General features: G+C 32.6%; 1 protein-coding gene and 1 pseudogene across 1 annotated transcript; one reads left to right on the top strand and one right to left on the bottom strand.

The window, feature by feature from the left end:
- Nucleotides 1-15,621: 15,621 nt before the first annotated feature.
- LOC131605812 (uncharacterized) lies at nucleotides 15,622-17,396 on the bottom strand (annotated as a pseudogene).
- Nucleotides 17,397-44,261: 26,865 nt separating this feature from the next.
- LOC131607891 (uncharacterized) lies at nucleotides 44,262-45,136 on the top strand. Its single transcript, XM_058879843.1, has 3 exons — nucleotides 44,262-44,366; nucleotides 44,617-44,721; nucleotides 44,815-45,136. The coding sequence occupies exons 1-3, from the start codon at nucleotides 44,286-44,288 to the stop codon at nucleotides 45,049-45,051; spliced, it is 423 nt and encodes a 140-aa protein (XP_058735826.1). The 5' UTR covers nucleotides 44,262-44,285; the 3' UTR covers nucleotides 45,052-45,136.
- The last annotated feature ends 26,953 nt before the right edge of the window (nucleotides 45,137-72,089 follow it).

The following is a 72,089-nucleotide window of genomic DNA, read 5'->3' as shown; positions in this document are numbered from 1 at the left end:
TCTCAAAACAGATAGTGTGTAACTTGAAAGTCTATATTGATGACATGACAATAAAGACCTCGGAATGGGGAGAAACACAGTTGACTTATGAGATATCCTAGGGTCAGTTAGGAACTACAACACGTGTCTGCATCCCTTAAAGTGCTCATTTGGTGTGTAAACGAGCAAGTTTCTTGGTTTTATGTTAACCAAGAGAGGTATAGAGGAAAACCCAGTTAAGTGTCAGAATATCATCGATATGAGGAGCCCTTCCAATGCTAAAAGCGAACTACCCCATTCGAAAGGTCCTAAAAAAGCCACATTTGTCTAGAAGAATGGTATCTTAGGTAGTTGAATTCTATGAGTATGACATCTAGTATATACCAAGAGGAAGCATCAAATCATAAGTACACGTTGATTTTCTGACAGAATTCAATTTGCTAGTAGACAAGGAAGCACCCCCCACATGGACACTAGCAATAGATGGTGCCTTTAATTTAAAGGGAAGTGGTGTAAAGATAGTTTTGGAAAGTTTAAATAACTTGTTAATCGAGAAGTCATTGAAGTTTTAGTTCAAGAATATAAACAACTAGGTCGGGTATGAAGCTCTCATTTCCAGTATGGTCATCACCCTTGAAATGGACATGTTAAATTTAAGGGCCAAACGCGACTCCCAATCGGCCGTAAATCAAGTCGTCGGGGAATATCACGCGACAAAGCCCTAACTCGTCAATTATAAAAAAAGGTATGTGACTTATCAAAATGTTTCAAAACTTTCAAAATAAAGCAAGTACATAAATAGTAGAATTTCAGGGTGTACCTTATTTCCAATCTAGTCAGAACAAAAAGGAAAGAATACAACAACATGTAATTTAGGAGACTCTCACTTCTTCCAGTATTAAGACAGGTGAGACCAATGCTCTTGAAGTTACCCAGACTATTGGCTAGATAACACCCATAATATAATAACTACACTCAAACGAACTATCGTAGGACGAGCTATAAGCGGAGAAGATTCGTAAGCATGCAACAAAGTGCACTATGATGTCAGGAAGGCTCTAAAAATGGGAAGGGCCTCCTCCGTGCTAAGGTTCTTAGGGGACCATAGTTATACTAAAGGGTAACAAGAAGAAGATAAATAAGGCCAAGGGACTTTAGGTTGAATAACTTCACAAGGTGATGTGATCATATTATACCACCTCTTATTCGACCACTAGGGAGACTCCCTTCACCATGATATATAGAGAGCATTCATCATGGTTCCTTTAGAAATTGGCACACCCTCTTGACAATGCTCTCAATGCTGCTAGTCGAAATCAACACACCCTCAATGTAGAAGAAAACCAGACAGGGATAAGATAACTTGGTAACCTAATTGACCAAACGAGAGATGTTGCCCATATTTGGGAATTCTCCACCAAAAAATGGGCAACAATAAAGTAAAATTGAAGGTGGTTCAAAGAGAAATACAAGAAGGCTACCTAGTGTTAAGACAACTAGTTTTGTTCACCCTATAAAGGAAATTAAAACCCAATGGGAAAGGACCATATTGTATATATCAGAAATTGTCTTACAAGGCCTATAGACTCAAAGAGCTATATAGAAGATTCATTCCCATAACTTAGAATTCAATTAATCTATGATACTACTATAGATAACTAAGTTTCAATTGAGTAAAAGGTAGTTTCTCTTCCAGTATATGAATTTCTTTGTGAAAACATTATTATTATATAACAAGTTATTCTGCTCTAGAGTTAATGTAAATCTGGGATTTCCAAAAGAAGATTTTTGCCGCCTTGAAAAGGGCAATATTAACGTCGAACATTGACAGAAATATCATTGTCGCCATAAAAGGCAATATAAATGTTGGAATTTTGTTGGAAGATCTTTGCCACCCTTAAGGCATAAAAATGTTGGATTTCTCTATAAGAAAATTGATGCACTAGGGGGAATATAAATGCTAAATTTCCATTGGAAATCTCTTGCATAAATTAATCGACTTAAAGTCTAGCTTAAAGGACTTAATTTAAAGTCTCCCCTAAATGACTCGACTTAAATTCTTACCTTGGAGACTTAAATCAAAGTCTCGCCTAAGGGAATCAACTTAAATTATCACCTAAGAGACCTAACTTAAAGTCTCGCCCGAGGGACTCGATTCAAAGTCTCGGCCAAAGAACTCAATAAAAATATCTCCTGAGGGACTCTTCTTAGCATCATTTGCATACTAATTTCTCAAATATATACTATACTAAATATGATACCTCTCTAAAATTCATAACGCTGAAATAGAATATAGAAGTTTGTTGATTTTTTTGAATGGTGAGTATATATATATATATATATATATATATATATATATATATATATAGAGAGAGAGAGAGAGAGAGAGAGAGAGATAGATAGTCAAGAGTCATAAAAGTACTCAATAAGCACTCAAGCCAAATAAGAAAAAAATTCCAAATAAAGAAACACCATAACCCAATCAACATCCCGACCAACTTCACCAAACCAAACAAAAGATCTTGAACCATAAGAAAAGGAAAAGAAAGGCCTCTAGAAGCAACAAGTTGATGGAAGGCATGGATAAAACCAACAAAAACCAGAGCGGGAGATGGTCTAACACCACACCACTATAAACCCTAGATCAAGAGTGGGTTTGCTCTTAGTGCCAAAGAGCGAGGTTACTCTTAGGCGAACTAGAATGAATTTACATTCTAAGAGAGAAATAATAGATGCCACCTAGTGATCAGTCGACAAGCTTTACATGCAAAAATAATAATTTATTACACATATTCTAGATAGTTCAGACTACAACATGTCAGATAAAGACTAGACTTGAAACTCATCCTCTTACCGCTGCCCAATCCTTAAAATAACTCGAACACCTCCGGGATTGGTGGTGGAAGAAGAAAAGGCCTACTGTTGAAGCAGACATAGCGGCAAGCAACAAAAAAGATTTGGAAATATTGATCCGGGAATTATCGTCCTCAGAGATGGAGAGATGCCATTCAACAGTTTCTACGGTTTCGAACTTTGGATTCAATGAGCAAAAAGTAAACAAAGATATAGACAGGAAAAGAATAAATACATTCTTAGAAGAGAAATAACTCATCAGGAATGTAAATATATTCATTTTTCACAAACATACACTTACCAACCTGTTATACTCAACCTACGATACTCATTTATGTCATCATGTATCTCTCACATAAGCGTCCATCTCTGGAGCACAAACAAGATCATCTCACAACTAAGGTTATCTCTAACGCGAAGTCGCGAGAACATCTGTATTCCCGCGTCGGCGATCTCTCGCGCGCCGCTCAAACACGAAAGCATTAAGTACAGATACCCATAGTGAATGCTAGCTCTAAATCTATCTCTAGAGTTCAGAACCAACAGATTATCATCCTAGATAAGGATTCAAGAAGTTTATCTTTAAAGCAACCCAATCCCCATCATAAAGCAAAAATCTAGAACAACATCAACACAGATTTGTAAAGCAAGTTAAACATAACATTATAATCGGTAAATATACATAAGATTCGAGTAACTATACAAACAAAATCAACACAAAGAAATACATAGATAATAGAAGAGATAAACCAAACATCTCGCGGGTTGTCAGCTCCGGTTGATGAGAAATCTACCTCTGATCTTCCAAGTGCATGACCCGGTGTTGTTTTCTAAACCAATCCTACTCTAAGAATGAAGTTGATGGTGTTGGGACTCAAAAATACCCAACCCATAACCTGAAAATGTGATTTTCCCCCTTTTTAACAAGTCTGAAAATTCGCAGGTCCGCTTAGCGGAGTCTGCTAAAAATCAGATTTTATTTTCGCCATAACTCGAGAAGCGTAACTCCGAATTGCGCCCGGTTTGAAGCGTTGGAAATCTTATTCAATGATCTATCCAATAATGAATGAATGGAATCCAAAATGATGATTTTGGTCATCCTTATTTTGAGCCTATGGAAGTCCTCTTGACGGTGGCTAAGCGGGCTTGCACCAAAACTGCGAAATCGAAGCCGTGCCTTTGACAGTTTATTCCTCAAGGCTCCAATATGCATAACTACCTACAAAACACATGAAAAACTATCAAATGGTATAAAAGTATATGAAAATACAACTATTCACAAAGTATACGTATTTATACACAAAACGGGGAATTATTCAAACGGTATTAACAAAAGTATCGATAAGTGCCACTATTTACATACACAAAATAAGTACATTTTGGCACTTATCACCTACCCAACCATTGAAGAACCATATACCACATAGGAGACACGACATGACATAAAACAAATAGATGATCCACTGACTCGATCAGTCCTAGACACAACATCTTGTTCTGTTGTCTTAACAGGTTCAGCTGTTAAGTGTTTTACCAGATGTTGTGACATCCTACACAAAAACATCCGGATAGTTCAGACTGGTTTTTAAACCTTGAAAGATTTGATTGAAAATATGATAATCTATAATATTTAGATAATCATTATAGGCGCATGCAATCAAGGTTGATTGGGACAAATGCATATTAGTCTCTATTTTTAGAAAAAGAATCTTTGATACTTCTTTTGGAAAACTAAGATTTTATTTAATTTTATTTGCTCCTAATTTGTGAAAAGATCTTGCAACTATTTTCTGAAAAGAGACGATTGGATTCAGTTTGAAGTCCAAGCCCATTCTGCAAGTATCTACAAAAAGGAACTTTGGAAACCTAGTTTCCCAAGCATTCACACAAGGGAAACCGTGGGTGCAATAAGGGTTGTTGTTTTGGGAGTTCCTCATGTTCTTTGTGTTTTCTGTTCTTTTTTGTCACTCATGTATCTTCTGATACATTGAGGTGGACGTGTGTTCTCACTCTTTAAGATTTTAAGCAAGAGACTTGAGTGGTGTTCTTGATCAAAGCTTTTAAGTAAGATCAAGTATTATTCTTAGTTAGGGTGCTTAACTAAGTATTTTATTTATTGGAAAGTGCAATCTTTCTATTTGGGTTCTCTTGGTCGCAGGGTGTGTGACTATTTTATCACTACATTGATTGGAAGTGGGATGGCGATTTCTCAAGTCTAGATGTCGACTTCTAGGCAGAAGTAGCGCTGAATAGTGATTAGGTGATAAGTTGTAAACGGGGGTGTTTAGCTTTGAACTAACACTGCTAATAGTGGACTTCTTTCCTAGCTTGGTAGCCCTTAGATTAGGTGTTGTTTGCATTGAACTAGGTTAACAATTAGTTTGTTATTTATCATTTTGTCATTTACTTTTAGTTTTGATAAGTGTGTTGTAAGTCAGCAGATGTTATAACATCTGTCTTGACAATGTGAGTTGTTAAGACATTTGTCTTGTCATCTGTTGTAAGTTCTAGAATTTCACTTTGGAAATATTTTGTAAACCTATGTGTGATATATGGCCTAATCTTAAGTGCCACAAATTACAAGAATTATATGCAACATAAGAATTGGTTGAATGATGAGCTGTAGAATCAAGAAAATATAGTCCCCTTTGCAAGTTAGCTATAACAATCATTTCCTTGGAATGACTCTGCAAGATGTGGCATGTATTAGAATTAAATTGTACAAAGCAATTATTTCTATCTACTAACTTGGCGATAGAAATAAGATTGACATAAAAACGATGAATGTAAAGCACATTATGTAAAGTTAATGAAGATGATATGGCAACAATACCAGAAATAAATGCAATAACTTGTGAACCATCAGGTAGGCTAATAGGGATGGGAACTATGTTTTGATATTCAATGAAGGGTGAAAAATTGAAATAAAAATGATCAATTGCACCAGTATCTAAGATCTAAAGATTAGGGTTCTTACCATTCACATTGGAGGAGTGAGAATGCATGACAAAGGGTGAGGTGGAAACAAAATTGATTGTGGGATTGGGCTTGGACTGTTGGAGTAATGCTAAGATGTTATTGAACCGCTCTTGAGTAAAGCCACATGAAGGAGAAGTTGAACCCTGAGGAGAAGCTTCTGATGCATTGTTAACTGTTGCAGCTGATGATGAATTAGTTGCAGTCCCTTGAACCTTGCCCTTGCCTTTATAGCCTGGTGGGAATCCATGCTAGATAAAACATGTCTCTACTGTGTGATTGGTCCTACCGTAGTGTGTATAAACTCTATTGTGACCTCTTGGACCGTTGTTTCACTGATTCTTAGCTCGGAAGTTGTTGTTACCATGCTTTACATTGTAATTCCCTTCATGAGCTTAAACCTTTAAAGCAGCCACTTCTTTATTGGTAATCGCATAGGGATTCTCAATAGAAAAGAACTATTCATCTCTCTCTCTCTCTCTCTCTCTCTCTCTCTCTCTCTCTCTTGTTGAATAACTAGTGAAAAAGCTTTGTCAATATCACGTAAGGGATTCGTCATCATAATCTATGACTTTAAATGGGAAAATGTTTCAGTTAAGCCTTTGAAAATCATATAACATAATCTTGCTCTCTATACTTCTTAACCAATGTAATGGCACCACGAGAACACGAAATTGAGCAAGAACAAAAGGAACCATGGTATTGCAGTGAATCCATGGGGCATAAAGAGGGTCTAAAACTGGAGGCTTGATTAGGGTTCCATCGATGAATTTCTTCTTGTTCTTGGATATTAGAGCAATTTATATCGATCGAGCCCAAGTATGATAGTTCTTATCATTGAGCGGTAGAGTAACAAGAACGAGTGCTGAATTCTTTTTTTGATTGAGGCAGTAAGGATTTGTAGAGTTGGTTGAAAAATTGGCATAACTTTGGTTCACCATTGGAAAAAATCAAGAAAGGTAGTGGAAAAACGCGATTGAAAGAGAAAGTGAAAAATGAAATCAGAACAATGGCTACCAGAGCTAATTAAACTCTAATATCATGTCAATATTGTAATTACAACTCAAAAATATATAAGAACTATTTTCTTCATGCTGAATGGGGAATGTTGAACGTTTTGAAATATAAATATCCACATAAGCGACGTGAATTTCACGTCGCAATGTCAACGGTAATAATTTAGATTTTCTCACTATAAAAGCTTGTTACGCGTGTTCATATAAGCCAATCAGCGACGTGAATTTCACGTCGCAACACATGCCAACGGTCAAAAAGTTTTAATGCCCAATCTGCACCACGTCAATTCCGTTTCAGACATTTTTCCTCTAAAAAGTTGCGACGTGTTTATCACGTCACAACTAACTTTTTTAAAATTTTAAAGTTCTCCCTCTCTTAAAGTTGCGCCTTTTTAATTTTTTAATTTTATTTTAATGACATGTTTTCTATGTTGCAATTTTTTTTTTAAATTCTGACATCAATAAATATAATGTTATTTTTATTATTTTATTAATAAAAAAATAGTGATTAGATTATCACATCGCAACAGTGTATTTTTAATCACGTAATAATCACATCACAACTTCACGTGATTATGAAGCAGTTTTTTTTTATAGATTGTAATTTTTGTAATTACTAATCATTGTATCAACGTATACAATTCAAAATATCAACGATATTGTTGATTGTATTCACAACACTATTTATTGTACCATTGATACTATTCACAACATATGCGCTACTATTCATCATACTTCATACATCATGTATCGTTCACCATACCTATTATTTTGTTATGGTTCTATTTTTTTTATGGATGAAGTTGGTAACATAAACCTAATATTACTCGTATGGGAATGAGATGATAAGAACTCCTAATCATTTACAGTATATGATACTAAGCCTAAGAATGTTTGGGTTTTTTTTACTATGGAGACACCAGTCATACGAAATTTTATCTAGAAGTGTTTGCTTCATATACCTGCTCTTCAAATATTTATTTTATTATTGTTGGCGATGGTTTTATTTATGTTGTTAGCTTTGGGAGTGTTGAGATCATTCTTATTTTTAATTCTAGAATGCACTTCATGTTTCTACACTCTTTCATAAATCAATTCTTATTCGCAAGCTTACTCGGGATCAAAACTAAAAAATAATTATTTATTTTTAAGGCAATGAACTTATGTGTTCTAAGAGCACAAGTTAAAAGATAAATATAATTTTCTTTTGAAAATTATGTATTAAATTTATTAAAAACTTGTAATTAATTTTTTATTGATTTTTTATATAAATTTTTTATTTATGAATTTCTTAACATATGTCCTTAAAACACAAGGTAGCATTATACTTATTTTTAGTATTTTTCAACACCTTGCAACAGACAAATAATTGATTTTTCTAAAAAATAAAGAGGACTATACTATTTATTTGATACATGAAATGATTAAATGGAGGTGTCTTCTACACTTTAGTCTTAGACAAAATCTCTTATTTTAACTAATAAAAATACTCTCTTTTCTTACGGTTTTACTTGCAAATTTAAATTAAATTTTACTTCATAGATATAGTTTTAGCACAAGCGTTTCAATTATCTTCATTTTTTATGTTATGAAAATGTATGTTGCTATAATTATTTTTAAATAATATATTGAGTTTTTTTATATATAACATCTTTAAGTTTTCTAAAAACCACCGAACTACTTTTTATTAGAGTTTTCGTTGTACTAAACTATTTCATCTTAATCATCTTAATGCTTAGAAACCTGACCTTTTTTTTTAATATATTTTATGGTGAGATGATTAGTTTTTTTTTATTGATGATCGTATTTGAGAAAGTAAGATTTTTTTTTTTTATAATTATATTATATTAACACCTACCTGCGCGATGCACAATTGTAAATTAATTTAATCACTTTCTATTAAATTTTAAATATGTTAAGCATTGTTTTGACAAAAAATAATTAGTAAATTTATATTATAATAATTTAAAGTGAATTATAATTGATATAATGATATGAATTAATCACATATAAAAAAATATATTTTATTTAAACAAAAAATACAGATAGACATTTGAAATTTAATTTTACAAATTTAAATAACTATAGTGTATTTTGTATGTCTTTTTTATACTTATTTTTTATTTAAATATTTTTGTTTTAAGTTGCTAAAGATGTGTATTTATTTTTAATTCTAAATTAAATTTAAACTTTATTTGTAACTATCAAATAAAATGATAGCTTTATAAATTTATGTCTATTTTGTCAATTGTAATTGTAAATATAAGTTATTATATTAGTTTAATTTAATTTTTTTAATTAATTGTTTTAATTTTTATTTAAAAAATTATAAAAAAATGTATTTGGTTTTGTTGTTGATATTTTTTGAAATATGTGTTCTTCTTTTAAACATTATTATTTCTAATTTTATTATACTCTCTATAGTCACTATCATAAAAAAAAATTATTTTAGAAAAATTCTATATCCTCGTATTTGAGAATTCAAAAATCTTATTGTTTGTTTAATTTATTTGTTTGATATAATTTTATAGTAGTGAAATATATATACACTATAAAAGATTGTTGCATATTCTATTATATCTTAGAAAATTACATAGAAACTATTTTCAGATTAAAGATATTTGTTTTGAAGTGTTATTTTTATTGTTGTAATTTTAAGAAAACAACATTTTTTTATAGTGTTTTGATTCACATATTTATTTCAATTTTGAAATAAATAATTTGAATAATGGTTGTTTTGTTAGACTATTTAATTTAAAATAATTTTTTTTGTCTTTGTTGGAATTTAAACCTATGACATCTAATAAAAAATATATATTATATTAGGTTTTTTTACTAAAAAAAAAAGAGTTTTAAGAAGTGACCCATCGAATTACGGAGTGATGTGACATAAATAGAGTTTTGAAGTGTTGGGCCTCTATTTTAATGTATTATCAATAGATTTGTAACTTGTAAGTACCTCAATCATTCATTCAATTTTACTACACCAGACATACACATCTCGTTGAAAATGTTGTTTTGGCTGAGTTGTTGGCAGCTATTTTGGCTATGGAAAAGATCATAAATATGGGATGGAAGAATATTTGGTTGAAAACTGATTGCACTCTGGTTGTTAATGCTTTTAGTAATTTTTCTTTGGTTCCGTGGAGTATCAGATCTCGTTGGCTCAACTGTGTTGCGATCTTTCGCACTATGGACTTCATGGTATCCCATGTTTATAGGGAGGCCAATTTTTGTGCTGATACTTTGACGAACATCGGGTTTTCGACTCGTAGATATGCTTGGTTTAATTCTGTTCACTCCACTATTGTTAAAGACTTCCTTTTAGATAAGGAGGGTGTTCCTAGAATTAGGCTTTGTAGTCTTTAGGGGTTTTGGTTTTGTCCCCTCTTTTTGTGTATCTTGGTTTTCTTTTTTAATATATTCTTTAGTTTAAAAAAAAAAAGAGACATACACAATTTGTTATAGTAAATAAAATATTATGATCAAACAATGAAAAATAGTATAATAAACATAATCATTAAAATTTTAATAATCGACGTCATAATTTATTAGTTTAAGTGTGTTGACACTCAATAATAAAGGGTTACCATGTACATCAATATAAAAACAGTATAAAGGTGAATACAAAAATTTCAACTTACATAGTATTATATATTTATAAAACTCAAATTCAAACCAATGATGAATATCAATTAATTAAAGATGTTCAAAAATATGGTTAATTAAATTGTATATTAGAACTGAATTGCATTGCACCATAGAAAAATTGAACCATTTAAATAATTAATGAATCGAACAATTTAATTTAAGCAATTCAATTTTGGTTTAAAATCGGTTCAAAACTAGTTTTAATTTATAAACTGGTTTAATTCTATAATTAGTTTCTCATCAAAAATAAAAAAATCAATTGAGAGTAAAAATAAAATTTTAAAAATAAAAAATTTACTTTTTTAAAAAATATTTAAGAAAAAACGAAAAATAAAAATAAACTTTTATTAAAATAATTTTTCTTTATTGAAAACAAAAATAAATTTTGTGACAATTCATTAGATTCAAGCCATCAATCCTATCAAAATACTTAGAAAACTATCAGAAAAAAAATTAATTATCAAAAATTAAGATATAAAGCAAAATGGTTTGATATTTTATGGCACTAGGCTTGCAATCTGAATCACAATATTAGTAGAAGGAAAGTTATGAACATAAATACCACTAAAGCCCAAGAAAAGTAATGAAAGATTGGGTCAGATTGGTAATTTTGACATATTAAAAGAGAGTATTCATTATGGCACGACGCACGGAAGAACGAAAGAATAGAGAAAATGTCAAATAGAGAACAAGGGCATTACTGAAAAGAGAACACTATAACTATTGAAAAAAACACTACAACTTTGAAAATAACAAAATAACAATAGAAATTTGATTTTTTTTTTAAAATAATATTTTTTTCTGAAAAATTTATCTTATTTTGTATCAAAAGTATTTTTTTCTAAAAAAAAAATCAAAATTTTTACTGAAAATAAAATAAAATTTTTTGTCAAATTTTCTTTTTGAAAAAAAAATATCCAAAAATATTTTTTTTCTTCTGAAAATAAAAAAATTTAACTTTTAAAAAATATATATATTCTGAAAATATTATTTTTTAATATAGAAATTTTTTTAAATTTTTTTTAAAAGAGTTTCAATTATAAAATTGGTTTAAAATTGCAAACTGATTATAAACTGGTTTAAAAATATAAACTGGTTCTGAACTAGTTTTTAATTGAATTGAAACCATTTTAGCAGTTAATTGAATTTTTATTGAAGTGGTTATTATTGCAAATTGAACTGAACCATAAATATGGTTTGGTTCAGTGCAGTTCATGGAACATGAACACCCCTAATATCAAACATTAAAAATTTACAACTGAATTGGTCGAGCTATCAGTACCAGAAAAATAAAATTCAAAGTTGTTAGTGTATTTAGGGATGACAACGGGGCGGATCGGGGACGGTCATTACCTTCCCCAAACCCAAATTCGAATCTCCAAACAATCTCTGTTACCTGCCCAAAATCAAATGGCGATGGAAGATTAACACCCAAACCCGACATAAACGGGTTCGGATTGGGTTCGGGTATCCTCGTCCCCCCACCATCCATTTAGTGAAATCAATTTTTTTAATAGAAATATTTATTTTTTCCAAAATTAAATTACTTAATTTCAAAAAAATTCATCCATACATTTCAAATATTTTAAATAGTAAATACAAATCAAAATATCAAAACTTTGGCCACGTATTTAATATTCTAAATTATCAAAAATATACACAACGAAAAAACGGGGCAGGTTCGGGGACGGGTTTGGGGTGGGTACTAGGGTCCTCATTACCCGACCCGTCCTCCATATTTTGTAATCGGGGAAAACTCAAACCCAAACTTAAATCCAGTCAAAGCGGGTTTTCTCCGTCAACTTCGGAGCGGGTTCGGGTGGGTATCCGCGGGTATAGGTTTTATTGCCATGCCTAGGTGTATTAAAACTCCTAGAAAAACAAGGATATTCGAGGGCGAAAAATCCCTCGTTAAAATGGTCATTACAACTTCTATTGCAGAGATAAAACCTCTGACAACTTTACAAAAGGCTACCCTTAAAAAATTCCGATCCATGGCATACAAATTGACGTTGTTGCAGTGCGTGAAGATTTGATATGACATATGCTATGAAGGGTTAAACTCCATGTCTGCTAACCGCTCCATGAAGGTCGACTTCTCCATATCTGCCAATACCTCCATATCCACCAACCGCTTCAAAAGATCAATTCATTTGTGGCTAACATAATTGTTCAAGCCTTTGTAAACGCTCTCGTTAAATTCGAAATGTTTTCTCCATCTCTCTTTGTTTTCTCTTCATTTCATCCACTTATGCCTTTTGCCCCCTCTCTCTGCTAATTTTTAAACCATTTTTCCATTTTACGGGTTATTATCGGTGAACGTGACAACTCTTCTCCATTAAAATATCTCATGTGAAGAGTTCTATCCCTATTCCTTAAGTTAGCCGCCAAACTCCCACCACCATAAAATCCCCCCTTATTGTTTATGCCATTTAATTTATTCCAAGTTTTAAGTGAGACACTAAGATCAACAAGGAATGGCTACGCTGATGAAACTGCATAAGGGTGATGGATAGGTAAAGTGTGAGTTGTTTATCGTACTCCTCCAAAAATATTTTTACTTTTCTTTAATTACCTCATTTACAAATACACTACTGTTTTTTTTCCTTTTGTCTATGATTGAGAGTGAAATTTTTATTTGTTCACAAATTATGTGTGGCATTCATTTGCATGCTAAATATGGTCTTCAGACAAGCTTCTCAAATGGAGTATTCTTGGAGTCAGTTCAACAATATTTGATAATATATATTGAACCAAATTATGAAATAAGTATGTATGTGACTAGAATACGCTTTTTCACAAGTGGTTTGAAAATAGATCTTAAGTGCCCTATATCAAAATACAATAAAATTTAGAAGGCAACAAGTTTTATATCCAACGAGTTTGAAATAAATATGTATTCAATATACTTACTCAAGGTATGGTGCAACTTCAATGCAGTTAATCAACACGTGAACATGAGTTGATAACAATTATTTTAGGGTCTTCAAATGCATATTCATCTTATTAGAAGGCCGACCGAGAAGAACAAATGTAGATATGGTAAAATGGCTTCTTTCACTATAACCATTGTGATTCTTAGAGTCAACATCATGTAATTGAAATAATGAGAGAAAAAATTTGATGTTTCCTGATGCAAGCAACATGCACATATTGATTCCTCAAATTCTCTATTCGTTCAACTATTGACTAACTGTTTTACCTTTTTGGGAAGTTAGCCTTGGATTTTAAGAATGTTCCATTCGATAGAGACTTCAACTCCAAGTATTTTTTATTACACAAAAGTTCTAAGTCCTTTCTATCCTTCTCATTATCTTTTGTGTTTTCTTAGACATCCATCAATTTTGCTTTTTTATAAAGGCCTGGCTTAGAAGTAGCAATAATAGACAAAGTAAAATGGTTTTGTGAAGGAGATAGATTATTTAATAAATGGAAATTATTGAAATGATAGATAATACCTTAATAATTTTGACCAATTGATACTTTTGAGAGACTGCACATGTAGTATGAAAAATGGTTTGACATTTGTGTATTTCTAGTTGATCTTCTCAAGTTGTGTGGTTCACTATTGCTCTCATTTGGTAATTGAACCTCTTATATTTCATGTGATGAGATATGTTCATCACTGTCATGTGTAATTGGTTTTTTTACTTGAATTTGGTTAGGATTGTTTGTTGTGTCGGGTTCATATGTAATATAAAGTGTTATGGGGTGTTTGAGTTATATGTCCATTGGAAAGGTTGGTTGGGGTTATGTAATTTTAGAAAAAATTTGAGTAATCAATTTTAAGTTTGATAAATGTGATGGAAGTGTTAAGTTTGAAAAACGGGATGGAAGTTTTAAGTTTGAGGAAACAATTTTGTTTAAGGAATTAGGTGTTACCCTTTCACAACATTTATTGCAACAAAACATCTAAGGGTTACCCCTTGCAATATTTGTCATTACGGACAAATGTCTAGTGTGGGTACAATGTAGCAGACAAATGGTTAAATCTAATATTCAAACTGTTCGAATTATGAGAGGGGGTAACACTTGAACATTGCAATGTTCGAACTTTTGTGAGGGGTAACCCATCGAAATATCTAACATTACAAATATTTAATTTTTCCACGGAAGTTTATTTGTCCACTTCATTGGTCTGAGGGATAACCCCTTTCAAATGTGAACATTTCCAAATTTAAATTTATCTTCTCAAGATATTTGTAGAGTAATAAAGAAATATCCCTTCATCACTTTTGGGATCCATCTTTCTCCTTTGTTCTCGATAAGCTAGGATGTAACATTTACTTCCAAGAATATGAAAGTATTTAACAGTAGGTCTCCTCCCTTTTCACAATTCATAGGGTGTAGATGATGTATCAGCCCTCAGAGTGACACGATTGTGAATATAGCATGCACTGTTCATGACTTCAGCCCAAAAATGAGAAATGATTCTAGCTGATTCTTATAAAGTTCTATTTTTGCGTTCTATAACTCCATTTTACTGAGGAGTGATGGGTGATAAAAATTCATGACCAATACCTTCAGAGGAGCAAAAATCTAAAAAATTGGCATTTTCAAATTCCTTGCCATGGTCACTTCTGATTCTAACAATCACACTTTTCTTCTCTCTATGAAGGTGTTGACAAAGTTCTTTGAAAACCTCAAAAGTATATGATTTTTATTTGATAAAGTTCACCCAAGTAAATCTATAAAAATCATCAACAACCACACAGACATACATCTTTCTACTAAGGCTTTTAACTTCCATCGGCCACATTAAGTCCATATGAAGAAGCTATAGAACTTTGGAAGTACTTTATTGCTGTAACTTCGGGTGTAACATCTTGGTTTGTTTCCCAATATGACACTCACCACAGACTCCACCCTCCTCAATTTTGAGCTTTATATACCTCTAGTATCCTCCTCAGACATAATCTTCTTCATACCTTTGAGATTCATATGTCCAAGCTTCTGGTGCCACAACTTGACTTCATCTTCCTTGGACATAAGACATGTGGAGGAATAAGTAGTTTCTTGTGGTACCCACAAATAACAATTATCTTTGGACCTAACTCTCATCATCAGAACATCATACTTCTCATTGGTAACCAAACATTCTGACTTGGTGAAATTGACTTTTAAAACTAGATCACATAACTGACTATTACTGATCAAATTTTGCAGTCAATCCTTTCACAAGAAGAACATCATCAATTCTAGGAAGTCCAATACACACTAACTTTCCAACTACCTTAATTTCACCTTTAGCCCCATCACCAAATGTAATAAAACTGGTGGAATAAGACTTAATGTCTACTAAATACTTCTGGACTCCTGTCATATGTCTATAACATCCATTGTCGAAGTACCACTTTTCTCTATATGAAGCTCTAAAAGAAGTATGGCCTATGAGACTAGTATCAATAAACCTCAATTTCTACTCCTTTCTAGTTTTAATCATCACATGATTAGCCCTAGGTCGTGTTGGATGTTTTTGGATAACCATACAGTCTATAACAGAAAGACTTTATATGACCATATTTACCGTAATAATGACATTTCAAAGGCAAGAACTTTGCTTTATTTTGAGTTTCCTGATGTCTGGAAGGATGTTGTAACATTTGGTCGGACATCGTGAGATCATACTTCCTTTCAGATGAAATAAATTTTATCACAGGGATTTTCCTTATTTATTTAGAGATTGGTAATTAAAACCTATACCTGTTGAGTTTCCAGCCCTTTTCCTAACTTGAAGAATTTCATCTAACATATCTGACTCATTGTTCAACATTCTTATGGATTTGGTCATGTTTTCAAGTTTAGGATTCAATAGGGTTACTTCATTTTGAAGATCAGAGATAGTAGATAAAAGTTTTTCTTTTTCAGCGTGCAGTTGAGATATGATTCTCTTCTTCTTTTCTGTTATCTTACAAACCTATTCACTTCTGACACATAGCTCTTTGTAGGAAACAACCAATTCTCCATAAGAGACATCCTCATCACAGGAATCCTCATCACATTCACATCTACCAATGAAGGATGTAACCTGCTTAGCATTTTCATCATCAGGTTCACCTTTAGAGTCATCATCATTAGACCAAGAAACAAGTCTTTCTTTTGTTTGTTGAGGTACGTGGGACATTCAGATCTAATGTGACCAAAATCCTCACGTATGTGACATTAAATACCTTTTCTTTGATTGGATTTCTCATTTGTTCTTTCTTTTATCTGAAAATCATTGTTCTTACTGATATCCAATGACATGTTCTTGACATTTGGTATTGGCTTCATATCCATTCTCTTCAGCACTTTATTGAATTTCCTCCCAAGAAGCACAATAGCATTAGAAATTCCTTCATCAGTCTCCATGTCACATTGAATCTCTTCATCATTAATGTTGGAGATAAAAGTTGTGCTCTTGTTCTTCTTTTTAGATCTATCATTGATAGCCAATTCAAAAGTTTAAAGTGACCCAACAAGCTCTTGCACTTTCATGTTGCAAATGTCTTAGGTTTCTTTAATAGTTGTGACCTTTATGTTAAACTTCTTAGGCAATAACCAGAGGATTTTTCTAACCAGCTTCTCCTCTGACATCCTCTCTCCCAAGGCACTAGATGAATTGGCAATGTCAAGAATATTCATTTGAAAATCATGAGTGGACTCGTCATCTTTCATCCTGAGATTTTCAAGTTTGATGGTGAGAAGTTGAAGTCTTGACATTTTTACTTTCGATGTGCCTTCATGAGTGGTTATGAGGATTTCTCATGCATCTTTGGCCATGGTACAGGTATTTATCAACATTGATATATTTTTGTCTACCCCATTGAACAAGGCGTTTAAAGCGTTGGAGTTTCCAAGAGCAAGTTCATCTTCTTCCTTAGAGTAGTAATCTTCTGGGTTCAGTTCAGTTGTGTCCTTGTTAGGTGCCAAATTGTGTTTATATTTAGTTTAATTAATGGCACCTTTCGACCGTTTTTATCGGATATTCGTACAATTCCCTGAAGTTTTAGATAATTATTTATGGTTTATAATATTAAGCTTTCATTTTATGTTAATATGTGTTTTAGTTATGATTTTGTAGGTTTTAGCCAATTTTGGGGAAGTTTGGAGCTTGTTTTGAGCTTTGCAAGAGAGTGCCTGGCAGAAGTATGCGCGCGTCGCGCTGGGATGTGCGCGCGTCGCGCTCTGGGCAAGATATTTTGGAGCTTCCAGACAGAGAGTTGCGCGCGTCACGCGCATGGGCGGTTTATAATTTTAAGTGTATTGGCGCGAAGCGCGCTGGAGGGCGCGACGCGCCCTTGACAGATTTCAGAAATACTATATAAAGGAGTTTTCTGATATTTTAGGTTAGTGGGCTGATTTTGAGAGCAAAAGAACACTTGTGCACTGTAGCAAACAAAGAATCGAAGATTGGAAGCTTTGATCGTCGATTAATCGCCTTTGATGCTTGTTGATCTTCATCCTTTACTTCTTGAGCAAGCTACCATTTTCATGGATAGCTAAATCTCTTTTGTATCAAGATAAGATGTAATCTTCCTAGCCTTTTGTAGGTTTTTCTTGTGAATATATGTGTATGAACAAGTGATGATCAATATAGATGGTTTAGTTTGTTTATTAAAGCCTTTTCTTTGGTATAAGTGTTTGAGACATCAATATTTGTATCTAGATCTAACTTTATCATCTATCAAGCTATAAATTGCAGACATGGATTTAGCGTTTGATGTTTACTTAGTATCGGTTTTAAAACGTTATTTGTATTGTTTAAACGGTGGAGAAATCGTCGGTTAAACAATACGGTAAATCTAACTATATCGTTGCGGACACGGACGATATAGGCGTCGATACGTAATTATGTTGATCGTTACCATGTTCATATACGTATATTTATAAGAAGACATACAAATTTAGGTCGATGAAATCGAATCTTGATACATTTTCTTTAACTTAGAACTTTCATTAATTTACTCTTTGCTACTAAAAGAATTGAATGACCTTTTGCAAACCCAAATTTAAAGTAACATTAACTCAAGACAAAATAGGCTATAGAACGGCGGTGATATCGCAATAATCCCTGTGGATACGATAATAACGAAAAGTACACCACAATACTCTTTCAACAAAATGGCGCCGTTGCCGGGGATTGTTGTTTAGATATTGCAAGCATTGCAATAGTATGTTTTGTATTGAGTCTTATAATTAATATCTTGTTTCTAAATTTATTTTCCTTGTGTTTGTTAATTTGCTTGGTTAGTTTTTCAGATTACAGTTTATGCGAGGACGTGTACCTGCAGATCAACTCCTTTTTGATCCTGAGATTGAGAGGACTGCTCGTAGAGAGAATAGCAAAACTCGTAGGAGGAGACAACTAGCTAGGGAAAGAAGACAACAACAAGAGGCATCTTCTTCTTCAACTCCGGTTGAAAACTTAGTTGAGGGAGAAATGGCAGGAGAGATTCCTAATGTTCCAGCTCGAGGGCCTTGTGTTAATAGCCCTCGACTCAATGCACAATTTGCTCGTGATCAAGCCAATGGAAGAAACTCCGAGATGAAAACGGGGTTACTTCAATTACTTTATCAGAATCCTTTCACAGGGGCAGATCACGAGGATCCATTTACTCATCTAACAAAGTTCTACGAGATCGCCGGAACAATTGGTGCTCCGGAAGACCAAGAAGAACAGGTGTTCAGGAGACTTTTTCCTCATTCCTTAATTGGAAAAGCTAAGGAATGGTACCTTGATCAACCTAATAATGTCATGACAAATTGGAACGAGTTAGAAGAGAAGTTCTTGGATCGGTTCTTTCCTCACAATAGGTTCATGGAAGCGAAAACTTCTATTGCGGTGTTCTCTCAAGGGTCGAATGAATCTCTCAATGAAGCATGGGAGAGGTTCAAGTCCATGGTTAGAAAGTGCAAAGGTCATGGGTTTGATGAGTTGTCTCAAATCCATATCTTTAGAAATGGACTCCAACCTCAACCAAAAACTCTTTTAGATGCTACCGCGGGTGGTTCGTTGATGTCAAAAACTGCTGCAGAAGCGATTGCTATCATTGATAGAATGGCTTTGAATGATCATCAAGGGCAACACAACCGTAGTGCATTGCAAAGAAAACCGGGAGTTCTTGAATTGAATACTAGTGATGCAATACTTGCTCAAAACAAGTTATTGACACAACAAGTAGAATTGCTCACTCAACAAATGTCAAAACTCCCTCAACAAATCAAAGAGATAAATGGGAGCCCTTCTAAAAATCAACATGTGATGTGTTGTGAATTGTGTAGGGGTGACCATCAAACAGGTTTTTGTCCTCCACCGGGTGAAGAGGTGAATTATGTGTCTAATCCTAATCAAGGATATGGTGGAAGACAACAACAACAACCTTACAACAATAACCAAGGTTACCAACAAAGAGGTAATCAAGGTTATCAACAAGGATGGAGGCCGGAAGCGGGCCCATCGAATCGTCAAAATCCTTACCAAGGCGGTTACAATCAACAACCTCAACAAACAAAGCTTTCTATCGAGGACACTCTTAGCCAATTCATGCAATTGCAAATTGCAAGCCAAAAGAGTACGGATGCCGCAATTAAGAACCTTGAAACTCAAGTCGGGCAATTGTCAAAGCAACTTGCCGATCAAAACAAAGGTCCTTTTCCGGCTACTACACAAGAAAATCCTCGTGAGCATTGTAAGTCAATTCTAACTCGTAGCGGTAGAAATATTGATATGGGTGTAGGAGAAATAGTTGAGGAGGAAATTGTTGAGAGTGAAAAAGATAGGGTGATTGAAGTAGAAAAAAATGTTGAGGGTGATTTAGTTGAAAATGAGAAAGAGAAAGAATTAGTGGAAAAAGAAACTCTTGAGAAAGTAGTAGAAAAAGAGAGAAAAAAATTGAGTGTGAGTGAAAAGGGAAAGAAGAAGGTGGATGATTCTATACAAGTGAAGAAATTACCTTACCCTCCCGGTCCGTCAAAGAAAGAAGATGCAAAGCACTATGCTCGGTTCTTGGATATTTTTAGCAAGTTGCAAATTAATGTTCCTTTTTCCGAAGCATTAGAGCAAATGCCGATGTATGCAAAATTCATCAAAGACATCATCACTAAGAAGAGAAGATTCTTGGATCAGGAGGTAGTAACGGTGAGCTCTTGTTGTAATGCGTTAATTCAACGCACTACTCCGATAAAATCGAATGATCCTGGGCGGGTAACCTTACCGGTGTCTATTGGAAATGTTCACATAGGCAAAGGTTTGGTCGATACCGGTTCTAGCATTAATTTGATCCCATTGTCTATGGTGAGAAGATTAGGAATCAACAATTTGAAGCCGACAAGAATGACGTTATCATTAGCAGATAAATCCACAGCTCATCCTCATGGAGTTGCGGAAGACTTGCTTGTCAAGGTTGACAAATTTTGGTATCCTGTTGATTTTATTGTCATAGACATGGAAGAAGATCCTGAGATTCCATTGATCTTAGGAAGGCCTTTTATGAAGACGGCCCGAATGATGATAGATATTGATGATGGCTTAATGAAATTAAGGTACCAAGATGAAGAATTATGTCTTGATCTCTTTGAAGCCATCAAGCATCCTAATGATGAGGATGATTGTTTTAGAATCGATGCTACCGAAAGGTCTATTATGAAAGTGGAGAATCAAATGCACTTGTCAAATCCTCTTGAGAAGACTTTAATGGAAGCTCTCGAAGTTCTCACCAAAGATCAAGAGAAGGAAATTGAAGATTGCTTGAGAAATTTAGAGGCTTGTGAGGAGATGAATCCATTTGAAACTCAAATTGAAGAGTTGAAGGATGAACCTAAAGTTGAAGAGCAAAAGGTGGAGTTGAATGTGTTACCATCTCACTTGAAATACGTGTTTCTCGGTGACAATTCTACTAAGCCGGTTATCATTAATAGTGGTTTGTCTAACAAGGAAGAGCATCGATTGAAGGAAGTGTTGACAAAGAATCAAGAAGCAATAGGATGGGTTTTATCCGACTTGAAGGGTATTAGTCCGGCCTATTGTATGCATAAGATTATGTTAGAAGATGATTTTCGGCCCGTGGCACAACCTCAAAGGCGATTGAATCCAACCATGAAAGAAGTTGTTAGAAAAGAGGTTGTGAAGTTATTAGAGGCGGGGATGATTTATCCCATCTCCGATAGTGAATGGGTGAGCCCGGTGCACGTGGTTCCTAAGAAGGGTGGATTGACAGTTGTGAGAAATGAGAAGAACGAGTTGATTCCTTCGAGAGCGGTGACCGGGTGGCGAATGTGTATTGATTATAGGAGGTTGAACCAAGCAACAAGAAAAGATCACTTTCCATTACCTTTTATGGATCAAATGTTAGAGAGGTTAGCCGGAAGAAATTTCTATTGTTTCTTGGATGGTTATTCGGGATACAATCAAATATCAGTGAATCCGGCGGACCACGAGAAAACTGCTTTTACATGTCCTTTTGGCGTTTTTGCATACCGAAGAATGCCATTTGGACTATGTAATGCTCCTGCAACATTTCAAAGGTGCATGCAAGCTATTTTCTCAGATTTGATCGAAAAAAGCATTGAGGTGTTCATGGATGATTTTTCTGTGTACGGGTCATCATTTGACTTGTGCTTGAAGAACCTTGATGTGGTGATGGAGAGATGCATTGAGACAAATTTGGTTCTCAACTGGGAGAAATGCACTTTCATGGTGACGGATGGGATTGTTCTTGGCCACAAGGTTTCTTCAAAGGGGCTTGAGGTCGATCCGGCAAAAATTGAAGTTATTGAAAAGCTTCCCCCTCCGGTGAATGTGAAAGGCATAAGGAGCTTCTTGGGACATGCTGGGTTCTATAGAAGATTCATCAAGGATTTCTCCAAGGTCGCAAAGCCTTTGAGTAATTTGCTCAACAAAGGTATGGAATTTAATTTTGATGAATCATGTCTAAAAGCTTTCCTAGAACTTAAAGCAAATTTGACCACCACACCCATAATTGTCGCTCCTAATTGGTCGCTTGAGTTTGAACTCATGTGCGATGCGAGTGACTATGCGGTTGGTGCGGTCTTAGGCCAAAGGAAGAACAAACAATTCCATGCTATACATTATGCGAGCAAAGTTTTAAATGAGGCACAGGTTAACTATGCCACTACCGAAAAAGAATTGCTCGCAATTGTATTTGCATTGGAAAAGTTTCGCTCTTACCTCATTGGTTCTAAAGTGGTGTGTTATACTGATCATGCCGCAATCAAATATCTTCTCACCAAGCCTGATTCAAAACAGAGGCTTATTCGGTGGATTCTTTTGCTTCAAGAGTTTGATCTTGAAGTGAAAGATAAGAAAGGTACAAAAAATTTGATTGCGGATCATTTGTCTCGGTTAGTGAATACCGAGGTGACAAACAATGAAAAAGAAGTGAGGGAAGAATTCCCCGATGAAAAACTGTACATGGTACAAGAAGTTAGACCCTGGTTCGCAGATATGGCTAATCACAAAGCATCTGGCTGGATACCGGAGGATCTAACTTGGAATCAAAGAAAAAAGTTTTTGAACGATGCTAATTTCTATGTTTGGGATGATCCTCACTTATTTAAGTTGAGTAGTGACAATCTTCTGAGAAGATGTGTCGCGGATGAGGAGGCGAAAAGCATTTTGTGGCATTGCCACAATTCGCCTTATGGTGGTCATTTTAATGGTTTGCGTACGGCCACAAAAGTCCTTCAATCGGGATTTTGGTGGCCTACTTTGTTCAAAGATGCTTACCACCATGTTGCCTCATGCGACAGTTGTCAAAGAACTGGTGGAATAGGGAAAAGAGAGGAAATGCCCCTCCAAAGTATTGTAGAAGTTGAGGTATTCGATTGCTGGGGCATTGATTTTGTTGGACCATTTCCTTCCTCAATGTCAAATGAATACATCTTGGTAGCTGTGGATTACGTGTCTAAGTGGGTGGAAGCGATTGCTTCACCCAAAGCAGATGGTAAGACCGTGATAAAGTTTTTGAAGAAAAATATATTTTCGCGGTTTGGCTCGCCAAGAGTATTAATTAGTGATGGTGGATCTCATTTTTGTAATGCTCCGCTTGAAAAAGTGTTGGAGCAATATGGAGTAAAGCACAAGGTAGCTACTCCATATCATCCACAAACTAATGGGCAAGTTGAGAGGACCAATCGTGAGATTAAGAGAATTCTTGAGAAAACTGTGTCTAGTTCTAGGAAGGATTGGTCAATGAAGTTAGATGAAACCTTGTGGGCGTATCGGACCGCTTTCAAAGCACCGATCGGTCTTACACCATTCCAAATGGTGTATGGTAAAAGTTGCCACCTTCCCGTAGAACTAGAGCATAAGGCATATTGGGCCTTAAAGCTTTTGAATTTTGACCACAAGTTGTGTGGAGAGAGAAGAAAAATTCAACTTAATGAGTTGGAAGAGATGAGATTGCATGCCTATAAGTCTAATTCAATTTACAAAGAAAAGACCAAATTCTATCATGATAGTAAGGTTAGAATGAAGGACTTTAAGGTAGGGCAATTAGTTTTACTCTTCAATTCCCGGTTAAGACTTTTCCCGGGAAAGTTGAAGTCTAAATGGTCCGGACCGTTTTTGGTAAAAGAAGTGAGAAGCCAAGGGGCTATTGTGATAGAGGACCAAAAATCAAACCAAGAGTGGGTAGTAAATGGTCAGAGGTTGAAGGTGTATCGGGGAAGCGATTTTAATCGTGAAACTTGCGTTTTATCGTTTGGCGATCCTTGATTGCCTTTGACCGTCGAGCTGACCGACGTTAAACAAAGCGCTCTTGGGAGGCACCCCAAGTTGTATATATTCACTTGTATTTGTGTTATTTTTGCAGGTGGGATTTTTGAGTTGTCGTCGAGCCAGAAACGATCTACCGGTATTTTTGGGCGTGCTGAAACAATGCAGTTTTTCTGCTGTTTCTGGTGTAGCGCGCGTCGCACCCATTAGCGCGCGTCGCGCGCTATGTGTACTCAAGGACCCCTTCCAGGCAGAGATGAGGGCGCGTCGCGCCGGTTCTGCGCGCGTCGCGCGCTGTACATATTTTTGAAAAAAAAAAATAATTTTGTTTGGGCCCACCCATGCTGGGCCCGACCCGGTTTCATTTGCAGAAGGTTTAGTTAGGGTTTTGGGAGGTCTTTGCCTCCATTCCACCCTTTCTCCTCTTTGTTCCAAGAAAAGAAAAAACACAACACACACTTGTTCATTTAGATTGTTGCATTTCCTCACTATTTTTGTCTCTCTACCATCATCAATCATCAAGGTATGTTCTATCTTCTTCTCTATTTCCATTAAATTAGTTTTAGTTATTAGGTTTTTAGATTTAGGAATATTTTGAATAATTTTGAAAAATTAGGGTAGAAACCACGCTTTGACTGTAAATATTGCTTGCTGGAACCCTTAGAAGTGAGGAGAAGTTGGTTCTCCTCTTCTGTTTTGCAGAAAAATGAAGGATTTTTCTGGGTTTCGCAGAGCGCGCGTCGCGCCCTGTCCAGCGCGCGTCGCGCCCTGGGTTCAACTTTGAAATTTTTTTTATGCATTCTGAGTATTTGTTTAGGCCTGTTTTGTGATTGATGATGAATGTGGACTGATGTGGGTTTTTAGTTGAGAGGTTATGCTAACTTTGTTTCAATTGTGCGTGTTTTGTTTGAATTACAATTGTGCAGGAATGGCACCTTTTTTGAAAAGGAAGAAGACTGGTTCTGGTGAGGGATCTTCCTCACAAGCTGGCAGGTTTGATCGGACGAAGTTTCTAGGTCCGGAGCAAGAGGCGAGGTACCATGAGCTTGAAAGCCGCGTTGTGTGGAGTGAACGCACGGTGATTCCTATTGACCACGGCCTCTTCCAAAGGGCGTGGACTGCTTTGTCTGAAACATGCTGGGACAAGTTGTTCACTCCACCACAATTCTATCAGGTGGAGATTGTCAGAGAGTTTTATGCAAATGCCTTGCCTCCGAGCAGTTGGTCAGGTACTGAAGCTTACCCGTTTAAAACATGGGTGAGAGGTAAGGCCATTGATTTTAGCAAAGAGGCAATTTTTGATTTTCTGGATAACCCTCTTGCTTTGGTAGAAGAGTGTCAGTACCATCCCAAGTTGAATAGAGGAAATTGGGATGTAGACAGCATTAGGGACAGGATTTGCAGGACTGGTTTCACCTATACTCTGACTAGAGCTGGGCTGCCAAAGACTTTTACTCGTAGTCAGTTGACGGAGGAGGCTCAGTTGGTGACTTCGGTGGTCCTTTACAACATTAGGCCACGGAGTCACACTTCTTCCCTCACCATTGATACGGCAGGTTTGGTTCAGGGTATTCTGAATGGTGATAACATTGATGTGTCCAGGATTGTGGCGAATGAGCTGAAAAGAGTCGCCCTGAATGGGACTCTTCATGGAGATGGAGTGAGATGTAGGTTGATTTTTCCTGGTCTAATAATGGGTTTGTGCAGGAAGGCTGGTGTCCGGTTCCCAACTGGTGGGATGATCCCCATGGATGGTATTATAGATGATATTTTTGCTAACAGGTACTGTTTGCCTGGAGGTCGTCCTTTTGGTGTTGCTGCTGGTGCATCTAACCTTCCCGATGCTTCTCAAGCTGTTCCGGTTGCTGCTGCACCGCCTGCTGGTTCACAGTATGGTGATGCAAGTGATTGGAACTATCAGATGCATATGGCGCATCAGAGAGCGTTTATGTTTTTGCAGGATTCTATCCGGCAGCTTTCTCTGCAGCAGCCTGTTGGTTCCAGGGATGATTTATCTGCCTATGCTTCATGGCCTGAGGGCAGGCCAGATCCTGAGGAGGGGATGGAGCAGGATGATCCGGAGACTTCCGATGAGGAGTAGACTTTATTTTTTTTTTTTTTACTGTTTTATGTTTTATTGTTTTTAGTTTTATGTTAGAACAATTTTTAGTTACTTTGTTTTTAATGTTTATAGTTTTGTTCCATCCTTTTGGATGAGGTACTTTGAAAGGCTAAGTTTACGCCTTTGGATAGTTAACACCTGTTTGGTGTGGTTTTTATTTTATATAAGTTCAGTTTATTTTATTTTTGCATTTATTTATTTTTAAGTAGTTTATTTTAGTTTAGTGTTTATATTTTAGAAATAATGGTTTGATAAGTTGTCCTGATGATTAATTAGCTGGAACACGAATTTTTGTTGCCACAATGAATTTGGATGATGCAACACAATTTGAGTGGTGATGATATAAGTTGAAAACTGTACGCGCAAGGTACATCCTTTATCAATTTTTTTTTTTTATTAAGTACCTTCGATTCTGATGCTTTTAATTGTACAAATTAGTTGTCATTAATTTCTGTGGATAAAATTAGTTCAATTGTGAATCACTTTAGCCTAGCTGTAGTTGTGAGGAGACTTTCCACTGTGTATATATATAAATTGTGCTGGATACCAGCAATGTGCGTTTTAACTCGTTTTTATTATGATTAATCTTGCATTGTTATTAAATTGTGTTAAGCATGAAAGTGATCAAGGCGTTTTGTTCTGCACTATGAGAAAAACTTCCAATCCAAATATAACCTACCCGGTGAGTGTGTGAGTATTTGTTAACCACTTTGAGCCATTTTGCCAAGATTCAATCGGTATCATGTCATGCCTTATAATTGCCGATTTTTGATGTGAATCTTGATGACTTTCTTTGAACCTTGAAAAGTACCATGAAATGTGGTTAGGATTGATTCCTTTTCGCCTTAGAATAGGGAGCATTCGTGATTATGTGGTGGTAATATTCAAGTTGGGGAGAATAAAATTTTGATCTTGGTTGTATTGGTGTGTAGAAGAAAATAAATAATTGCTCAAGAGAAAAAAAAAAAAAAAAAAGAAAAAGAAAAAAAAAAGAAAAAGAAAAAGGAAAAGAGAAGAGCTTTGTGTATAGCTAGTTCTTTTAAAATAAAAAGATTAACTCTTGAGCAATAAAATTGTGTGATCGGTTGATAAGGATGTGTGGATATTATCATGATTTGAATGCTCTCTTAGGAATTGACCCCTTTTGTTTCAATGGCCTTGAGAAATGACACTTCCTTGTTAACCAAGCCAAGCTACAACCCGAAAGTCCTTAGTGATTCATGCTTATATACTTTTTATATATCTTATGCTTAGATGAGTTTATAATTAATTCGGTATGTTTGCGTCATTGTCTGGTGAGTGTTAGATCCTCCATTTTTGTTCTCTCAGTAGAGAAATACGTAGGTGTGATTCATTCTTGAACTTCTTTTGCTTTGTGGAATTTCTGACATAGAATTTGTATATAGGATTAGCATTGTTATCATGGTACTTTGATGAAAACTGGTAAAGCTTGATCTTTGTGTACTTTTGGAATTTGAACCATTCAATTGTTCTTGTTTCTACCTTGTTGTTTCATTTGTGATATTTTGTGTTCCCGGAAATTTATCATTGTTTTGTTTGAGGACAAACAAGAGTTTAAGTTGGGGAGAGTTGTTAGGTGCCAAATTGTGTTTATATTTAGTTTAATTAATGGCACCTTTCGACCGTTTTTATCGGATATTCGTACAATTCCCTGAAGTTTTAGATAATTATTTATGGTTTATAATATTAAGCTTTCATTTTATGTTAATATGTGTTTTAGTTATGATTTTGTAGGTTTTAGCCAATTTTGGGGAAGTTTGGAGCTTGTTTTGAGCTTTGCAAGAGAGTGCCTGGCAGAAGTATGCGCGCGTCGCGCTGGGATGTGCGCGCGTCGCGCTCTGGGCAAGATATTTTGGAGCTTCCAGACAGAGAGTTGCGCGCGTCACGCGCATGGGCGGTTTATAATTTTAAGTGTATTGGCGCGAAGCGCGCTGGAGGGCGCGACGCGCCCTTGACAGATTTCAGAAATACTATATAAAGGAGTTTTCTGATATTTTAGGTTAGTGGGCTGATTTTGAGAGCAAAAGAACACTTGTGCACTGTAGCAAACAAAGAATCGAAGATTGGAAGCTTTGATCGTCGATTAATCGCCTTTGATGCTTGTTGATCTTCATCCTTTACTTCTTGAGCAAGCTACCATTTTCATGGATAGCTAAATCTCTTTTGTATCAAGATAAGATGTAATCTTCCTAGCCTTTTGTAGGTTTTTCTTGTGAATATATGTGTATGAACAAGTGATGATCAATATAGATGGTTTAGTTTGTTTATTAAAGCCTTTTCTTTGGTATAAGTGTTTGAGACATCAATATTTGTATCTAGATCTAACTTTATCATCTATCAAGCTATAAATTGCAGACATGGATTTAGCGTTTGATGTTTACTTAGTATCGGTTTTAAAACGTTATTTGTATTGTTTAAACGGTGGAGAAATCGTCGGTTAAACAATACGGTAAATCTAACTATATCGTTGCGGACACGGACGATATAGGCGTCGATACGTAATTATGTTGATCGTTACCATGTTCATATACGTATATTTATAAGAAGACATACAAATTTAGGTCGATGAAATCGAATCTTGATACATTTTCTTTAACTTAGAACTTTCATTAATTTACTCTTTGCTACTAAAAGAATTGAATGACCTTTTGCAAACCCAAATTTAAAGTAACATTAACTCAAGACAAAATAGGCTATAGAACGGCGGTGATATCGCAATAATCCCTGTGGATACGATAATAACGAAAAGTACACCACAATACTCTTTCAACAGTCCTTCCCATCGTTGCCCTTCACCACAGGGTGTTCGTACCCTTTGATAATTTCTTTTCAGGTTTTGTTATCCATAGATTTTAGAAAATTCACCATATGCGACTTCCAGTAATCATAGTTGGTTCCATCCAAAATAGGTGGTCTGTTAACACATCCTTCTTCCTTATCCATAATACAAATTTTTTTCCTAGAGCTCACCCAAAATAGAACAAGGTTCCTGCTCTGATGCCAATTGAAATTCTGCCAGGTAGAGAACAAATGTCGAGTACGATGTCAAGACCCCAGACTGACAGATGCAAAGTCACGACATCATAATAACACAAATAACAATAAACAACATAAAGTAAACTACAAGAAGTAAATAACACAGTGTAATTGTTAACCCAGTTCGGTATAACGTCACCTACATCTGGGGGCATCCAATGAAGGAAGGAAATCCACAATAATAGTATTAATTTGAAGTCTTATGTAAACAACCTCTGGTCTAATGCCTTCGCACCTAATCACTACCCGTGACATTTTTATCTAAGACTCTCCTAGATATGAGACCCTTCTCACTTCCTCTCAATCACACAACCTATGATAACAAAGATAACAATCAAATAGGAAACACAGTCCAATAAACAAAATTCACTCTTGTTTCAAAGCTTACGAGTGATTCACAATAACAACTCAACTATCAATCCAACTATAGCATCAAGATGATACGAGAGCGGCTCACAAACAACAATGAACAGACTAAACCCTAATTGGCACAATTATACATACAGCTCCGTTGTCTCTTAGGTTTAGAGTTTTTCTCTAAATAGCCTGAGAACAACATGGGCTTGATGAAACAATTCGGGCTAAACAACTAGCAGATCCAATATGATCTTCAACAGAATATTTTGGAAGAGAATATATTGTTTCCTTAAATGTTTTGACATTCATTCTTAAGAAACAAATCTTCAATGAATCATATCTTTATAGAATCTTCAGAGATTTCACGCTTGAAACAAATCTTCCAAAATACGAAACAAGACACGCAACGATGTCATACCAACATGTCAAAACATCTTACTAGAATACTTGTTTTAACAAAATGCGGCCAAACACAACACAATCAACCTAACAATAACAATTTTCATCTATATAACTAGTTTGTAAGATTGAGTTGACTCATCCCAATTATAAGGTTTACTAACATTTGTGTTGTCTTATCCGTGTTAAATATCTAATGAAGTTCAATTTCCAATCCAATTGAACAACCACATGTGAAATCTACACAATTATGAGATTAGAAAGATCAAGATCAAAATAAGAAACCTACTTACACAGCAGAAAATAAACATTAACATGTGAGTGGCACTTGGCAGTATGCTGCAAAAGTTAATGTAATCCATAGAGTTACTTTCTAGTAAAACTTATTTACATAGCTAGTACCTTCTGAATGTACATAATAAAGACAAACAAGTCAAGTAAGATTCAAACATAAATAATATGTACAAGTGTATATAATCCGAGTAAAAATACAGTAGATGGGCTGAATTCTGAATGAATTTCTTCTATAATGCTCCTGCATATATTTGTCTATATTCAGAAGATAGTGCCTCGAGAAAACTCATGAAAGCTCATTGTTGTCAACTTCTTATATCAACAACAAATATGCAAATGCACTTTTAAGGAAGCTTACGTAAATCAAAGAAAATATTTCATAAAAATCAATCAAAACATGTAACCAGTTACAAATCATTTAGAGATTGAATTATTTATCAAGAGATTTGAGAAGAGATATTCAAGACAAATGAAAATAAGAAAATGTTTTGGTTTGTGAGACATTGTTTATTTTTATTTCATTTTTAAAATTGGCCTCTATTTTTTTTATATAAGCAAAATAAATTAATAGGAATACAAGAGTACTTAATTTACACAGACAGCATCACTGTGAAAATCGATTATCCACCTTCTATAAATAATGTAAACAAAAGTACAACATCATAACAAATTTGACCATTATCTTTGGATCACGTTTTGTTACTTGTGAGATGATGACTAAGAACTAGGTTAGACTAAGAACTAGTGTTTTTTCCTAGAGTTAAATTCTTTTTTAAATTTTTAGATCTCCCCGTGTATGTTTGGTTTAATTTCTAAAAGAATAAAAAGAAACTCTAGAAGTGTAGTGATTTTGAATGATTTTAAGATTTTTGGTTTTCGAAAATAAAATTGATTCCGCCTTTTGAATTGATTATATTTGAAGTTAAAAATTCTAGTTTTTGAGTTTAAACGTAACTTTTACATTAAAATTTACTATTTAAATCAATTTTGCAACAATTTGTCCAAAAATAAATCTAATTAACTTCAACTCACTTTAGCCAAAATCAATTCACTCATAAACTATTTTTTTCACCGCATGACTAAAGATACGCTAAGGACTAGGTCTAAAGTAATAATTGGTTTGATCTTGATTAGATATTTTGCAATATTGTTCATTAGAAAATTGCGAAATAAGTATATTTTTTGTGTGTACGGCAGTAGCATGGAGGAACTAGAGGAACTAGTTTTGTTCAAGCTTTTGAGGATGTGAGATTGAAGAATTTTGTTTGTGAAGTTTCTAAAGAAAGATTCCTTAATCTGGTAAGAATGTTCTATATGCAAACATCAACTATGTATATGGGGTCCTCACCTCGGAAGTGAAGAAGCACTGAATATGGTTAACTCTTGAGGAGTTCTCCAAAGTTTGCAACCTTCCTTACACCGACTCCAACTTTGATGATAGAGAAGAAGATAACAACTTTGATTGATTCTTCTAAACCTCTATCTTTTTCTTGACAGATACAAAGACCTTCATTCCTAATCCCTTCATCGTTGGCATTATACACCCAAATATTTGTCTAATCCAGTATGTGATGAATCATGTGTTTTTCCTAAGAAAAAGATACCTTAACCATTTGAACAAATCTGACATACCAATATTAAGGTTCTTGCTAAAAAAAAAATAGAAAATAATTGGACTAGTGTTGTGATCCATCATATGAGGAGGGGCAAAAAGAAAAACACATTTCTTCCATATAGTGAATTAGTTACGAAAATCCTAGAGCATACTAGCTTTGATCTAGATGAGGAATCATAAATAAAACACTCAGCAATAGGAAAAAAACATCTTAAGTTAGATGAGGTACAACATTGAAAATGGAACATTATTTGCGCTACCACCAAAGATACCCAAAAGAGCTCCTACCCATCAACAACAAGAAGAGAATGTAAACTTAGAAGATTATGATCACGAGATTCCTTCACCCACTTCCTATTCCGAATCTATTCTCAACAACCTCTTCCAAAATCAACAAGATATAATAAGGAAGCATAAGAGAGCTAACTCAAAGATTCGTCTCCTGACCAACAAGTTGCTAAATCACGACTTATATCTCTGATTAGTTTAAGCAATGATGATGAAGGGGCGAATTAGTTGTTTGCTTGCTTGATATCCTTTTTACTATATGTTTTTTTCGTTTCTTAACATCTTTATTCACCTTTTTGATTATGACAAAGGGGTAGAAGTATACTCTCAAGGGTAGTAGAGTGAACTCTCTACTTATGTGATGTGGAGTTTAACCACTCCAAATTTTATCTATTTGTTTTCTCTTATACCACATCCTGGAGCGATACGTTGTCATCATCAATAAGGGGAAGAACATGGATCTATGTGCTTGCAGTTATAGGAATGAAAGTGATACAAGATGTAAAAGCTTATGGATAGCAAATATGCAGGCCAACTAGTAGCTGCTTAATTTTGATGACGACAACACTTAAAGTCAAGAAACTGCAAAATATTGCTCAAGCGATCAAAGATGCACAAGATGGTTGATCAAGCTATCATCTCGATTCAAGTTAGAAATTTGGTTAAAGTCAACATTGAAGCCCAATGACTATAAAGTTAAGACTTGGGGTTTATGATCACCAATGGTTTAAACTTTTAATTTCCCAGATGATGGTAATCAACATGAATACATATCAATCCTCATCGAGAAGATTCAAGATTCCTTATAAAGTAAAAAAATAATGATTCCAACACTTGAAGCTTTAGAGTGTGAAAGAGAGACAGTACGAAAATTTGTCTGGTCATGTCTGTTTGAGTGACCAGTATCCTGTAAAGACACAAGGGCATTTTTGAAAATATTATGGATAAAACACATACATTAAAAATATTGAGAAGCCTTTCATTCTTTAATTAAAATCATCCAAAAATATGTTTTTCAGACCTAGCCAATTAATTAGGGGACTGTTTGTTTGATTATGTGACTTTTTGTACCTATCTAATCGATTATATTATAGGCCTAATCGATTAGATGAAGCCTAGTCTAGTTTATAATCGATAATGATAGTCTATTAAAGATTGGTCACAGATCTCTATCAAAACCTTTCATTTTGAGCATCGATAATCGATTATTTTCACTTCCTAATCCATTAGCTAATCGATTAGGTCATTAATTTAGCCAATGAATTGTTTCCAAAGTTACACCATGTCTTTGCCTAAAAATTGAGGGCTTCTCTTTCATATTTATCATCCAGAAAACGTGAAAAACCTCAGTATTAATTTCTCTCATCATTAATATAAACCGTTCTTATTTTTCTCACATATTTTAGCCATAGTGGTTTGAGAGAAATCTTCAGTCTAGTGAGGAATATTGTTCTAGGTGAGGACATAATTATAAATTTATCAAGATTAGATTTTTTTCTTAAGTAAACAATTCTTCTTTGGGAAGTTATCATTTTGGTTGGGAGCTAAATTAATGAAAAAGCTCTTGTTTGTATTTGGGGGATTTGTGTAAGTCTATATTTGGTTCATGAGCTCCTTTATTGAAATAGCCCTATTTTGGTTCGTGGAAATTATTCAATGAAAATCTCCACAAGTGTTCTTAAGCTCAGCCCGATTAAAAGCTTTATTAGTTAACGATCAGTCTAGTGTAAAATTTTTCTTGGTTTATGAGTTCAACCTGGTGTAAAAACTCAATAGGATCGAGATCATCTTGGTATAAATGTCTGTTTAATTTGTGGTTATCCCGTATAAAACCTAGGTTCAGTTCGATTAGTGGTCAAGGCATGTGAAACCTCAATTCGATTTAGAAGATAGCCAACTCAAAACTCTATCTTGGTTCAAGATCAGGATATGCAAAATCTCTCTTTTGTGTGAAGACTAACTGCTTCAAGTCATGTTTGTTGTTTGGTTTGGAGACTAACTTCCACTACCATGATAAAACCCTTTACCTCAGTTAGAAATGGGGGTTAACCTCGATTTCATATGCGAGGTAACGAAGCACGTTATGAAAATAGCGTCATTTTATCCATCGGGCAAGAATCCATCAAGGGGATAGACTTAATGGTCATTAATTTGACCCCTAACAACTACAATTTTATTATTTTTTAAATTGGATGGCGCGTCTCACATTTTCTCTCGATTTTAAGTAAAATTGAGGTAATAGAGCAGTATTATTACCTCATTTTGAAATAATAGCAAAGGGGGAAAATATTATTATTTAATATTACTTTTATTTTCCTATACATTTTTTAACTTGTATTATAGAACTATTTTGTCCATTTTTGAAACATAAGTATTGTATATTTTGCCCATTTCTCAAACAAAAATATTGTACCAAAAATATTAATTGTTTACAGTAATTGTAAAGGAAAAATGGAATACACTTTATAATGTTACAAAAAAACTAAAACAAATTTTTAATAAACAAAAGCAATAACTAAAATGCAAATTCTTGTAGGCGTCCAAAAGTTTTTTTCTGTAATTTGTAACCGGTCATTAAGCACCTATAATTTGAACAACATTTGAAGCCAATTAGACTAATCAACAATAACAACATTAAATCTTTAACCCATTAATCTCAATAACAACAACAACAATATTCAAAATTCACTCTCAACAACAACAACAACTTTCAAACTTCAATCTCAACAACATGCATCATATAACACTTACTGTAGGGTTTTTAATTTTCTGACTTTTACTTCTAAAACCATGCAACATATGGTATCCTTCAATAATATCTCTACATGTTGGAAAAAATAAATATTAGGAAAAAGAATAAAAAAGTAAAATGAATAAATATATATTACTAAGTAAAATAAAACAGTCATGAAAGCATGCACATCATCTGAATGATTTTCTTCATATGAGAGACGTACATGTGTTACGAAAAGAGGGGTCTCAAAATTTAAATCTTGATTTTCATCACTATCAGGAATATATTTTCCTGGTAGAACTATTTACCATCTATTGTTAGAATAATCAATGAAATAAAAAAACTTATTTTTCTTAGGATGTCATGATGAATGGTTCGTTCATATAAGGTACCTTACGAAGATCAACTCGTGTGAATCCTAATTCATCGGTTTTTACACCAGTGTTGTTGTCAATCCACTTGCACTTAAATAAAAGAACTTTAAAAGTAGAATAATCAATATCCTAAATCACCTCAATGACCCTAAAGTACGCTCTACATGCCAGTACAAGATGGATATCTTTGGAACTAGATAATTACATGGATTTAACTTCAACCATAACCCCACTATTTTGTATGGTACTAAGATCATCCTTTAGTTTTGTATAGAATAAAAATTTAGTAATGTTGTATGCGCTCCAAGTTATTATATTAAAATTAGGCATATATGACATCCATTTAATTGTCCCTGATACACAACTCTCTTTAGAAACATTTTCATTTAACCAAGTTATGAAAGTTTTTATGCTCTGTCAACTTTAATTTTAACTCAATCGGGTGAATTTTTCCTTTATAATAATTTTGTGAGCGGACAAGTAAGGTTGAAATTCATTAACGTTATTCAATATACACAAATATGCTTGAAGAACTACATCTCGGTCCATTGTCTTAACATTTAAATCTTAAGTACCTCTATCCCCATATCCTCCATCATGACAAGACTCAAGAATTCCTATAGAGTTTGCTTCTAACAAATAATTTGTACAAAACTTAATAGCTTCTTATGTGATATACCATTCAGCGATAGAAGCTTCCGGACGTTGATGATTCCTTGTATACCCGTTAAAGATCTTCATGTATCGCTCTATCGGATACATCCACCTTAAAAAAACTGGATCTCAAAATCTAATCTCTCTTACTAGATGAACAATTAAATGAACCATAATGTGAAAAATGATGGAGGGGAATACATCTCTAATTGACACAAGATAATTGTAGTTTCATGCTCCAACTCATCTAAATTTCCAATATCAAAGACTTTACTACGTATAACATTAAAGAATATGCACAATCTGGTTATAGTTACCCATACACTTTTTGGTAAAAGCCACAGATAACCACCGATAGAAGTTGTTGCATCAACACATGACAATCATGAGATTTTAAGCCAGCTAATTTAATATATTTTATTGACACAAGTTTTTTCACATTTGATGAGTACTCTTGGGGAACTTTGATACCCTGCAAACAATCTTAAAAACCTTTTTTTCTTTTTTAAACAGCGTGTGACATACTAGGGGAAAATATGTTATATTTCCTATTTTTTTGGGCTAACCCTTGTCGTATATCCATCACCACCATATCTAGACGGGATTTCTTACTATCTTTTGTCTTGCCTTTAATGTTGGAAAGTGTTCTAGTTAAACTATCATATACATTTTTTCCATGTACATCACATCAAGATAATGTCTTACTTAGAGACTATACCAATATTGAAAATTAATTCAAGAACACCGACCTATTTTTTCAAATATTTGTCTCCACTGGTCCTTTTCTATCTTTCCAAAGACATCATTAATGTGTTGTGTCTTTTATAAACTTCCTTCCAAGTTAAGAGCTTTTGAGCGATATCAAACTTCTGATTTCCATTAAAAGTCTTCCGCAATCTTTGGTATAGATGATTAGGTTTTAGAAATTTTTGATGCCCAAGGTAAAAAATTTATTTTGTAATTGGTGGGATCATGTATCATCTTCACATATATGACACACTTTATTTCCCTTGACGTTATACCCATACAAATTACCGTATGCAAGAAGTCATTGATTGTGCAAAAATATTTCTCACGTCTTAAAGTTATCACATGTATATTTATCATTTACATCGATGTCTTCCTCTCAAAAAAATCTTAAATCTTCAACCAATGGAGTTAAATAGACATTTATGTCGTTCCCTGGTTGTTTTAGACTCACAAGCATCATTCTTTGGGATGGATTACAAGACAAAAAATATTCAATGTTCTTCTATCTTGAACAAATTATTTTTTTGCCCTTGCAATGTATCTCACATAATGATGATGTTGTTGTTGTATTTTTGGAACAATCCCAGTTAAAGAGGTGAGCTCAACCTTTGAAAAGTACTCAGTTAATAGATTGCAAGAGCAGAAAATTATTATTTCTTCAACTTACACAAAGAAGAGAGCTCAACCTTTGAAAAGTTAAACAAAGAAGAGAGCTTGACATTTGAAAAGATTTTTTTGGAACAGATAACTTATCAGAAGATGGATATCAGCGAAAATATTTAGTAATAAGAGCAAAGATTTGTTGTAAACAATTTATTTTAATATTATGTGTAAACAATGTAATTTCAAAGAAAAAGAATTATTCACCACTGTTGTTACCCTAAACTGAGGGGTATAATATTTATATCTTACTATAAAAACTCTTGATAAACAGATTTTACCCCAATACTAACTTATATGTACCACCCAAAGAGAGGAAATATTTACCACTGTCCATTTCATGAGTTGTTACTACAAAAAGTTCTTTTGGGTGGATTTGTCATGAAAAATTTTGATCTAGAAACGCTCAAGAACTTGATAAACAGATCCTTGGGATGAATTGTAAGTACAAAAAATAAAAATTCTTATGGTGGGAACAAATAATTTATCAGAAGTTGGATAACTTATCAAAAAAAAGTGTTGATGCTTGGGTTCAAACTCATATGCATATAACTTTACCCTTCAGTTTTTAAATCACTGAGGGGTTAAGTGACAACTATTCATGACGCCTTTCGTTATCTCGCTTCTTTAGCCGAGGTTAAATATCTTTCGTGTCCGATGTGTTATGTGTAACACCCCAAATTCTACCCGAAATTATAATGCGGAAGATATCAGAGTATTTTAAAATTTCAAACGACACATTGGGGTATCACATATCAACTTATAACTTCAACTTGTATTTCATTCAACAATGATACATAGCATTCAAATTAACAATCAACTATCAGCTAATCTCAAGTCAAACAAATTGGAAGTATAATAAGTACTTCATATTATTCAACTTGGATTCAACGGTTATAATAAAAACAACTAAAAACATCGACAACGTAGAAATAACGATATAAACGACCCCCCGAGTGCTACGTATTAGAGCGACACACCAACAGGACTCGATGAAACAACAAACTTCCACAGCTATACTTGAGTACCCGCCCATTTCCCATGGTAGGGGAAACATCAGCAGCAGGGGTGAGATATCAAACTATATAAATAGGATCATGATAAATTATATATCAGGTAAAGAATATAAATGAATCACTGCTTTACACAACATCAACGTAATCAACACCAATAACATCATCAATGAATAGTCATAATATCAACATATAAACATATGCAACCAGTCATCATATACGCATCTTCTAACAACTCAACATATAAGCATCTTCAATAAGTCAACATATAATCATCAATATCATCATATAGGCATCTTCAACAAGTCAACATATAAGTATATTCAATAATTCAACATATAATCATCAATATCATCATATAAGCATCGAACTGCATAATCAACAACTCCAACCAACAACAACAGACAACGACTCAAATGTGACTCAACTGTGCTTATGCATGTGGTACCAATCAGAGCTTCAGCCCCTGTCACCAATTGCCCAATTCAGAGGCACAAGACATAAGCCTTCGTCACTAATTTGTCAATCCAGGCCGTCACAATAAATATATGCAAATGTATGCGACTCAATGAACCAGACATCACACAACATCATCATCATCATCATCATTTACTTCACAAAATATTAGTCACAAGGCATACGCCTATATCACAATTATTACCGATTATTAAAGGTAATAACACTTCACACATATTACAACAACTTCATATAAATAACGGAACAATACCGACAATTCACCTAATCAACGGTCGATACCATTAACAAATAATCACAAAGATATTCACAACCTATGTAGCACCGACACTTCGAAAAAAAGGCGTGTCTGTGTCTGTGTCGTGGTCGGACACCTGCACCGACACTTGTGGTTACATGTAATTTATTCATTTTTTCGAATTACTATCGGTATCGCCGTGTCATTGTCAGGGTCAAATTCGGCGTTTCCGTGCTTCATAGTTCACAACCAATCCATAAGATATAATCACAACTCAATGCCGGTTAATCGGACACGATTCAATTACTTCACCGATTATCCGATTCATTCGGTTAAATTCACTAATTAATGTCATATCATAATTCCTATGTTATTTACTAAATTCCAAAACATGATTTCGGTCAAATTCTCAAGATACCGTTATTTACCGACAAACCGAATAATTTATCTCAGTCCAAGTATTTTCCAATTAAATAGACTCATTGAAATTAATTCAACTATTAATTAAATCAACCAATTAATAATCATATTATATTAATTCCAATTCCATTATATTCTACTCCTAAAATGTGTGTCAATTCCCATTACAAAACCAACATTTATTTATAAAGAACATTTAAATCAAACACAATTTCGGTCGATTCGTAAAATATCACAATTTCAACAAAATAACACCACCACGTTAACCTACTAATTAAACTTAGCTACCACGTAAATTTTCATCAAATCCCGGACAACTAACTATACCGCTTAATTCAGCTATTTCGGTCAAACGAGATTGTTTTGAATAACACTTTGTTAAGCTTCCACTGTTTTCAATTATTTCTATTCTATTTCTAATTGCTAGCATCCTACTATTTTAATTTATTTGATGCCAAGATTCATCCACACATGGTGCTACTGTAATAATTCTATTTAGTTTCATAATTATATTTCCTTCCATTATATGTTTTCACTAACTATATATATATATATATATATATATATATATATATATATATATATATATATATATATATATATATATATATAAACAATGTAACAAATGGGCACATGTATGAGACAGAGAAAAAAAGAAAAGAAAAGAACAACATAAAAGGAAACGCTGCGCCGACCGTCAATGGTCTATTGCCGAGCACTTAGACCATTATTCTAATCATCTTCTTCCATTTTCTACGCACACATAATCGCATATCTCCAATTTCAATGAACAACAATAGGAATTTTTGAACAGTGACATAAAACAAAGTTAAACAACCCAATGATAATCTATACCCTAAATCCACCTAAAATCCACCATATTCCCATTTAGACAGAAAGAATCTTTTCTTACTTTGAATTGAGTGCAGCTCTAAGGAACTTCAATGAAAAATTGAAAAAAAAAATGGCACTTGAGAGCAACACTTTAGATCTCCTTCTTCTCCTCTTCACAACCCTAGCCTCCATTTTCCTTTCTCTTTCTCGGTTTCTATTTTATTTTTTTTTCCATTTTTCCAATATGAGAAAATGATTCCACCACTTAGTAACCACCACATAATGGGCCTAATAGAAATACACCCTTAATACTAAAAGATACCATAATATAAGCCCAAATTAATTTCTACACTTAATGTAAAAATAATACTTCCACTTAAATACCATTAAAATAAAATTCGATTATTTTAATATACCGATTTATTACTCAATGTCTCATATTTTCTGGTCTAATCTTAATTACTCGGAAAATTCCCAAAACGCTAAACATTAACTCATTAATATTTTTAATACTAAAAATATTAAAATCTTCGAATATCAATCCACTATCCCGAACTAATACTGACTAAATCGTCCCAAAATGCGAAAATTTCAATAAACATCTCAATAAATAAATAATATTATTCTTCCGACTAAAATCCGACTTTAACTTAATAAATTCAATTACACCTCTTAAAATAATACCGACCATCCAAATTCGACTAAATCCAATATTTAAATCTTTTAATAATTTAACTAACCAATTTAATTAATTTCGGGGCGTTACATTATGTGTTTTTTGTTGTAGTGTGGGATACTATCGGGTCAAACTACATAGAGGTTGGAGCGATGCGGAAAGTTTCAAGCCTTATGTATTCCTTGCTCCCATGTCATTGTAGCATGTTCAAGTGTTCGCTATGACACTTTCTTGCATCTATCCGCCGTTTACAAAGTCGTAAACTTATTCGGTGTATACAACAATAGCTTTTCAATGATAATAAAAGAGTAATATTGGTTTACATATCAAGTGGGTGTAATTTGACACGATGAAAAATATGATAAGGAAGAAAAATAGCCGCCTCAACAGGACGCGTAATAGAACCAAAATGGATACGACTAACAAATTGGAAAAAAAAAAGTGTGGTATATGTCGTCAAACCGGACACGCACGGAAACATTATCTCAATGTTGAAACAAGCTCTCAATGATAATTTATTATGTTGTTAAATTTTTGTAATCTTAGAATTTAATTTAGACAACAACTTTTGGTTACAATAAAATGAACACAAACAAGCATAAAACAACAACACGAACAATAAATAAAAAGACTTAACACTACAACATATCTAAAAGCATACAATAATGAAAATAGTACCATCGGATGAATACATCATATCTCTAACATCATTTTTATCTTTAAATGGTACCCACACACACTAGATATTGTCATTGTAATCCATAGTAGAGTTGTACGAAACAAGTCAGTCAATTCTTCTAACTCTTTCACCATCATTAATCTTTTCGTCTAACCAAAGGATCGAGTTCCTCTTAAATTTTTTGAAGGTCTAGTTAACCCAAAAACTCATCTTCATCGGAGACTTGGTTCTCGAATAAAAAACATGCTCATTTCTTTTACTACTGCATGTTAGAACAAATGAAAAAAAATTTAAGAAAATGAGGAGGTGAAGTAAATATTCACATCACACCTCTATTTATACAAAATGATACCTATTACAATATAATATTTTATTACCAATTAAAAAATTAAAAAAAAAAAAAAAAAAAAAGCAAACAAGGGGAACACCAGATGAATTGGCATCCCCTTTAAAGAACAAAGAACAGGCGTCAATTGGATTGACTTATTCTATTGGAGGCACCAATTTACCGTATTTACCTTCCAAACTATTTAATAGAAACACAAATTCAATTGAGTTATGATCTACGCATGAATTTTTTATATTTCAAATATAACTATTTTGAAAAATATTAGAAAAACAATGATTATTTTGATATTATTATTGGGAAACAAGGTTATTTAAAAACAAATAAAACACATTTTTGAATTACTTTCTCCATTTCATAAATGACCAGTGAATTCAAAATTATCATAAATGTAAATTAAAATATATTGAATTATGAGTTTTAAAAGTAGTGCATTTGAATTATAAACTGCATTATATTACCATTACTTATAAATTATATTTAAATTAAACTGTTTTAAATTATAAACTGCATTATATTACCATTACTTAAAAATAAATTTTGTAGTTTTTAATATTAAACGTGGTCTTAAATAAAATTGATTATATTTTTTAAAATTGATTTTATTTAAAGATAAAATTTATAGTTTTTGATATTAAAATTTACATTGATAAAATTATTTCCCTTAAAAACTTCTTCTTTTTTTTTACCTCATAAACACACAACAAACAAATGCTTAATAGTTACATACTGTTGCAACACTCCTCAAAGTCATACGCTCCAGTATTTAACTGTGTGCAACTCGATCAATGTGCACAAATGGGAAGGGCATAAGTAGTCATTTGTTCTGTGTTTCTTTACTGTTGAGCTAAGAATGTATAATACTTGGGTCCCACGGAATCTTAACTTCAGTCTTCTACCTTTCGCTGCAACTAAAACGGTAGTAGAAGTTTCCCCATTCTCCCTTATCACTCTCATGTCTCAGTCTCTAACTCTGCCAAACTAAACACAAATCATAATTCTATGCATTCAGTTATGCCGCATTTAAGGTATTTTTTTATATCTTAATATCCCGTCTTGACTAATTAATTCAAGAGAAACAATCTTATCGTTTAGTTGAGAGTGTCGTTTAAAGTCAGAGCAAAAATAAATATATATTTAGCAGAATTTGCACTTAGCATAATTGTTTGTACTTAGCAGAAGTTGAATATAGAATCCTGATAGAGCACACCAAAACTTAAATTTCATGCCAACCCATGTTTGATTATGTAAGAACTAGATGGAAATAAAGGGAATAACACAAGGAAAAATATTCTAGTTTATTGTTTAGTTTTCAAATAAAAAGGAAAGGATACAAAGATTTACATCAGATCTTTTGGAATTATTTTGTTTTGCTGCCCCACCAAAATTAGAATTTTTGCACCCAATAAAGCTATGGTACTTTTGCATGAATTATTTTTAACAATAATTGTTTATATGCAGAAAAATATAAAGTGTTTGTATGGGTGATATATATTAAAAACTATATTTAAATTTAAATAAAAAATCAATAATTAACACATAATAATAATTAGTCAATGTTGATGGATTTTACTTTTGTGATACATTATTTTAAATTTTATCATCACGCATACAAACACTCTTATGGTCTACAATTTATTAATTTTCTTCTTCATTCAATTTTTCATGTAAAAGAAAGAATCGAGTAGATAAAGATGAAAAAACTTTCATTTGAAGGAGAATACATATTCATAAGAATAAGAATGGGTGCATTCCTACTTAAAAAAAATTGTTGGTATATCAAGTGTGAGTATGAGTCTAATAATAGATAGTAAAGTGAATGTTAGATACTTTATAAATGAAACAGCTCATAAATTAAATATTTTAAAGTTTTAGATTAATATATGGTGTCAAACTCATTTAAAGTGAGTGTTAAAAGTTAATCTCTAGGACCCATCAAAACCCAACATTTTCATATTTCATATAGGACAGACACTTTCGTCAATTCCATTCCAAAGGCTAGAATCCAAAACACAACACTCCATTTATCCAACTATAAATACCATTCCATAGTTAAAGTATTCTCACACTTCAACATTCAAAAATCACAAGAGATAGTAAATATAGGACATGGCTTGCAAGGTGCAGAAAAGTGTATCACTGCGCAGAAGACTTCAGATACTGCGATTCCTTACCAACTCCAACAATAACGTACCACATTCTAACTTTTCTTTTAACAATCTCCCTTAGAAATAATTTTTTAAATGATTTCACAGCGGTTATTTACGTTCAACTGATATATGCTAGTTGAAGTCACGTAATCAAACTTTCAGCACTAAGTTTACATCTCATGCACACATGATTTCACAAATATAATCACTATATTATATATGATAACTTTTCAACTAATGAAAATATCAACAGAAATTCCATTGCTAAGAGTATTTTTCTACATGTACAGAAGCTAAAGCTTGCACTGGAAAATGTCAAAAGAGAGTATGAAAACCTAATAGCCACAAGAAGACACTACATTAGTGTATTGAACAATAATGTCAATGATAACAAGGTATGTTTTTATTTTATTTTATTAATATTAAAATTCAAAGAAAAATAATTGATATTGATGATATTATATTTTATGTTTTGCAAAATTGAACAGGATGTTAAAATAGTGAAAATAAGTGAAGGAACATTTATGGTGAAGGTGACATGTGAGAAAGGAGGTGGCAAGTTGGTTGCAATATTAGAGGCATTTGAAGAGATTTGTGTGAATGTTGAGGAGGCAAAAGTTTCATGCGAGAATGAGTTTTCTATGGAAGCTATTATTGTTAGTGAGGATCAAAGTCTTGATGTTACAGATGTTACTGAAGTGATTCTAAAAGCTATTGAAAACTAGAGTGGTGAAAAAGGTTCAGAGTAGCTTGACAGCTTGAGTAATTTTTGTGACTTTTCAAGTACATTAGTTTAATTTGTTTAATATTTTCTTGTGTGTACCTCAACCAGTTTTTACCTATTTCATGTTGGCAGTACTGCTGAATGAAGAAATAACATTGATGTATTTGTTTTGATGAGATGTCATGTGTCTATTACATCTTAATCAATATTCTTATTTTATTTTTTTATGGAGTGGTTTGTCACCTTTGTTATATGTAGCATATTTTATGTTTTTAACTGTTACAAATGATTCTAGACAAATATGATCAAACTCACAAACTAAATTTACCAAATGGTAAATTATTATACAAAATCTGAGGGGGAACACCTTTCCTAAGGATCATTGAATCCGTGAGGTCTTTAATTACCCTATTATACTACTAATACAAAAATTACTTCTTAATTTGGTTCGAAGAGGGACTTTACCTCAATTGGGTGATGAGCTAACGTAAAATATTATGTAAAGTGTATTATTTTATTCTTCGTCTTATTGTCTAATATGAAAAAAATTAGAAAGTCGGTCATTTTTCTTTTCAGTTTGGAGATTAATAGAAGGAAAATTCTCCCACATCTCATTTTGATTGAGACTATGAAGCAAAGTCAAATTCTTCACTTTTCTCAAAATTACACCGAGATTTTATACATGTTAATTTATCTCAAACCAAAGAGAGATTTTAAAATGGCCTGAGTTAATGAATTGAACTTGATTTTAAACTGACTAACCTCAAACTATTGAGATTTTAATCCGCGATGTTCTTGAATCAGTAAAAGCTTTGATCGGGCTGAGCTAATGAATCGAATCGGGGTTTTAAACAGAATAACCACAAATCAATTTGAGATTTTAATTCAAATTGATCTGGAACCAATGAAAACTTTTGAATCAGGCTAAGCTTACGAACCTAGGACTTAAAACCTAAATCCCTAAAACTAAGGTTTTTAAACGGTGTTAGCTTTGAACCCAAAAAACAATCCTAATGGATGAGTTATTCAACAAAGATAATAATCATTGGTTAAATTACAATTAGGGGCGTAAGCAGATCGGTTTGGACCGGTTTTTGGTCCAAAAAAGTTTGAACAGATGATATTTTTATCGGTTTAGTTTGGTTCAGTTTTTAACATTTTTAAAAAATGGAACCGAACCAAACTAACCGGTTTGGTTTGGTTTGGTTTGATTGATCGGTTTATAATGTTTTTTTTCAAACATTATATTCATCAATATAGTCTCCAATATTGTGTTTTAGTGTATTTTATACTATTTTTTTTTTAAGATAATACATTTTTGAAACAGTGATTTGATTTTTCAAACAAATTACAAATTGTTCTTAATCCATATGAAATAATGATTTGATTTCCATTGCATCATGAAATAAATTCATTATCAAATGTAAAAGTTAATACTTGACATTAGAATATTGGAAAGGGATTTGAAAGCTTAACAAATAGAACACAATAAAATACACATCAAGTAACATATTTTACATCTCAAACACACATCAAAACTATTTTGTAATAAGACTGAAAGGAATTTTGTTGAAGATGAAGAAACAAAAAAGGTTAAAAAAATGAAAATTAACGAAGAGAAGTTGGACACGAAGAAGACGACCATAAAATATCATAATGACGGTAGTTAGTGAACCAATGATGGCAGACAGTGAGAGCAGCAATTTAGTGAAAGCAAGTTTTATGTGACTTATGGTTGCTACTTTCTATGTTTTCGAGTTTGTTTCTAGATAGGTGTTTTGTTGAAAGGAAGAAAGTGTAAACAAAAGATGGAGAATGGTTGGTCCAATAAACTGTTTTGGCTTAATGATTGGTTGACCTACAAATAAATATGTAGAAGGTTTTAAAAGGAAAGAAAATATATAGAGTCATTGTCATTCATTAAGACATTGTCCTAAATGTTTAAGATACATGTTTAAAACTTGTTTTTGTGTGTGTGTGTGTGTGTGTGATTAGTTGTATAACTTTACAAAACAATCCTTATATTTTACAACAATCAGATCACTCATAAGCAACATGGCGAGCTTTCACAATTCCTCTCTTTCATACTCTAAAGATTCAAGACTTGTCAAATAATTTAGCCATATCCACACTTGCTTAGATTTTGCTTGGAGATGAGACTTGATATTTATTCTAGTAGGGTGTCATCTTCATAGGATCTTTGCAATGATCATTAAACTCAAACTATATTTGTTTGCATCTTTGCCTGCTTGTTAAGCACATAGGTTGCATTATCAATTACTCTTATTAGTTGTCATCATCCAAAAACATATTCATCTTCAAAAGAGCTTCTCTGTTCACTAACTTGTAAAATATAGTTCCATAAATAGAATATAATGGGATGGATTGCAATGAGGTAGAAGTATACTAGAAGTTTGAAAAATGACGCACTTGAATCTTGCCCACGGGTTCGTTGAAGAGGTTTGTGAACGTGTAACAAATGAAGAAGAAATGGAGAAGAGTATGGCCTGAGTTATTCTACGTAAAACTCACTAAGCGTAAAACACTTAGTTTTGAAACAAGATTTATTACAAGGATGTATCTCCGGACACATTTTGGCCCAAATGAAATAACTCATTTATTAAAGCGTTGTATGTGTAATATTAATGCGTTCAAAAATGTATCTCCTCTAAAATCTATAAATTTTTATAATTTGTACCATGTTAAACTAGCAATCAAGTGGTAACCCTCTTTTTTAAAACTGACCCAAAATGTTGAGAATTTAACTTGCCACCCCCAAAATTAATACCCGACACCCCCCCAAAAGCTATGCTTTTATCATTATACCATTTTTTAAAGTCACTAATTTTTAAAAAATACACGTTTCTATCGGAAATTTGGGGGGTGTACCGGAAATTTTCAGAAAAATACCGGATTTTTAAAAAATTTCTTGAGTTTTTACCAGAAATTTAAAGAAAATACTAGAAATTTTGAAAATTACAGGATTTTTCAAAATTTCCGATAATTTTTTGCAAAAAAAAAAAAACTGTGATACCTGAAATTTAAAATTTCCGGTATTGGTATGTACCGGAAATTTCAAATTAACAAAATTTTCCGGTAAGATGTACCTGAAATTTTCGGTATTTTTTGCAAAAAAAAAAAAATTATGACACCATAAATTTGAAATCTTTGGTATGTGGTAGAAATTTAAAATTTTTGGTATGTACCGGAAATTTGAAATTTCCGGTATACGGTAATTTTAAATTAACTAAAAATTCTGGTATGATGTACCGGAAATTTCTTTATAACTGAAATTTTCGGTATTTTTTTCAAAAAAAACTGTGATACCATAAATTTGAAATTTCTTATATGTACCAGAAATTTTAAATTTGCGGTATACAGAAAATTTCAAATTATCGATGAAATTCTTTGGATCTCAACATCTTTTAACAGGGATAAAATTGAATTAAAAAAATATGGGAGGTGCCAGTTGGGTGATCAGTTAATTCCTCCATAATGTTAAATAGCTATACTTTTATGATTGGCTTAGCCCAACAGGATACTACAATATAGAAACACAAATAACAGATAATTGTTGGCGAGTCTACATGACACCCCACCTCTACTCGTCACCTCCATAATTATCAATTTATTATTTTTTTATAAATTATAAAAATAACTATAATATTAAAATAACATATATATATATATATATATATATATATATATATATATATATATATATATATATATATATATATATATATTCTAAATTTTCAAAAAATTTATGGATTTTAAATAAAAAATTTATATTTTTCCATTCAAAAGAAAATTGTTAAAGATATAAAAATTTAACCCCAATTTAATTATGTTCAAAAAAAATTTTAAAACTATTTCTAGTATTTTTAAACACTGCTTTTTGTTCTCAAATGAAACTTCAATATATTTGTTTATAAATAAAAAATTATTCTGCATATTTAAAAATTATTTCCTATTATCTATCAAACTCCTGCATTTTAAAATATTCAATAATTTTATAGATATTTTATAAAGAAAAAAATTTCTAATTTTTTGTTGTTGAAAATTTTAAAAAGTAACTTACTTGGATCTTATTTAAGTAATTTAAAGTTTTGTTGGGTGAAAAATACATGGAAAGGGGTGTCGGTTAAATTGGCCACATATGTCGTAGTATAAGCAATCAAAAGAGGCCTTGTCTTTCTTTCTAGTTTTTTTTTCTTAAAAACAATGTTGATTAGAAAATTGGACTTTATAACCCCACAACACACACACAACCCTTTAAAAAATGAACTTATAAAAAAAATCAAAACATTAAAAAAACGGATTAAATAAGTTTTTGGTCCCTATAAATATTGCAGTTTTCAATTTTAGTCCCTTCCTGCCTTTAGGCAACGGTTTTTAAAAAAAAATTGTTGCTAAAACCAGCTAAAACCGTTGTCAAAACCAGCTAAAACCGTTGCCAAAACTCAAGACGGACTAAAAATGAAACTGCAATATTTATAGGGACCAAAAACTTATTTAACCCTTAAAAAATTATCCAATGAAAGACAAAGGCTCCACCCGTTTAGGATTTTGCTGTTTGACTATTTTCTATTTTATAGTATATCATTTTTAGTTATGGAGTTTTTTTACGTTAGGTTTTGTGCATTTTTTTTTTTAAATTTTGTGCAATATATTAAATTGTGTTTTTTATGCATTGAATTAAACTTTAAGATAAAAGTCGTTGCAAAGTGGTTCAAGTTAAATTAGTTCATTATTTTGGTCAAGAAATACATGAATGAATGGTTCATATCATACTAGTTTTAGATTCAATCAAAGACTTCATTTTTCTTTAATTAGTAACTTTTTGAATTGTGATTTGAATCAAGGTTATACATTATCTGAATCAATAAATAAATAAATATGAAAAATAAGATATATCACTATCGGTGTGATTCAAATCACAAGCTACTGTGACTCGAATCACAAGTAATCTTGATTCTAATAAAGCTAAAGACTGGTTCGAATAAAAATTTCATTCAAAAGTTAGTAATTCAGTTATGTCAGCATGATTCGAAATAGAGATTTCACTAACTTAAATCATTGATTCGAACCAGCTTGTCAAATTATAGGATTTAAGTTCTTAATTCAAATAATTTACTCATTTGACTCGAATCATACTCATAACACTTGTCTCGAATGAAATGGGTATTATTATTACTTTTAGTGTTCTATCTCAAGCACATATATAAACCATCTTGTGTCATTTTTTTAGTAAGTGTTTGGTAGCATCATAACTTTGAGTGTTTTTCAAAACAAGGTTTTTAGCTTTCAAAGAACACAAATCACAATATTCGTTTGAATCTACATTCATCTCCAACCTCTAGCAAGATACCATGAGTTAGTTGCTTCTCAATTCTTAGTGAAAGTGAGATCTATTATAGAGGATGGTCTTTTTATCGTTGATGTTTGCAAAGTTCTTGATTTGAAAGTCAAGACTAGTATTGTGTGGTATTGTTTGGACTTTACAATCCAGTAGGAGCAAAAAGAAAAGAGTTTCTTCTCCATCTAAGACCTTGGTAGAACTAAGTAAATGTTTTTGAATAACAAAGTAGGGAGTTTATGTTCCTTCAAATAAGAAAAGAGCTCAGACAAGGGATCAGTAGGATCAAGAAAATTTTGTGTTGTTCTATCACAGTGAGAGTGCAATTCATCTTGGTAAGAACCCGACGATTTACTCCAGGTTAAAGCACATTAAGGTGTGTTATCATTGGATACGAGATGCATTGGATATGAAGTTGTTTTCACTTGAAAAGATCCATATTGACGAGAATGGTTCGGATATGATGACAAAGACTTTGTCTGCGACAAAGATGATCAGCTGCAAAAAGAAGGCCAGCATGGTAGAGCAATTCCTTTTCCTCTTTTTAGATAAGAGGAAAAGGTACAAGTGATAGAAATCTGTGTAGAAAATCTTATCATTTTGAGATACACATTCAATATATTGTTCCTATCACTTAGCTAGTTTTATTAATATTCTTATTGAGTTGTTTTACCTTTTCTTAGAGTTGTTTTGGTATACCCGCAAATTGTGGAGGTATTTTTTGGAGTAAGTTTTTCCACCTTTATTGTTTAATCGGTGAGGATTGTTATTTTCAAGTATTATTAGAAACACTTTTTGTATTCCCATTATTGATATAGTAAAAGGTTTTTCTGGACTAAGTCCCTTGATTTTTATTCTCTCACTTTGAGGGAAGTTTTCCATGTTAAGTGTGGTATTCTTGCTACTTTATTTTTCAGTTATTATTATAGTGCTCTGAAATTGATTTTGTAGATTGTCAGTTAAAATTGCACAGATTTAAAAAATTATTCCACTTAAAAAATATTTTGATTATTTGATTATTTTTCAACCATACCAGTCTAATATCTTTATTTAAGAGGAAAAAATTTATTTACCATCTCATTCAATTTTTTAACACGCTTTTTAACAAATATTCTAATAGTAAGTGTTTTCACATGAAATAGTATAGAAAATATGATATAGTCAATGAACATGTTAGATATTTGGGTGATATTTATTTTATTTTATTTTTATTTTATTTTACTTTTCTTAAATTAAAATAAAGCAAAAATGGGAGAAAAAAAATCAGAATTTTGATGAATAGTGAAAGAATAATTCACAGATACCATAAGAAAAATGCCTTAAAATAAGCATAAAAACTTTACTTTGTAAAAACAAATTATCTTCAATTTAAATTCACATATTATTAATTTGGGGAAAATACACTGACCTCCCCTGAGGTCTCTTTAAATGACACAGACATCCTCTCTAATTTTATATTAAACACTAACTTCCCCTGAGTTACGTTCTTTTAAAATAGATAAAAACCACTCTTATTATCAACTTATCAACTTAACACCGTTAATTAATCCGTTAAATACTCATTTATTATATTAGACTAATCTCCTCTAAGGTCTTTAAAAGGGATACAAACCTCCCTCGTCAACTTAACAAATTAATGCTGATTTTTTAAACATAAAATTATTATTTTTCAGTGGATGATACAAATACAAGACTTCATATCCAATCATGAGCTCTAGAAAAAGAAGAACGATACAATATAAAAGTAAATATTCTAAAACAAGGGACGGAAGGTATAATTATTATTTTTTAGTGGATGATACAAATACAAGACTTCATATCCAATCATGAGCTCTAGAAAAAGAAGAATGATACAATCTAAAAGTAAATATTCTAAAACAAGGGACGGAAGATATAATTATTATTTTAAAACGGGTGTAAATTTAAATGGACTAAAAAAATTATTTAATTTTATAACTTAAAATATTAATCTATATGGTTGAAACCCTTATTGTATAACATGTATAGTTATATGAAATATATTTATCACTTATCATAAGTTTTACTACATATCATTATGTAACTTAACATATCATAAGTTTTAAACATAAAATTATTATTTTTCAGTGGATGATACAAATACAAGACTTCATATCCAACCATGAGCTCTAGAAAAAGAAGAACGATACAATATAAAAGTAAATATTCTAAAACAAGGGACGGAAGGTATAATTATTATTTTAAAACGGGTGTAAATTTAAATGGACTAAAAAAATTATTTAATTTTATAACTTAAAATATTAATCTATATCGTTGAAACCCTTATTGTATAACATGTATAGTTATTTGAAATATATTTATCACTTATCATAAGTTTAACTACATATCATTATGTAACTTAACATATCATAAGTTTTACATCATATCATAAGTTACCAACAACGGGCAGCTTCAACAAACGTGAAAACGGAAAAGCGATTCTTGCTCCTCTTAAAAGTGCTTATATAACGTGCTTTTTAATCTCTTCCTCGACCAAATCCAATCCGTTGTAGAGCATAGTGATTAATAAAACAAGCAAATGAGAATGAAGTTAAGAGAAACTAAAGATACGTGAAGATGATGCTGACGCAGATTCATGATGGAATTCGATACGTGTGTTTTTTCCAGTGAATTTCAGTTTCAATCTTCTTCATATCTCTTCTTTGATTGCTGTTGTGTGATTGTTATTCAATTATGTTTTATGTATAATGTTAAATTGTTAACGAGTTCGTCATTTCGTAACATGCACACCAAGTGTACGGTGAAATGCCTGAACTGAATTCTTTCTCTTTTTTGTTTAATTTTTACTGCTGAATTGTTGTTGTGTTATTTTTCTCAGATAATCTCTTGTCATTGTTTCACTTTTGTTTCATGAGTTAAAAATCATTTATTGTTTCTTCATATAGCATATGAGTAATGATGGATTAAAGATGTTTATTATACAACATATATATTTTAACCTGAACACCTTTGGAATGAAAGATTCATAACTTCATTTCATTTTACTTATATTCCAACAAATAAAAAATTCACTAGTTAGAGCTAATTGGGACAGCCGTTAATATTGTATCTATCTTTTTATGATATTACGTTGGAGATTGAAAATTTACTAGTTACAGCTTGGTAGTTTTAGACACGCGCATTGTATTTTGTCTTATGTTTTATAGACATCTAAATACATATAGGTGTAGAAATTATTAACTTAGCAGCTATTTGTGATTGGAAAGCGCTTCTACATAGCAGCTATCAGAGCTTTTAAAAATGGTTCAACAAACATGGATGTCCTAGTTGCTTTGGGAACTACAGCATCATATGTTTATTCAGTTTGTCCTCTTCTCTATGGTGCTCTTACTGGATTTTGGTCTACAACATACTTTAAAACAAGTGCTATGCTTATAACATTTGTATTGTTGGGCAAGTATTTGGAATGTCTTGCTATGGGAAAGACATCTGATGCCATTAAGAAGTTAGTAGAACTCACTCCTCCAACAGCTTTATTGGTTGTTAAAGACAAAGGTGCACAACACTTTGATTGTCTTATATTTCGGTTGAAATTAGTGATGATTATTTCATTTTTCATTTAGATTTCATCATAACATCGAATTCTAACTCGCTAATAATTATTTTCTTTTCTAGATGGTAAATCTATTGAAGAAATAGAAATAGATTCCTTGCTCATCCAACCTAGTGCCACGTTAAAAGTTCTTCTTGGTACAAAGATTCAGGCTGGTGGAATTGTTACATGGGGCTCAAGTTATATGAATGAAAGTGTGGTGACTGGTGAATCTCTACCTATTTTGAAGGAAATCAATGCATCTGTTATCGGAGGTACAATCAATTTTCATGGCGTCCTTCACATTCAAGCTACCAAAGTAGGATCCGATACAATTTTGAGTCAGATAATTAATTTGGTGGAGACAACCTAGATGTCCAAAGCTCCTATTCCAGTTTTGTCATTGAATTTCTATTGGTTTCAATTTCTGTTGGTTCTGGTTTTTGTCTAAGGTACGCTAAAATTGACCTTTAGTTTAACAACTCTTTTGGCTGCCATTGTTTTGTAATAATCTTGTTTAACAGTTTTTTAATATATGCAGTTTGATAGTGAAACGGATCAGTTTCGGCGGTTTCGAATTTCTAGTTGACAAAGAAGCTGCCATAGTTTCTCAGACCATTCACAACACAATCCTCTTATTGATGAAACACGCTTCCCAAGGCTCGTATTGATGAAACACGCCCCCCAAGGCTCGTATTGATGTCGCACTTTAGCTCGTGAGTGTTAAATTCACACTTATTGCCTTCTATATTTGTTAGTGATGTAGTCTATAGCTTCAAATGTTTTATTAAGACGATTTAACATGATAATATGGACTACAGAAATAAAGATTACCAAGTACATTACAATGGCAATAACCGGGATGATGAAGTCAATGATATATAATAAACTCAGTAGGAAACTGTTATCAGCTATCTTAATAATACACTTAACTTGTCGACTAGCAACATACAACAATTAGAACCAAACTTCAAAGTCTGGGAAAAGCTTTATATTATAATAACCTATATATGGATTATTTTGAAGATAATAAGATTACATTTCCCACCTAAGCTTTGAGAAACTCCTACTAGCTTATGGGCTGCATTATTTCTAGATTTTACTGAATAGTGTTGTAGTATGCATTTGGGACATAATTGTATATCCCTGGACCAGAATCTTTGAGCTATGTGCAGTAAAAAATATCGAAGGTTTTGTATGGGTGTTAGTAGTAGATTGGTGGAGGAATGTGACATTATATCCAATCTCGGGCATATATGTGTCATTAGTAGTTGTATAAAGAGCGTGTATGGGATATTGACTTTGTTCAAACCATGTTGTTGATGAAGTAAGAGTATGATGCTTTCTTCTCATAACAAGGTATAGGGAAATTGCAACCCAATTTTTGCATAAACCCTGCAAAATAATGCAGAGCTTTGAAGCTTGGAGTTTTTGTTTGTTTTGTTTGTTTTGCTATTGAAATTTTGATTGAGTTGTTTCTACCAACCTATTGTGTACAACTTGTCCCGATGGTTTGTAATTTTAATGCAATGTATGAAACAAAATGCTTATTTTTTCTAAAGTTTTCTTTGTCGTTAGGCTATATATTCCTCTTAGAATTTTTCTCTTAGTAATCTGAGAGTTTGATAAAGTTAATCGATGTTTTCTTATCTCATATATTTGGTTTGTTTTTTCTATGCAAAAAACCACTCAAAGTAGTAGACAACTTCTAAACTAAGGAGGGGTGTGTTTTTGTTTTCTCCTTAACAAAAAAATGGGTTGTGATTTAACAAGATAACCAAGAGACCACTGGGTCATATCAAGAAACCAGCAGTCACGGGTAAATCATGAACTAGTCCACTGGTTGGTCTGATGAGGTCTCAGAAACTGTTTGAAAACCATTTTGAACCAGCCACACAATCAACTTTATAGTCCTATGTACAGTTAGTTAGTTAGTTAAAACAGTTTATAACAAACATGATGGCACTGTATAGATGGCACATTATTATCAATATATTTTCCTTTCTAATATATCAAAGTCATTATTGAATGCATTATCTATTCTCGTATCAGCATTTATGGTTCAATCCTTCTTTTGCAATTCATCTATTAAATATGATATAATAAAACAGGGGGTAAATTTTTTCATTAAGGGTGTAAATTATATTTAAAAAGGGTGTAACTAAGAACGTATTTACACCTGATTTTTATTTAAAAAGAGTGTAAATTAGCATGTATTTACACCCGATTTTTATTAAAATAGGGTGTAAATTAGCATGTATTTACACCCGATTTTTATTAAAATAGGGTATAACTAATAACGTATTTACATCTGATTTTTATTAAAATAGGGTGTAACTAAGACCGTATTATTTACACCCGATTTTTATTAAAATATGGTGTAATTAAGAACGTATTTACACCCGATTTTTATTAAAATAGGGTGTAATTAAGAACGTATTTACACCTGATTTTTATTAAAATAGGGTGTAACGTAGAATATATTTATACCCGTTTTTTATTTAAAAAGGGTGTAACATAGCATGTATTTACACCCATTTTTAAAAGGGTGTAAATTCGTTAGACATTTCTCACCCGATGAATATACACCCGATTTTTATTAATAAAAACAGGTGTAAATTTAATAAAAAATGGGTGTAAATTAACATTTATGTACTAGTGAACCTCTCCTCTACTGTATTTTTATGTTGACAAAGGGAGGTTTGTATCTATTTTAAAGACCTTGGAGGAGATTAGTCTAATATAAAAATGAGTATTTAATGTATTAATTAACGGTGTTAACTTGATAAGTTGATAAGGGCGACTTTTATCTATTTTAAAAGAACTCAAGGGATTTAGTATTTAATATAAAATTAGAAGGGATGTCTGTGTCATTTAAAGAGACCTCAGAGGAGGTCAGTGTATTTTTCCCTATTAATTTAACTTGCTTAAGACAATTACGTTTTTAACTAAAATTAAACACTCCTTTCGTCTCATATTATTTATCGCAATTGAACATTTCACACAAATTAAGAAACAGTGCTAATTGAAAGAGAGAGAATAGTAAGTTTACCAAACTATCCTGATTAATTATTGGTGTAATCAAATTAGCATTAATGTTAAGTTTTAAAATAATACATTAAGAGTATTTATTATATGGTACGTACAATTAAAAGATTAAATATAAAATTGCAATGGTAATATAAAGTGACAAATATTTTGAGACAAATTTTATGTGACAGTTATTTTGAGACGAAGGGAGTATTATTTATATACTAACACCTATTTAAGAGATTGAAATTAATTCACATGTTATTAATTTAATTTGCTTAAGAAAATTACATAAATAAAAACTTTATATTATGTCTAAAAGATTCAACGTTAGATCATTAATTTACATCTATTTAACTCAACTAATACAAATCAGTTTAAATAACCCGAGAGGGTTGGTCTAGCGGTGGAGCTTGGGTCTTAAGGGCGTGCTTCCCTTGAGGTCCTGAGTTCGAAGGAGCCCAGGACCAACTTTCGGAGGCTACGTGGGGAGCTTAAAAAACTCCTCTCGGGTGGATTAGTCGGCACGGAAGGAAGGATACCACTCTATTAAAAAAAATCAATTTAAATACTATATTATCTTTATTTGTGTATTAATTCACTACAAGAAAAGTTGGATCTAGCCACGTAATGTTGCGACGTGATTATCACGTGGCTCAAAAAAGTGAGTTGCGACGTGATAATCACGTCACTTCACTATAAGGTTTTAATATTAAAAAAATAAAACCAACGTTGGCACATGGAGTGTCTGAAATTTTATTTTAAAAAAATAGTTGCGAAGTGAAAAACACGTCGCAACCTTTAAATAAAAAAAAAGTAAAATGGAAACAGATAAAGTAGTCTGACAAAGGGGGGAATTTCAAATTTTCATATTTTTTTGTTGCGGCGTGTATTTCACGTTGCAAAGTTATTTAGAATACCAAGCCAACAGTTTGACTGACACATTAATTATTGTGTGCATGTTACGACGTGATTTTCATTTCGCAACCTAGACACGTGAAAATCACGTCGCTAAAATTGATATAGTCATTCGCGTGTGCATCCTCTTCCCAGAACCCTTTCTTCCCCATTCTCTTACCCATTTTCTTTCTCTTCTTCCTCTCATTCTTCCCCATTTTCCCCATTTTCTCCAACCCTTCTTCCTCATTTTCTCCCAAAATCTCTTCCCCATTCAAGGTAAGTATGAAACCCTTTTTAATTTTCTGTATAATTTCGTTTTAATTTGTTAATTTCGTTTTGATTTGTATAATTATTTGTTTGTGTTATAAATTTTTTTTAGGTGTAATATTTGTGATTGAAGATTAGAGGAAGATATTTGAAGATTGATAGAGGAAGATAGAGGTAATTTTGGCATTTTATTTTTTTTAGGTTTTTTTTTATTGATGAATTAGATTGTAGAAAATTAGGTTTGTAGAAAATTATATTGAAGGTTAAAATTGATGAATGTTAGTTTTGTAGTAAATTAGGTTTGTAGAAAATTAGATTGTAAATTAGAGTAAAAAAATTGATGATTAGAGTTGAAATAGATTGAATATTGAATTTTGATTGAATATTTAATTTTGATGATTAGAGATGATGAAAAATTGATGAAATATATTAGGTATAATAAGTTTGTATATTTGGTATAATTGAATTTTGATGATTAGAGATCATAAAAATTGATGAACAAAATAGAAGTGAAATGTTATTAGAAATGAAATATATTAGGTATATATTTAAAATAAAATACAATAGATTTGAATTATATTTTATATTTCTTAAAAGGAATAATAAGTTTGTTAAGAACAAAATAGTGTGAATTAGTATTTTTTAAACAACATTTTAAATGAAGGTTACTAGCTACATAGTTATTAAAAAATAGTATATTATTTTGTTTTAAAAATGTTTATTATAGTGTGAAGTATATTATTTTGTTTTGAAAAATAATATAATAATATTTTGTTTATAGTTGATATAATTAAATGTTTAATTGTTTACTTATAGTTGATATAAGTAAATGTTTAATTATTTACTTATAGTTGATATAAGTAAATGTTTAATTATTGTTACTAAAAAGAGAATGATTGGATATATGTGCAGTATGGAATATTATTTGTATTATCGTAGTTGGATGTACGATAGAGTGGAACCAGGAAGACGTGCACTTAAACCCAACTTTATAGAAGGAGTTAATGGGTTTATCACGTGGGCGTTTGCTCAAGAATGTTGTCGAAGCGAAGGAGGAGTTAGGTGTCCCTATCTTAAATGTGAATGTAGACCTATAATTAGTGACCCAGATGAAGTGGTCAGACATTTGTATAGAAGGGGTTTCATGGAAAATTATTGGGTTTGGACGTTTAATGGTGAAAAATTGCCGAGTAACTTACCAGAGACTAGCAGTACGCATGCTTCAAGTAGTCGTCCGCCAATGGAATATGAGGAAAGACCGCCTATTGAATATGAGGAAAACTTTAATCAGATTGGTGACATGGTTGAGGATGCTTTTGGTGTGAACGTGACCTATGATCAACCTGAAGATTGTGATGGGGAAGAGATGCCGAACGAAGAAGCGCAAAGATTTTATCAGTTGTTGAATGAGATGAATACGCCGTTGTTTGACGGTTCGTTTGACTCCAAGTTATCAATGTGTGTGAGATTATTGGCCGCCAAGTCAAATTGGAATGTTCCTGATCAGTGTTTGGAATTCTTTGTAAAAATGATGTTGGACTCAACTGCAACGAAAGACAACTTACCTACAACATTTTATGAAGCAAAGAAGTTGGTGTCGAAGTTGGGCTTAAGAGTAAGAAAGATTGATTGTTGCATTAATGGTTGTATGTTGTTTTATGACAATGAGTTTCGTACTCAAGATGGATTGTTGGAGGAATGCAAATTTTGTATGAGTCCAAGATATAAAGTTCGCAGTAGAGCCATTAACACTAATCAAGACCGTGTAGCAGAAAAGTCCATGTTTTATCTTCCGATAATTCCAAGGTTAAAAAGAATGTTTGCTTCAATGCACAGTGCAAGTCAGATGACATGGCATCATACAAACAAAACAAGTCCAGGCACTATGCGGTATCCATCTGATGGCGAGGCATGGAAACACTTTGATCGAATACATCCTGATTTTGCCGCAGAACCTAGAAATGTCAGGCTTGGATTATGCTCAGATGGTTTTGCTCCTTATGTTCAAGCGTCGGGAAGTGCGTATTCTTGTTGGTCAGTTATTGTAACCCCTTACAACCTCCCTCCCGAGATGTGCATGACAAAACCATATATGTTTTTGACGTGCGTCATTCCAGGACCTTCGAGTCCAAAAGCCGGAATTGATGTGTATTTACAACCTTTAATTGATGATTTGAAGAGGTTGTGGATTGGTGGAGAATGGACTTATGATATATCACGTAAACAAAATTTTACTATGCGAGATGCCTTGATGTGGACCATCAACGACTTTCCAGCATATGGCATGTTGTCTGGTTGGTTAAGTTATCGGTATTATATTTGGTTAAGCTATCGGTATTATTTGATTAAGTTGGGTGTTATATTTGGTTAAGCTATCCGTATTATATTTGATTAAGCTATCGGTATTATTTGGTTAAAGTTGGGTATTATATTTGGTTAAGCTATCCGCATTATATTTGGTTAAGCTATCGGTATTATTTGGTTAAGTTGGGTATTATATTTGGTTAAGCTATCCGTATTATTTTTTTAAGCTATCGGTATTTCTTTAAGCGATGAATTGTGATGTATTTGGTGGTGATTGTGAAGTGCCGATAAAGTGTTGATATATATGAATTAAATTGGTGATAAAAGTTAGAATGTATGTGTTATAATGTATGAATTAAATCAGGATTCTTATTCTGATTTATTAATTAATTCCGACACGTAGAATGTATGTGTTATAATGTATGAATTAAATCGATATTATTATTCTGATTTATTAATTAATTCTAACAGGTAGAATGTATGTGTTATAATTTTCATGTGGCATGTGACATGTTGTGGCGTGAAAATTATGTGGCAACTAAATTTGTGGCGTGAAATTCATGTGGCAACTAAATTATATTTAAATTTTTTTTTGCATGTGTAGGATGATTATCAGGCATTGCTTGTACAATTTCTGACTGTTAATCCTCGGTATACTCCAAGACCGGGAGAGCCGCTTCATCCGGATGTAGATTTTTATCTTTGGAGTAAAGTCATTGGCGGCAAGGGGCCTAACGGGTGTTTTTTTGGTGGTGGAAATTTGGCAGGCACCTTGAGATCTGATGATAGAACTCTATATCAAAGAGTTCTTGACGGGGAAGGAGGTTCACGTCTTGTAACTTTAACAGATGAACAGAGAGACATTGTAAGACAATTGGCGATAAATGAGGTGAGGCGTGAGGCGGCGGAAAGTGAAGCGGCACTGAAAGCCCAAATGGAGGCCCAAATGATGGCAATGCGGAATGAGCATCAGCGGGAAATGGAGGTCATGGCGAAAAGACAATCGGATATGGAGGCACAAATGCGACAATTTATGCAATCCTTTGGTGGAAACCATATATGGGGGATTTTGCGCCGACTGATCAGGAAAATCTAAATGAGGATGAGTTTCCCGACCCGGATTGATTGTTGATTTAGTTTAGTTTTTATTTTGTTGTTATAACTTTAATTAATTTTGAATTTGTGTAAACTATTAATTAAATTATAATTACATTATTTAGTAATATTAGATTTATAATTTTACTTTCTTAATTTTAATATTAGATTTATATTTAGTTTATTGAATTAATTTATAAATTTTATTAATTAATTTTAATATATTTAGTTTATTAATTTGATTATATATATATATATATATATATATATATATATATATATATATATATATATATATATATATAATATTTGGTTTTAAAAAAAAATATTAGTGACGTGATTTCCATGTCACTAAGTAGTGACATGTAAATCACGTCGCAACTTCACAAACATAAATGCGTTTTTACAAGTCTCTAGGCAAATTTAGCGACGTGATTTGCATGCCACTAGGTAGTGACATGGAAATCACGTCACTAATAAAGATGCTTTTACTGACTAATTAGTGAAGTGAAAATCACGTCACTAAAAGTTGTCACCTAATGATTTGTGAAGTGTTTTTTCTGTTTGTGGCGTGATAATCACGTCACTATTGAGCTCTTTTTTGTAGTGATTTATGAGTAATGATAACTTGTGTCCAAATGACACATGTTAAGAAACTATAAATAAAATATTTGTGTTGAAAATTTTTAATCAAATCAATACACAATTTTTGAACACAAAGTTTCTATATCCAACACAAACATTATATTTATAGATTTTTTAACATATCTCTTTAGAGTACAAGTTAGCATTACATTTAATTTATTTATTATTTTGTTGACTAAGTGTAAAAATAAATAAATAAATATTTAAAAAGTTAAATGGATAGAACTATAGTTTCACAATATAAAAATTAGGTTGTTCAACATATGAAAATAAAATGTGTTCCTGCATTGCTTCACGCTAATAAAAATCTTAAAATTTAAAAGATTGATTTGTTTTCTAGTGATTAATAAAAAAATATAAGTGGTCCAGTTTAAACTAGTATAAAAAATCATTAAAAGTTCTATCAACGGTCAGACCATTCTGTTCAAAAATATATTTGTTAAAAATAATAGTTTTCTGTATAAAATTTTATATATATATATATATATATATATATATATATATATATATATATATATATATATATATATATATATATATATATATATATATATATATATATATATATATATATATATATATATATATATATATATATATATATATATATATATATATAAAAATCTCTTTGTCATTTGATAAAAGATAAATATCTTGCATTCCCTTTTTTCCTAGAGAGTGACAGAACCAACCATAAGTGACTCAGTCAAAAATGAAATCTCATTCTTTTATTATGATATTAAAATTGTTATTTTAATTTGGCTGTGCTAAATTATTGTTTTAACTACGAAGTGACTTCTCGGTATTTTTATATTGATAAGGGTTAAATATGTTTTGAAATCTTTCCTTTTAAAAAAATTTGTTAAAGAATTATCTTTTTAATTTTTGTCATTCATATTTTTGGTTCTTTCTATTATATAACTGTCGTTATAAGTATCACTTATTCAGTCGCAAAATAGTACTATCTCCATTTTTTTTATTATAAGTCGTTTTAGACTTTTCATACAGATTAAGAAAAATAATAATTAATGTATGAAAATGAAAAATTATAAAGGTTTTTACAAAATTATCATTCATTAATGTCATGTGGAAGATAAATATATATAATTAAAAAGAGAGAGAATGATAAATATTTAAGGATATAATAAAAAAAATAGCATTAATTATTCATTGGAATTATAAAGCAACTTATATTTAAATAATTTTTTTTTCAAAACGACTTATAATAAAAAAACGGAGGGAATATATTGTTGCTAAAACCGATATTAATTATATCGCTAAGTTTTAAAAATCGCCACTAAATTACACGAGATACTAAAAGTATGGTTAAATGTATTTAGGAGGATCATTCTTTGACAAAAACTTTTAGAGGAACGAAAAGTAAAAATATCTAACTTTAATATACTTTAAACATATATTTAACCTTATTTATAATTATGAAAACACTGTGTTATTACATTCAAGTTAGTTGATGGACAAATTTGAACAACCTATTAAAATTTATAGACTTATTGTTATTATCAAACAAATCAAGTTCGATCAAATGCTGGTAGTGTATGATTGCTTCAATCAAATTTAGATGATTATTTTAGATCTGTCCAAAACCAAACCCGACTCAATCTAATTAATATTTATATTTATTTTTTATTATTATAAAATTAAGAATTTTAAATTCTTATGTCATTATTAGTTTTATAATTTAATGGTGGCATTTTGTACTCACAAAAATATAAAAAATATGCAATATGAAAATTTGAGTATTATTTAGTTTGTAATTTAGAATACGATGATGAACAAAATTAATGTCAAATAATATTAAAATTATTATCAAATAATAATAAATTTTCCCCCATAATAAAAAAAGTTCTTTTGAGGGCATCTTAAAATTTTGATAGTTTTTTTAACTAAAAAGAGAATGTTAATGAATTTTTTAATAAATAGGCTTTTTTTGGATTTAACCTAATAAATATTAAATTTAGTAAATCTACCTGATTTATCCGTAAAATCAGTTTAATTATATTTAAAAATAAAATTTTGTCGATCAAAATTAAATATTCAAAAAATTATAGTTTGCATCGGATCACAATTTTAATCCGATATTGACTTAAAATGACCAAATGTCAAATTCTACAAATTGCAACTCAAGTGTGGTATCTCACTTTCAGGTGGATTTATAGTATAATAGATGGTTTTCTATAAGCTAATATGAGTGAGTTAATAATATTAAATGAGACATATCTTCTATTTTGTTCATTCTAAATCTAGTCAACAATGAAAACATTGGGCACTATTTCACCCCTCCATCTAGAGACGCACCATCCCATCTATTTAAAGACTAAATGCCAAACTTCCATAGCCTTGACATGCAAAGTATCACCTTGAAATCTCTAATATTAGTTAACCAACTTGAAATTTTTTTAATCACAAAATAATATATTCATAAAGACAGTCCCAAAACACAAGTGTCATAAGCACCACCATTAATACAAATGAAATACCAACTAAAAAAAGTAACAACCAACAAAACTACAATGACACCACCATTAATACAAATGAAATACCAACTAAAAAAATTTTAACAACCAACAAAACAAATAAAAGTAGGTTGGAAAAAGCGTCTAAACAGTTAAAGAACAACTTCCCGTAACATTTAAATTAGAGTTTATACTGTCAGAATCACCATCAATAAATTAGAACTCACTACGAAAACACAAAAGCACAAATCACTACATATTCCAGAACTAAAGCAAACATTTGATCCACCATTTGTTAATTAAAACAAAGGATGGGATTTTAAAACAAGTTAGAGAAAATACATGAGTTCACCCCTAAGCTGCCTAGAAATCATTTTCAGGCCAAAAAAAATAATCTTCTTCTCCACCTCTTTCATAATTTTTGAAACACCAATAAAGATAACATTATTATAGGCATTATTATAGGCATTATAAATGGTCGACTAAACTATAGCATGTTAGGTCATAACAAAACCACACATAGACTCGGCCTACCACCTCTAAAGATAAGAAAGACTAAAAAAGAAGCATATAGTCTCTAGGAAGAAATATGTGCAAACATAACCATTGAAAAATTTTATACCACACACACAATGTTAACCCACAAGGGACAAAAGAATGACAAACTCACTACAATAAAGTGCATAAATTGTGGCGACTTTTTAAAGAAGATTGTGGTGGTTTGGACTACCATAATTAAAAAATACGACTTTTCAAAATGCCGTAAATTTGATTGCCGCTAAGAAAATACTAGTGGCTAAATATTAAACGCTGCACAGAGCTTTTTTGTTTGCAAATAGTGGATATTTCAAACGTCGTATATTTCATATCAAAAACAAATATCAATTAATTATACATTTGTTAAAACCTTCAGAATTTATTGCTAATTACGTCCATTTAAACCGTCGTATTTTACTACTGATATTAACTAAAATTATATTGTATAAAACGTTATATTTTTCACATTAATTATAAAAAAATTCTTTTAAATATGCTAAGATCATTTAAATTTTTCAATTAACAAATTGTTAATGAAAATTTTAGCTAAGTGGTTCGACACAAAATGATGATAAACAAATTTGAAATATAACTAAGTATGAAAAGAACTAGTCTTTTATACAATAGTCACGTCGACCAAGAAGATTTAACTAGCGTGCTAAGATTGGTTTGGAGGAGTCTCAAGAACAGATCCACAAGATTATGATTACCCTCTCTTTAAAACATGTCAAGAATCTCGAAAAGGGTATGTATGAATCATCTTCGACAACGTGTCAAATTCAACATATTGATGAGATGTCGAGGACTTAGCATATTTTTAGTCTAAGGGTTAGCAAAACCAAGGAAGTCTGGACAACACTATATAAGTAAATCAGAGGATGTTAGGGGGTTTCAGAGGCAGTTATCAGAAGGATAGTTGGTTTGCAGCAGTTTTAAAATAAAAGACGCGTGGAAGTAAGCTAGATGATGAAGCCCACATAAAAGGATGTGTGTCAAATTCGGTAGAGATACCCGTTGTTGATGATTAACATTGTATTAGTATATTTGTCAATATGATTGTATTGGTCAAGGGTCACAAAATTCATTAATTATTCTATATAGAACTAAAGTATCCAAGTCATATAGAGAATCCCTAACTACTAGTTCCCTATAAATCTGTGATGCAACAATTGGACAAAAGCAACCATGATATGGTGCACATGCTTACACGACAAATAAGCATTGTGTTTAATCCTTTGATTCAAAACATAAATCATAGTTACCAACAGTTGGCTCAATAGATGGGGCGAATTGCTGATTTCTTTGGTGTTCCTTAAGCGCTTACCCTATTAGTGCCTAATAACGAACTACCGTAACAGGTTATACATATCATACAACCAGTACCCTGGGTAGTCGAAGGTAACGAAGGCCAAAATGGCCCTAAGGTAGTGTTAGTTAATAGAAATCAGGATGCCGACCAAGTGGTTAGAAATATCTAACAAAAACATTTTGGGAGGTAAAACAACATAGTTAATATGGTCGAACAAATTCTGGCCTAGTGGTCTGCATTATCTGAGTATGTGCTACAAGATGAACTTATAAGGGAATGGAAATTCCCAAGTTCATAAAGTTTGTAGGAGACACTAACGAATCCACTATCGAGCATGTTGCTCAACTTCAATCAGAGGCAGAGGATCTAGCCATTAATGTAAATTTGAAAATGAAATCTTTCCCAAATTCCATGACAAGAAATCCTTTACATGGTTCGCTACTTTACCCATACACTCCATATGTAACTGGAGCCAGTTAGAAAGGGTGTTCCATGAATAATTTTTCATGGGTCTTTCAAAGATTAGCCTAAATGAGTTAACCAGCGTGAGACGCAAATTAGATTAGTCAGTAGACGACTACCTTAATAGGTTAAGATAATGAAGTCAAGGTGTTTCACTCAGGTGCCTGCAAATGAGTTAGTCAAATAAGTTGCAGATTGTCTGGACTATTTCATCTATGAGATGACACCATTCACCTAATAATCGTAAACGAACTAGATCTTCTTCATATATGAGCCATCAAACAATCTAGGGAATGGAGTTTTCCTCATTCTTGAGAGCTACAAAGGGATTGTTGTCAAAGTATCCTTTTGGTTTGGTTTTTAAATCACTAATAACCAAACAGGGTAAAAAATATTTCATCACCAGCCTCAAAGTGGCATCAGAGATGGGAGCATATGAGATTAGGCTATGTAAAGATTCCCAGCCAGTGGTCTCCCATGTTAGGAGGGATGCACAAGATAAAGATCCACAACTATAAAAATACGTAGTCATGGTCAAGGAAAGATGTGCTTGTTTAAAGCATGTGAGGTTGCAAAGGTACATATGGAGTAGAACATGACAGAAAACGTCCTATCAAAGCTAGATAACACAAAATTGGTAGGAATCAACCATTCTTTTATCAAAGAGACACTAAAGAAACCAAGTCTCACCATGACAGTTATTGTGTCATTATGGCAACAAGAACGTCAGGGCCTTCATGGATCACCTCAATCATAAAATACATAGAGAATACAAATGTGCCAATGGATCCCGCTGAAGCCATTTTTATGAAGGGATGAGAATGCTCATACTTGATCATACGAGGGATTTTTACAAGAGAGGCCTTTCGAGTCCCCTTTCAAAATTGTCCTTGATTCTTTCTCACTAAATTTAGGGTAGTTAAAACTTTAAATTATCGCTGTAAATTACTTCACCAAATTGATCGAAGCAAAAACCTTAGAAAAATCACAACCACCAACATTCAATATTGTTCAAAAAGAACATCTTAGCACGATATGTGATTCTCGTGTCTGTCATCACAAAGAGAGAACCAGGATATTTTTGTTATATATTAAAGCCTATCGGACTTTGTAGGCTTTTTTTATATTTTAAGTTTGGTCTAATTAATAAAATTGGCTTTTCACATGCTTAAGTTTAAACTTTTTTTGATAAAAAAGACAAGCTAGGTCAAGCTTAAGTAGGACATGTCATATAGCCTTGTTAGTAGGCCTACCTTATTCTCACCCCTAGTGATAAGGTGATATATATCCTTCAATCCTTTAAAATTGTCCACATTGACATCAAACATCATCTTGTTTTGTTTGAAGGAAATCAACCCTCGGGTATTTTTAAAGTCAACTGAAGTTCTTTGGACAACGAAGAGATGAAAGAAGAGCCTTAATTAGGGACATTATTCTTATACTCACGCTGTCATACCCCAAAATTTGCCCTCCCATATGCCACCTATAATAATTCAAAATTCAAGATCCAGTCCCAAAGATTACTCATTCAAAAGTCCAGATGATCCACAGTCAACTGTTTTGACTTAAAGGTCAACTGCAATCAAAGCATGATTCAAACTGTGATCATTGGTCAAACATCAAGTGTAGAGGTGCATAACCATCATTTGACCAAAGATTGATCATGATTTCATTAATAGAAACTCAGAGATGAACAAATGCAAAAAAAGTTCAAATTAGGGTTTCTTAAGAGAAAGTCAACCCAACTTTGACTGGGCATAACTTTCACATGGAACATCAAAAATTCTCCACTCAAAGCCTATTTTGAAGAAAATTGGATTCCCTACAACTTTGTCTCTCACAAGCCAGGGCTAGAAATGATTCATTTGAGAGATACAGTGCAAAAGATTACAGGTCCTTTTCAGGCATCCTCCAAAAGCAATTTTTTGTCAAAGAGGATATGATCAAGATAAAAGCTCCAAATGAAAAATATGTTCCAAAGTGGCTTGTAGAGGACACTTTGAGGTTTCCAAAAAGTATTAGAACTCCCTCATAGCTTAAAAATTGAGTGAGATATGCTTGATTAAAGTTGGATGATTTTGGAGGACCAAATGTGAAATAAAGGAGGTCCAATTTGAATTTCTTGCAAGTGGGCCTATATTTTATGACTCAAACTTGATCCATAAGTTATCCAAACCATGTGCCACGAATTTCACCTTTTATGGGATTTTTATTTGATTTTTATTTCATTTAAAAAATGATTTAAAAAGATATAATTGAAAAAATCATATATTATGGTAAAAAGATTCATGTTGATTATTTCCAATCACAATTATGACAAAATAATGAAGTATTTTCGTGCTCAATTAAATGGAAAAGAAATCAACACAAAAGAGGGCCAAAATAGAAAGTTTCTATTTGAAAACAAAATCAATTTTCTCAAGTTTGGTAAGATTGGATTCAAGGAGTCTTGGGCTGGGTATTTGACCTAATTTAGTCCTCCTATAAGTAGAGAAGTGAGATCAAGGGATTAGGGGTGGAAGGATTCGAACCAGAGGCAAGAGTGTAAGAGAAAAAAAAGCTTCAAGAAATCAAAATCGATTTCAAGAATCTAGGGCGTTTCAGAAGGATTTGAAGATTGCAAACTCTTCCTTGGGGAATTCTAAACGTATCTGGATACTCAAGCATCATCAACAACCCCAGAACTTCTCCATATCAGTCCAGGTACGTGGTTCTGAATCTTTGCTCGATGTGCATGATTAAAGCATTCATATGTTAAATTATTGGTGTGTTATGATTCATATGATGCTTGTGGATGTTTTGGATGATTAAAGTGAAGTCTGCGTGGTCTGTTTGTGTGTTACCATTAACGGCCGAGCAAGGTTTTAGGGTTCAAATTTAGGGGTTTATTTTAGGGGTAAAATTAGATCATAAAAAGGGTTGGATTGAATTCGTGTGAGGGAAACGGAGAGGACTGATAGGTCGCGCTTCATTTATGTGAAGGTGTACGCTAATCGCTGTTTTTCCAGGTCTTATTCGCTACGAGGGTTTTAGTAGCAAAACCGTAGCAAAAGTTATAGGGTTTTTGCAGGTGTTTTGGGGAAGATGATGTGTTGTCATCATCTGGTTCGTGCGTTTAAATTCTCGCGCGCTTTCCAGTGTGTGCCCATGATGTTAATATACATAGTAAGAACCGCGTGTTGCAAACAGTGAAGTAACATGGTTGGAGTGGTAAGTGAGCGCATTTGGGAGTGGAGGGTCGCAGGTTCGAGCCTTCCCTCCTTCATTATTTTTCTAAAAAAAACTACTTCCTGATCCAGTACATGCACTTGAGCGTAGAACACCATGCACCCATCAGATCTGACCCTTAATCTCCACTAGCTCTAGATCTAACGCCCCAGCTTTGATTCCCCATATCATGCGCCCTACTAACAGCCACACTGAATCAAAACACTAATTAACTTATTTATTTTAATTAATTTAAATATTTTAGTTAATTATATTTAATATTTATTTATATAATAATTTATTTTTATAAATAAGTTAATATATATTTTAAATGTTAAATTTCTAACTTATTGATTTGTTCCGATTAAATCCATTAGTCATGATGGGCAATAATTAATTTTCTTAAAATATTTATTTAATTAAAATAAATCCAAACTATATTCGATTAAATGGTTGCAATCATCTTATTAATTGTGATGATTAATCTTGCCTTGTTCTAAATTTAATTTGTTATTATTTGTAATCGTGTTAATCGATTATGAGGGGTAACAATACAAAATAAAATTCACAAAACATAATAAAAACACATTAATTCATTATTAGTGATAATCGAATCAATCGATTTGAATTGGTAATGGTGCAAAACCCCTAATCTTTTGACTATGGTGATCGAACCTATTGATCATTGCGGTTAATTGTGCCAAATCAGGGTTGTACGCCCAGAACATCTAAAACAACTTCAAAACACTTTTCAAACATCTTTCAAACTTCAAGTTCAAAATACAGATTTTTATCTACGATAGGCTATTCAAAGCCTTCAAACCTTCAAATCAAATTTCAAACCTTAAAGGCGTACAACACTGTCCCCGAACTACGTAGACTCTGATCCTCCCTAAGGAGGTACGTAGGCACTTGGCAACAAGGCGAGTCCCCCTCTTCAAAATCTCAATCATGTCATTAAAATTCTATTTGCCACATTTCTTTACAAATCCTGCCATGCAACCCTAATCTTTGAACATTAGCCTTTAGGAAAGGGCTGAGGGTGCCTAACACCTTCCCTCAGCCTGATTATAATAACTTACCCTGAATCTCGTATCTGCGTAGGGTTTCCTATTCGCCCTTCAGAATAGGTGGCGACTCGAAAGCTGAAATTTTTAGGGCAGGTTGCTACAGCTGGCGACTCTGCTGGGGAAACACTATTAGGTTAATTATTATGCTCCTAAGGCTTGAGTGGGTTTAGTTTTGTGGTTTGTGGTTTAGGGTTTGTGGCGCATTTTAGGGTTGGCAAATTTGCCACATTTAGGGTTTGGGGGAGGTTCATCTTTTAATAACATTAAATCATTTAATTATTTATCTGTTTTATGTTTGTTTATCTGCCTGAAAATATTTGCCTTTATTATTATATATTTGCTCTATTTTTATGTCGGTTAAACCTTAAGTGTGGGGGTTAACTTTGAGACCAAAAGGGGACATGAATCGCCTTACGAGTCTCACTGATAACTCCACTCGGAGTGGGTTAGGTATTTGGAAAGGTCCGAAACGAAGCTTGACTTTGTGGAGGGTTGGACTGGATACTTAGCTGATCTCTCCGGGAACCTACCCCAAAAATTCGAACCTCATGGATAAAATGAGTTGTTCTAAAATCCGAAGAGACAAAAAGTCTCGGAGGCTACGAACGACCCCATGAGACCTTCTAGAACCCCCTATAAAAAGGTTGGCTCCCAAGAGCCGCTACGTCGAACCTATGAACTTATGTGATTGTGTGCTATATGTATATATATGTGTTGATCATTATTTTTATTATTTCTTTTTCATTCATCATTTATCATGAGCATTCTTGCATCATATTTTATTCAAAAAAAAAGGGGGAAAGAAAAAA

The sequence above is a fragment of the Vicia villosa genome, linkage group LG5 (assembly GCF_029867415.1).
Source record: "Vicia villosa cultivar HV-30 ecotype Madison, WI linkage group LG5, Vvil1.0, whole genome shotgun sequence".
Taxonomy (NCBI): Eukaryota; Viridiplantae; Streptophyta; class Magnoliopsida; order Fabales; family Fabaceae; genus Vicia; species Vicia villosa.
The sequence above is the reverse complement of the archived record's forward strand: the minus strand, read 5'-3'. Positions and strand labels throughout refer to the sequence as shown.

What these genes read in the sequence shown, in the direction of transcription:
- LOC131607891 (XM_058879843.1), top strand. Translation starts at nt 44,286, where the DNA reads ATGGCTTGCAAGGTGCAGAAAAGTGTATCACTGCGCAGAAGACTTCAG. An exon ending in TTACCAACTCCAACAATAAC is followed by an intron (nt 44,367 to 44,616) that starts GTACCACATTCT and finishes CTACATGTACAG; the next exon opens with AAGCTAAAGCTTGCACTGGA. An exon ending in ATAATGTCAATGATAACAAG is followed by an intron (nt 44,722 to 44,814) that starts GTATGTTTTTAT and finishes AAAATTGAACAG; the next exon opens with GATGTTAAAATAGTGAAAAT.